At 38.0% G+C, this 72,089-nt stretch overlaps 2 protein-coding genes across 2 annotated transcripts; both read left to right on the forward strand.

Moving 5' to 3' along the window:
* The first annotated feature begins 3,331 nt into the window (after nucleotides 1–3,331).
* On the forward strand, nucleotides 3,332–27,543 carry LOC145114566 (transmembrane emp24 domain-containing protein p24beta2-like). Its single transcript, XM_079050610.1, has 4 exons — nucleotides 3,332–3,738; nucleotides 22,775–22,961; nucleotides 23,457–23,564; nucleotides 27,312–27,543. The coding sequence occupies exons 1-4, from the start codon at nucleotides 3,511–3,513 to the stop codon at nucleotides 27,434–27,436; spliced, it is 648 nt and encodes a 215-aa protein (XP_078906736.1). The 5' UTR covers nucleotides 3,332–3,510; the 3' UTR covers nucleotides 27,437–27,543.
* A 222-nt stretch (nucleotides 27,544–27,765) lies between these two features.
* LOC145114567 (transmembrane emp24 domain-containing protein p24beta2-like) lies at nucleotides 27,766–29,912 on the forward strand. The gene is made up of 5 exons (XM_079050611.1): nucleotides 27,766–27,901; nucleotides 28,010–28,216; nucleotides 29,067–29,253; nucleotides 29,422–29,529; nucleotides 29,621–29,912. Exons 2-5 carry the CDS (start codon nucleotides 28,010–28,012, stop codon nucleotides 29,752–29,754), a joined length of 636 nt encoding a protein of 211 aa, XP_078906737.1. The 5' UTR covers nucleotides 27,766–27,901; the 3' UTR covers nucleotides 29,755–29,912.
* Nucleotides 29,913–72,089: the final 42,177 nt, after the last annotated feature.

Raw genomic sequence — 72,089 nt, forward strand, 5'->3', positions numbered from 1 at the left:
GGAGTTCCTAAAACTCCAAGAGCATCCATGGAAGGGACCAAAATCATACAAAATGAACTCATACTTGAAACAAGAAGATCAAATGTCAAGGTATGAACTTTATACCTTCAATAACTCAGAAATCATAAGAGGGTGATGGATCCAAGCTAGCTCAATGCTTCTTGCACCAATATGAGCTTACTCCTTCCTCAAATTTCACCAAAATCCAAGAACAAGCTCTTTAATCAAGCAAACAAGATCCCAATCATGCATGGAGGCTATGGTTTCGAATTGAGAAGATGTAGAATGATGGAAAAGACCTAATCCATGAATTAAGATGCTTAAATATGGGAGAAACCCTAAAAATTCATGGGCTTGGGCTGTTACAACCACCACGTCGTGGTGACCAATAAAACACGCGTCCCTCGGATGTCAAGCCAAGTCGTGGCATTTCATGCACCATGTCGTGACAGATGGTTTTCCTCAAAAACCACACTTTTGACTCCTTCAGGTCACCAACTGATTCATTCTAGAAAACAGGTGTTACACCTTGCCTCAACTTATTCCACATTTTTTGATGGATTAAAAAGTTGTAATTTTAAAGAGATTGAAGTTGATTTTAATGAGATTGACATTGATTTTAACCTCAATAATCTTAGGGCGTAAAGAACTATCATGTGTCTTAAACTTAGTTCGGTTTTGTTGTAATAGTTTTTTGTCTATTTCTTGGTGATTATTTGAACTCTAAAAAACAATGTGTACAAGTAGACTACAAAATTGGGTACACTTTGTTGTTCAAGATGCCAAAATAAAAGTGATCATACAAAGGTATGTTAATAAAATATTTTTACAATGTTGATTTATAGTTAGAAATTTCATGATGTTGTCTAACAACCCGAGTCACCCGAAAGTATGGCTCAGTTAGGGCATTATAAAATCGTGATTAAACTACAATTCCATCCCTAAAGTTTTTCATGATTTATAGATTTAGTTTTTAAGTTTCAATTGATGCAATCTAAATCTAAAATAATTAATTTACGAAGCTTTATCCTTTTCTTAACTCCCTTAAAATTAAAATAATAAGTAATGTCAAAGGAGAAACCCTAAAAATTCATGGACTTGGGCTGCTACAGCCACCACGTCGTGACACTCTACTTCCCACGTCGTGGTGACCAACAAAACACGCGTCCCTCGGATGTCAAGCCACGCCGTGCATTTCATGCACCATGTTGTGACATATGGTTTTCCTCAAAAACCACACATTTAACTCCTTCAGATCACCAGCTGATTCATTCTGGAAAACGGGTGTTACACCTTGCCTCAACTTATTCCACATTTTTTATTGATTAAAAAGTTGTAATTTTAAAGAGATTGAAATCGATTTTAATGAGATGTACATCGATTATAACCTTAGGGTGTAAAGAACTATCATGTGTCTTAAACTTAGTTCGGTTATGTTGTAATAGTTTTTTTTTTGTCTATTTCTTGGTGATTATTTGAACTCTAAAAAGCAATGTGTACAACTAGACTACAAAACCGAGTATACTTTGTTGTTCAAGATGCCATAATAAAAGTGATCATACAAAGGATATGTTAATAAAATATTTTTAAAATGTTGATTTATAGTTAGAAATTTCATGATGTTGTCTAACCCGAGCCACCCGAAAGTATGGCTCAATTAGGGCATTATAAAATCGTGATTAAACTACAATTTCATCCCTAAAGTTTTTCATGATTTATAGATTTAGTTTATAAGTTTCAATTGATGCAATCAAAATCTAAAATAATTAATTTACGAATTTTTATCATTTGCTTAATTCCCTTAAAATTAAAACATTAAGTAATGTCAAATGAGATACTCACACTTGATCTTTTTATCCCCTTTCGTTTATTTTTTCTTGTTTTCAAATTCATAAACTTTTAATTAAAATCGAAGTCAGCTATTCGAAAATATATAAAAACAAAACAAAAATTTTATGTCCACGAGAAAAAAGTGATTTGCAACCCAAAGTTTTCTTCGATATTTGAATTTGGATAGAGAACACAACAAAGAGTTGGTCTTTTTTTTCAACAATTAAATCGCTCATAACCTAAACATGTTTGAAAATTATTTTCCCGTTAGGTATAATGATCTTAATTCATGGAAACATATTTAAGTACAATATTTAATAATATCTAACCTGATCTTAATTCATTGAAACATATTTAAGTGCATATGTAATAACATCTAACCTAATGGGCCATAGGCCAAGACTATACAATAATAATGCGAAAACATATACGTACACTAATATACACCCTCAGATGGAGGATTCATTTGTACGTTTAAACTAGATTGAAAGTCTTGAAAGAATTATGCAGGTAGATTCTTAATGAAGATATCAACATGCATGTTGAGAACGGAAAGGGACATGAAGAACACGTCCATCACCTAAAGCAACCTCGTCATGAACAAATGATGTATCTCTATATATTTGGCTTGCTGATGTTGAACGGGGTTTGTAGAAATGTATACGACAATAATATTATCATAGTAGACAGTGGTGGCTTTGGTAGGTAAGGGATGTCATTCACGTAACAAACTGTGCAATCAACATGTTTTGGTTGTTTTGTTGGCTATACTGCATCAATGCGTGACAGGGTGATAATACATTGACTTTTTGGATGGCCAAAAGATCTAAATCACATTGAAAAATACATAATTTCCTGAAGAGGAACGTGATAAAGATGATGTTCATCAAACCTATTAATCCTAGGTCGTGACTATTTAATACATGTTAGAATGTGTGAAATCATAAGAACTCAATTTTAGACGAAGACAATGTTATTTTTTATTTTAATGGTTTCAATTTTTTTTAAAGTTCGCTTTCGATACTTTTGGAACGAAATGGATTTGATTTGATTGTAGTTTTTTAATTTTTTTTCTTCAAAAAAAAGTGAGCATTAATTAAAACAAGACCGAGGTTAAAGGAGCAAATTGTTCATCATATACATCAATGCATCTCATGACATGACTTAACATAATAGCACATTAGTAAATGGAATAAAAAATGGTGTTATTATATGTACCCATCACTCATATAAATCGTCACATCATAGGGGGTACACAAGCCCTATTACACTCAGGTTAGGGGGTACACAAGACAATTGAAGGGGTACGAATAGAATTTCCCATAAAAAACAGCGACTAGATTTTCATTAATTGATTGTTTTAAACTTCAATTGTAGCTATTAATAGTTTTGAACTGAACATGTAGATTGTAATATATTAAAGGACTGGAATTGTAATTACTCTAAAATTGTCCAGCATATAACAACCTATGACTTCGTATTGGGTTGGGTCAAACTTTTTCGGTCATGTTTTTTTTACTTACGCCCCATTCTCAACCATTTATGTATTTCAACTCATAACCCAAAACGAATCAAAGTTAAAGTATGTAATAATATTTTGCTCTTTTGTTTCTCAGTTATCTATAGTCCTTAACTTGAGTCTAAAAGTTCTCGTTGTGTTCCTTAAACTGATCTATTAATATGTGTTTATTTCAAATGAGAATGTTGTTGGTGGTGGTGGCGGCGGCGATGACGGTGTTTTTAACGGCCAATACAGGGGGAGTGTTTGGGATAAGATTTGTGATAGATAGGAGAGATTGTTTTTCGCAAAAATTCGAGTATGGTGTGACAGTTCGATTTTCGTTTGTGGTTATTAATGTTGAAGATCATGATGATATTCACTATACGAAATTTCCCACCGATCTTGTGGTATTTGTTTATCTTTCTCTATAATTTTACTCTTTGCAAGATTACATTCCTCGACTTCTTTTATTAAAAGCGAAAACCTAATTCATTAAATGTAATAACTACAACTCTACAAGGATTTTCTTACTTGTTAGCTTCAACTTTAATTATTGAATATTGAATTGTTTGATGTAGTTACGTCATCTCCAATCCTAAGACCAACTCCAATGGGACACTAAAAAACATCATTTTAGTGTTAGTTTTTCTCTTTATCATTCCAATCAACCTCTAAAATACACCATTTTAGTGTGTGGGATACACTCAAACACCAAATATGAATGCCAAAATGTTAGGCCTCTAAAATACACCATTTTAATGTGTGGTCGGATTGGTTACATCATTTTAGTGTTTAAAAATCACCAATTTTGTGTTTTACCATTGGAGTTGGCCTAACATTATACTAAACTCATTTTATTTATCATTCTCTATAATTTTACTCTTTGCAAGATGCCAAGATTGCATCCCTCGACTTCTTTTTTTAAAAGCGGAAACCTAATTTATTAAATTTAATAACTACAACTCTACAAGGATTAACTTGTTAGCTTCAACTTTATTTATTGAATTGTTTGATGTAGTTAGGTCATCTTCAACCCCACATTAAACCTAACACTATATATAAAGAGTGTTTGGTGCGGAACGTTTGGGAACTTCTAACTTTTAGCGTTTGACAAAATGTTTTGTTTTAAACAAATTAAAAAGCTTTGTTTGGCACTACAAACTTTTAGCGTTTAGTTTAAATAAAACACTTCAAATCCAAAAGTTACTCGCATAGTGTTTAACATAACGTACTGTTGCAGAAATCAGCCTTGGCGGCCGATTAATCGACGATTAATCGTTTGGCGGCCTTGAACCGATTACGATTAGGGTGTTTGGCGGAAATTGGTCAAAATCAGGCTTAGAGGTCTTTGGCGGGCATAGGCAGGAAGTATTTAAAAAATTCAAATTTTTTAATTTTCAAATATTACACCAAAATTTTAAAATTTCAGATTTTTAAGTTTTCAAATTTTAAAATATTATACTAAAATTTTCAAAATTTCAAAATTTTCAAATTTAAAATTTTCAAATACTTATTTTTTAGGATGTATTAATTTTTTAAATAATTTTATTAATAATTTAGGGTCTCCGATTAATCGCCGCCTAGTCCGATTAATCGCTTAACGTCAGTCGACTGTCGAACGATTTTTACAACCTTGACAAAATTCTACCAGCTACCCACTACCCGTTACACATTATCCGCTACTCACTACCAACTAGTTATGTCGAGCATGCCCATAGTGTTGGTGAATAATATAACACTAAACATAATGTTATATTATTCATTAACATTATCTTTTACACTATAAATGTTGGATAAAATAAAATATACCTAGAATATTAGTTTTAGTGTTAAGTAGTATGGTGGGTTTGAGAGAATTTAATGGTTGTATTATTTCTACATTGGAATTATAAGTTCAATGTAAAAGATAGTGTTAAGGATTGAATATAGTCTTACGGATGTTCTCCATGACTCCGAGTTTTGAATGATATGTTTCATCTTACTATCATAATCTTATGATTTGAAGTCGCAAATAATTTGAAAAACAATTTAAGCATGTTGCAACAAAAATAATTATCCAGAAAAAATAAAAATTAGTATATTAGGTCAAAGTGCCCCTTACGGATTAAAAATTTTGGATTGAAGAACATAGTTTAAAGACTTGCAGTTAATAGATTGAACTTAATAGTCTTTTAAGATCTATAAAGAAATTATTTATAACTTATATGTCATTTATCAAACGATATAACCTCGTGTATAGTTTTTTAATTTGTCATGTCATATTTACATTGATTTTAACAAGTAAAATGTTATCGACTTAAACAATTTTCAATCACAAATCTTTTTTTAAAAAAGAAAAATAGAAAAATAACTAATTTACACTTATTTTTTATGAAACATTTTATAAAACCTCTAATCTTTTGTTATTTTTTAAGTATGTGTGATATGGATAAAATTAAAAAGTACTTAACAAAAACATGAAATAAAATTGTGGATTAGTCCATAGAGGTTTTGCTTCTAAGATTGGAGGTTTCGTGTTCTAATTTGGACATTGACGATTTCTACTAACTTGAATATACTAACTTCTAACCACCAACCAATCGTTAAAAAAAATAATATAAAATAAATGTATTACAATAGACGAAATTAAAAAATACTATTAAATCTAGAGTCCATATTTCATATTTTTATCTTGTTAAACAACATTAAGTATATAATTATAAAATTAGAAAATGATAAAAATATCATACGTATCATTACGAATTTAATATTTAGTATTGGTGATCAAAAAGAAAAACAAATTGAAAAATAATAATAAAGGTTTAATAAAGAGGGTAAATATATCATTAATAAACCAAAAAAAAATGATAATTATACAAAACATTTAATAGATAAAAATGGTTAGTATTATTGACCCAAGACAACTCATTCCAAATAATAATTAAAAAAAAAAGCTTTTTATAAAAAAACCCCATTTTTTAAAATAATAATTTTGTTCGAAATTGATCATTCCAAAGAGTTCTTTGGAGCACCGGAGTATGATTCCAGACATTCGTTTTGGAATAGGTTTTTTTATGTGTAAAATATGTTTTGTGTTATATTTTTTTCTTTTTTTGTGTAAGTTTTGTTTTTATTAAATCTAAAATTGATTGTAATCTAAAAATCAACAAAAACTAATAAATACATAAACGTAAGAGATATGTTTTAAGTAATATTATAATGTTCAAATGGCATTTATCCTTGTACCCCAAAAAATTTCTCGGTGATCAACATCTACAGGAACTAACACAAAAACACCCCACAATCCCTTCTATTATCAATATGTTGTGGTACGTCTGACGCCTTTTCGAGGGTCATGTTGAAACTGTTAACTGGGATTGCATCAGTTGGTTCGGTACCCCAGTAGTTGATACTCACTAACAGTCTGTGGTTGCGATCTCGCATACCTATAAACCATTCCTCTTCTTCTGAAAAATATTCGCTCTTCCAGTTACTATCATATATAGTCATTTTGAATGTCTTCAAATCCAAAACACCCAAAAACCAGTGAGCAGATGGTATATTGATCGGGATATAAAGCTACACAAAAGTTTGGAATTAATTAATCATGAAATAACATTATATTACAAATTACTATTACTTAGGTAACGTAATCCAAACACAATTATATTGTATCACATTCTGCCCAAGCTGAGTAAATGGATCTGTCATCCATGTCACTCCAGTCAAATACATCGATGTTGAAGGTTGTTGGCACAACCGTCCACCGGGCATCATCTCGTCTACGCTCTATCAATTATGAGATCCACAACATGATGTGCTGCCAAGCAAAAAATTTGCAGTGAAGTATTATTATTAGAAGCGTAGTACGTAATGAGCACACAATTATATAACTTACATCACATTCAAACCAGCTTGCGTGACTATCCGCATATAATCGTGTACAAAACTCAGTCGTCGGAATACCAGTCAAATAACGATGAGCAAACAACAACGAACCATCTCGTTCTTTATATAGACTGTGTACGGTAGGGTTTAAAAGAATGTCCAATGGTGTTGGATGTTGTCATGCAACACATTTCCTTTTCATTTTTATCCATGGGTACTTACCATATGGACATCACTTTTTTGCGCATAGAACGCCTAAGAGGTGTTGTCGGTGGTGTTTTGTATTCATCTCACATAATCTTTTTAACATCCGACGATTGAATAGATGCAGACGTTTGCTCAGAGTTGTGATTCAACGGTTGTTCGGGTGTGCCTAACCCATAATCATGCTCCCATATCTTATTGTCGTTGTACTTTGTGGTACCAACATCTTGCACAATAAGTTTTAGAAGCATGGCTAAAGTAGCGTCATGCTCTGCTAAACGTTTATCATGTGACCTCAACTGCTATCGAAACTGATTGACCTCTTTTTTCAATTCATGGACCTCGTTTTGTAACTTACTAATAATTTAGTCCTTATCAATTGAAGGTACACTGGGCGGAGGTAGTGGTGGTGGGGGTGATATTGTCACACCCTCGGTCGTGCTGGAAGCATCGAGCTATGCGACGTTGATGATGTGGTACACAGTTATTGACTACATTGAACAGTACACAAAAGATATAACACAACCATTAATTTTATTTATTATATATAATAGGTTACATCATTGTTTGTGGTACAAGCACATGACCATAACTTAACAAAGACTAAACAATAAGAGAACAAATAAGACTTCTAGTAACTTCCTTGATAACTCATCCCTTCACACTGCCACTTCCACTGCTCATTTTCCTAAGAATACATTTGGTTTGAAAACATCAACAAAATGTTGGTGAGTTCACAAGTTTTTATAGTTTTATAGTTAGAATAGTTTTATCTTTGAATTTTAGATGAAATTCTATTCAACCTGACTTTTCTTTTTAGGATATATCACCCCTTTCGTACTATCCGATAACTTCTCTTTAAAGATTTTCCACCCCTTTCGCTTATTGTTGCAAACTATTACTACTTTAAGGCGTTCCCCTCTAGGTAGTTATTTTATTAGTGTTGGCCGAACATTTGTTACAATGAGTTCCTATAATCGAGCTTTTGACTTAATATTTGCCTCGCACGACACTTCATCGGACTTCGTAAAATAGTTTAGAAAGTTATGTATGTTGTGACTCGACCATCAAGGTTCTAGCTAGCAACTGCAGGTGGGGGTGTCAGCCACGTACGGATCTATACATATCTTTTATGTTCACTTAAGATTTAACAATTATAGGTTGGGGTTAGCTGAAAACTAATCAGCTAAAGGATGAATAGTGTCATTCTCATGTAACAATTGTTTTCTTTAACCTTATAGTAAGATTATCAATCTTATTATTCATATATTTAGTTTTCCTTTAATACGAATTCTCTTTCATAATTATATTGATACATATATATACTTACTTATATATATAATTATCATAGTTTTCGATGTTTTGTTAGGATATTAGGGCGGAGTAACAACTAGGTATAATGTTTATCCTTAGGTTTGGTCAGCTTAACAAATAGGTACTATGTTACCCTAAAAAATCTGTCAGCATAACGACTAGGTATAATATTATCGTATACTTTTAGACGGAGTTTCTACCAGGTATAATATCATCTTATGAAACATTAGGATAGTATTATGCATGGTAATAGGGGTGGAATTGGTACGGTACCGGTCATTTTTTCCCTAAACCATGTAACGTACCAATTATAGTTGGTACAAAAAAAATTATACCACCACCGTACCAAGTATAGTTGGTACCAATTTGTTTGGCTACCAATAATTTCGGTTGATACATGTTGGTAATAGTATATACCAACATGTATGAAGGTTTTTTAAATGCGGATTTCTATGTTCTTGAGTATTGTGAAACGTGAATGAAGGTTTTGTGAATAAGAGTTTTGCAATTGTTACGATTGAAAAGTTGATCCAAAAGGATTTTATTAATTTCTAACATGGGAGTGGAGGAAAATGGGACATGCCAAGATGAATTTAAAATTTAAACTTTACTAATATAGTAAATGCTAATATTAAATCTCTTAAAATGTTAAACACTAAACATACTTCTTGAGATTCGACACATGGAAGACGTCGTGAACACTACTGAGTTCTTGTGGCAACTTGAGCTGGTAAGCTACTGGACCGATCCTTGTGAGTATCTCAAAAGGTCATATGCATCTTGGATTAATTTTACCCCATTTTCTGAACCTTATGACTTCTTTCCAAGGAGAGACCTTTAACATTACCTTGTCTCCAACTTGGAATTCAAGAGGTTTGCATCTGACATCAGCATAGTTCTTTTGGCGACTATGAGCAGTCTTCAGATGCTTTCTAATTTGTACGATATTCTTAGTGGTCTCATGGATGACCTTTGGGCCTATTACAAAAGTATCTCATGTGAGTTCCTTTTCTAATTGTGTATCACCGACCTCTGCCCAGCATATCGGTGATCGACACTTCCGACCATCGCGATACTCAAATCGTGTAACCTTAATGCTAGAGTGATAGCTATTATTATGAGAGAACTCAATCAAGGGTAGATGACTATACCCATGCACTTCTGAAATCTATCACACAAGCTCTGAGCATATCCTCCAGCGTCTGGATTGTTCTATCGCGTTGACCGTCAGTCTGGGGATGATAGGTTATGCTCATGTCCAGGAAGGTACCAAGAGATTTCTATAGGTTTACCATAATCGAGAGGTGAATCTACTATCTCTATATGAGATAAAGGATAACGACACGCCATGTAATCTAACTATATCTTGTAGGTACGTCTCGGTTAGCTTCTCCATTTTATCTGTTTCCTTTATTGGTAGAAAGTGGGCGGACTTGGTCAATCTTTCGACCACTACCCATATAGTGTCGTAGCCACTATATGTCTTCGCATTTTTGTTATGAAGTCCATCGCAATATGTTGCCACTTCCACTCGGAAATCTTTGGTTGTTGTAATAATCGTGACGGCTTCTGATGCTCTACTCTGACTTTTGATCAAGTCAGACACTTGCTTACAAACGTAGCAATTTCGGCCTTCATGTTCGACCACCAATAAAGATTCTTCAAATCCAAGTACATCTTGTCTACTCCGGGATGAATGGAGTATCTCTTCTTATGAGACTCTTCCATGACCAGTTCCCTGGTATCGCCAAAATTTGGAACCCGAATCTGGTTCATGAAGTATCTTGCTCCATCATCCTTGAGTTCGAATTGTTTCTCAATTCCTTGCAGGCACTCTGTATCAATGTTTTCTTCCATGAGAGCCTCCTATTGGGCACCTCGAATCTGGGTGGTCAGATTGGATTGGATTGTCATCATGAGTTCTCTAACTCTGCAAGGTTTGTCACATTCTTTACGGCTCAAAGCATCAGCCACTATGTTGGCTTTTCTAGGATGATAGTGGATCTCACATTAATAATTGTTCAGCAGCTCTAACCATCTTCGTTGCCTCATATTGAGCTCTTTCTGATTGAAGATGTGCTGAAGACTTTTGTGGTCCGTGTAGATAGTTCCCTTTGTCCCGTAAATATAATGGCACCATATTTTCTAGGCGAAAACTACAGCTCCCAACTCCAGGTCGTGGGTGGTCTAGTTATTCTCATGCACCTTGAGTTGTTGTGAGGCGTAAGCTATAACCTTTTCTCTTTGCATCAATACACACCCGAATCCTTGATGTGAAGCATTGCAATCTACGATGAAGACAACAGTTCCTTCTAGAAGGGATAGTATTGGTGTACTACACATCATTTCCTTTGGTTTTTGGAAGGCAACCTCTAGTTTGTCTCACCAAACAAATTTAATTTCCTTCAATGTTAATGTTTGAGAGGCTTTGATATTCTTGAGATGTTCTCTATGAATCTCCTATAATAGCCTATAAGGCCTAGGAATTGACACACTTCGGTTGGTGTCTTGGGTGCTTCCCAGTTCTTTAAAGCCTCAATTTTGGAGGGATCGACATGGATTCCTTTGCTACTAACCACGTTCCCTAGAAAATGTACCTCTCTAATCCATAATTCACATTTAGAGAATTTGGCATATAGTTTTTCTTTTCTTAGCAATTCCAAGATTATTCATAGATGATGCCCATGCTCTTCCTTGGTTCGTGAGTATATTAGTATATCATCGATAAATACAATCACGAATTTATCCAAGTAGGTTTTGCAAACACGATTCATGAGATCCATGAAAACAGTTGGGGCATTCGTTAATCCGAATGGCATAACTAAGAACTCGTAATGTCCATAGCGAGTTCTGAGCGTGGTCTTTAGAATGTCTTCTTCCATAACTCGAAGTTGATGATACCCAGACCTCAATTTGATCTTCGAATAATAACTGGATCCTTGTAATTGATCAAAAATATCATCAATTATGGTGAATGGGTATCTATTCTTGATGGTTAGTTTATTCAACTCTCGGTAGTCAATGCACATTCAAAAAGATCTGTCTTTCTTCTTAACAAATAGCACTGGCACTCCCCAAGGTGAGAAGCTTGGTCTGATGAAGCCTTTGTCAAGAGGTTCCTATAATTGGCTAAAAAGTTCTTGCATATCAAACGGTTCCAATCTATAAGGAGACTTTGCTACTTGTGCCGCTCCTGGAATTAGGTCAATTCGAAATTCGACTTGATGCACCGATGGTAATCCGAGTAGATCCTCGGGAAATACATCAGGGTAGTTACACACCTGAGGTACATCCTTGATCTCTTTTTCTTTCTTCGTCTTATCAACGATGTGGGCTAGAAAGGTGTAACACTTCTTCTGTAGGTACTTCCTGGCCTTCATACAGGAAATAATCCTAAGGTCCTTACCAGGTTTGTCCCCATAGACGACTAATGATTCTCCGTTTGGTAAGGGAAGGCGTACTGCTTTTTCGAAGCATAGGATCTCATGCATCGTGATGTGGGGATAACTAATCCATGCCTATTATTATGTCGAAACTTCCAATGATTATAGGCATGAGGTTGACGGGAAAGGTGTGATTATTTAACGTTGATGTGAAATTCTCTAATACTTCTTGGGTACTACCGATTTGGCCATTAGCCATTTATACTATATAAGTTTCCCTAAGTTTATTGGAGGGGTGGTTTAATAATTCTCTAAATTTAGGAGTGACATAGCATTTATCGGCACCCAAATCAAAAAGTATATGTGCATACAAGTTGTTAATTAGGAACGTACCAGTAACCACATTTGGATCCTGAATAGAATCCATGACTCCTATCACAAATGTCCCTCTTCTGGTATTTCCACCCTAATCTCTTAACTTTGGGCAAATCCTCTTGAAATGCCTAGTTTCTCCGCACTCGTAACAAGCTCTATTCCCGGTAGCTGTTGCAATTCCTTGGTTCACAACAGGTGTTGGTGTAGATGTCGGGGACCTGCATTTCTGAACAAGGGTGCCCTTCCTACCACAATTGCTACAAACCCAACAAGCACCGATATGATGATAGTTGCATTGATTGCACCTAGGGTTCTTCCACATATATTGTCTTGGGGTTGTAGCATCTGTTGTTGTTGTCAGAGTAACCGCATATGCTTCAACCGTTTCATGCTTCTTCTCAGATGGTTTCCTTGACCTTCCCCTGGAATCTCTCCTAAAATTTCTCTTGTTACTCCTTGTCTTTGGGAGGCCAGCCTTCTGAACCATAGTGTCACGACTTATTCGCTAACTTGTTAGGCTGAAAGTCAACAATTTATCACTATTGTATGATGTTGGTTTAGAAGTGGTGACTAGTCCTTAGATAGGTTGGGTAGCCCCTAGATGTATCTTTCAATCTATTTGTAGTCCGGGGTGACCATTTCGGGGTAGAGGGTGGCGAGATCATTAAAACAGTTGGTATATGCGGCTAAATCAGCTTCCTTCATTGTCAAATTCCACAGTTCCTGTTCCAGTTTCTTCATCTCCTCACAGCGACAGTATTCCTTAATCACGTTCTGCTTAAGTTTGCTCCATGAGATGGCATTAGCAATGCTAATGCCCACAGTTTTCACGTGGCTATTCCGCCAAGATAGGGTTGCATCCACCAAATTGCATGCAGTAAATTTCACCTTACAGTCCTCCACGTAGAAATTGATTTCAAAAACAGACTCCATTTTCTCTATCCATTGAGTTAATCCAACTACACTTTCGTTTCCATAAAAACAATTTCGCTTACAATTAATGAAATCTTTATACGTACAGGCTCTTGGTGGACCTCAATTTTCACCTTGAGAACTGTCACCTCTAGTTTCTTCGCCAGATCCTATATTCCTAGTGGCTTCAAAATTAGTCATCGTGTCTGGGACGCTTTGGGATACCAATTCTTCTATGACAGTTGGATCCATAGCTATAGAACTCAGGTTTGTTTGGGATCTTGGGTTGCTTCGGGTGACTCTCGTAGGCAACATGTTTCTATATTTGTTTTAAGGTAGATGTTAGTTATTAAGAACTCTTTTCTAGTCGTTCATAGCAAGCAATGGTTTGGTATTAGTTGCGAGAGTTAGAATAATTTGTAAAAAAATATCCACATTTTAATGTCGCAAGTAAATTAGATAAGTTTGTTATCTCGCACACAATCATTTCACAATGTAACATATTTCATTTGTGAAATACAAATTTTTCCCGTATATATACATATGTTTTGATTACAGATACGAGTTTTTACATCGTGATTTCTAGAACCACGCAAAAGATATGCTTAGGACAGGAAAAGTATGATATTTTACATCAAAACAGGCAACAAGTGTACTACTAACTTGCTTATAGACTTTTCCGTAACCCCTAATCCAAAAATACTTCTCCTAGCAATTCGTGTTGGAGTCGTCTACCAGAACCCAAAGTAAACCACCAAAAGCGCTAACAGTTGTGCCACCTGCTGATAAAGAAAATTGATCACCATGTCTGAGGCATATTCCCTAGCCTCATATACTGTCACTCTCTCCTCTAATGTCTCCATACCAAGCTCCATATCCATCGCTAGAATCTGTGGCATTAGGAGTTGTGACTGAGCCTCCTCGATGTGGTCATAAGTGTGTAGGATCCTCGGCTCATCGATGTCTCTACCCTTCTCTAACTCTCGAACTCTACCTATTAGTAATCTCACCTCGCTCCTCAACCATCTAAGCTCCTCCTCTTTAAGGTATATCCTTTGCGAATGTGAATTCGGTAGGATCTATAGGAGGGTGGGGGTAAAGATGGTATGATATCCAATGGTGAATCGGGCTCTGGGTCGCCCCCATCTATAGTATCATCCTCTTCTTCGGTATATGGCTCTCCATGATCAGTAGGGTCATTACTGGATGATGAATCTGGATAAGGGGAACTATCAGTTGGATTCCCGTCATTCTCCTCCTCATGGGACTCCTCATCCTCAAAGGGCTCTCCTCTAATGATATGGATGTAGGTGGTAATGGCATCGTTGGATCATAATCGTCCTTTGCCTCCGAAATATGAGGTACCACCTGGTCCTCCTCTAGTAAGGGAAGAGTCATCCAGATACCCATGTCGCCCATGATACTCCGACGATCCTGCATAAGAAATCAAACACGACAGATGTAGCTAGCAACCACAGGTGGGGGTGTTATTCCCGTAGAGATCTATGCATATCTTTCATGCTCACTATTTAACGTATATAGGTTGGGGTTAGCTGAAAACTAATCAGCTAAAAGATCAATAGTGTCGTTCTCATTTAACAATTGTTTTGTTTAACCTTATAGTACGCCTATCGATCTTGTTATTCATATATTTATTTTTCTTTTAATACAAATTCTCTTTCATAATTATATTGATGTGTATATATACTTACTTATGTGTGTGTGTGTGTGTGTGTATATATATATATATATATATATATATATATATCATAGTTGCAAAAATCGGGATTAATCGGCGATTAATCGTTTGACGTTCTCCAACCGTCGAGGAATAGGGCATTAATCGGAAATTTAGGATTAATCGGGTTTGGCGGGATTAATCGGTCAACAAAAGTCAAAAAAGTCAAAAAAATTCAAAAAAATTCAAAAAATCAACTTTTTTTTTATTCCAAAATTTTGAAATTTTGAAATTTTGAAATTAAATATTATACCAAAATGATCATATTTTCGTATTTTCAAATTTTCAAATTTTCAAATTACAAATTTTTTTTTTCTAATTTTGAAGTACTTGTTTTTCTTAAGATATATTAATATTTTATTAGTTTTAATATTGTATTAATAATCTATGGTCCCCGATTAATCCACGATTAATCCCCGACAAGACCGATTAATCCCTTAACACCAGTCGACCGTCGAGCTACCGTCGAACAAGTTTTACAATATTGATATGTATATATATATATATATATATATATATATATATATATATATATATATATATATATATATATATATATATCATAGTTTTTGATGTATTGCTAGGATATTAGGATAGAGTAACAACTAGGTACAATGATTATCATTGGTTTGGCCAGCGTAACAACTAGGTACTATGTTACCCTAGAGAATCTTTCAGCATAACGAATAGGTATAATATTATCGTATAATTTTACGCAGAGTTTTACCAGGTATAATATCATCTTATGGTTTGTGCAACACAACGACTAGACATAATATTATTCCTATCATTTTGGCAGGGTAACTACCATAGTACCATGCATAATACCATCTTAATGTTTCATGCATTTTGTAAACTACTGATATATTACAAACAATAATATTTTGTAAAATTGGTAATGTAGTATTATAGCATGTATTTCCCCCGTAAAACTTTTAAAAACTATAAAAGTGGGGGTCGTGAACTCACCCTAGTAGCATGAATCATGAAAGCAGGGTAGCTTCAGGACTCGACAGCTCAGAGACCTCTTTCAAACAGAAGCAGATCGACCAGAGGGAGAGAGATGCTTTGAGAGGGGTGCAGGAAATGGTATGCCGATCACTGCTATTTATAGCATGTTTTTGGACCAAGCGTAGCACAATTTGGTGTGTGTGTGTCGCGCAATTGCATCAAGGCTCCAACCGCGTGTCACCAGGTGTCACCAGGTGTCACTCTCTCGCTTGGCCACATCATCCAAAATTTTCGTGAATCCACTGTCAGTGTGCGCGTCACACATGGTACACATGGCGCATGTACATAAATGTTTTTCAAAATTTTGTATCTCTTGCGTACGAGCTCGGTTCTTTACCCTCTTTATACCCAAGTGATGCTCTCGACTAGCACTACAACTTTCCTTTAGGTTGTTTTGACAAATTTTGACTTCATATTTTGGCCTAAAGGGGGTATCCATAAATGATTTTATAAAAATCATAACTTCCCCATACGGGCTCCGATCTTGATGTTCTTCGTCTCAAAATTCTTAAGGAGCACTATGACTTTCCTTTTTGTAAAATTAGTCAAAACTTAACCGCTCTTTTTGTACTCTTTTTACGTCGTAAAGTTATTTATGTGGTTGATTTTTATAACTGGTAAAAATCATAAGTTCTCCATACGAAGTCGGATTTTTACGAAGTTTATATTTTTGGAATCACGTTGTCGTGTACTTTCCGAATATGTTAACCGTCGTGGGTGACGGTACGACTTTTTGCACACTTATTTTTTAGCCTTTTTCCAAAAATAGTCGTATTCTTATGATTGTGTAAGCACATATTGCATATATTTATTAATATATTATTGTATTACACTTTCATTCTATTACATGCGTCTGATTGTACTTATTCCTAACTGTAACACCCCAAAAATTTCAAACTTTTTCAAAGCTATGGTTATAAAATCTTTTCGGATATTAACCCACATTTAACAAAACCGGTCCCACAAAACATTTATAATTAAAACATTGGGTGTTACCATTAAGCATCATACAAACCATAGCAAGCAAATAAGAATTAATCAATAAAATACATAAGGAACTTAACAGGTTCCGCTCCATTCTCTATCACATAACTTCTACTTCCATATATCATCTTTCTCCTTGAATATAACTTGGGTTACATGACATTAAAAGGGATATGTAAAACAAAAATGTCTCATGAGTTACATAGGTTTGTGACTCAAACCATTTCAAGCATTTATATGAAAAATCATTTCATTCATAACATACCATAGTTATAGACCATAAAACATTTTCAAGGTAAACTCTTTTAATACACATCAAAAATATCATTTCATATCTTACCATTTCATGTCTTATCATATCATTTCATTTAATCCTTTTCGATTTTCCATTTCCAAGACCAAGGTGGAAAGAACAAATCAATCCACCAAGGCATCATGTTTTCAAAGGCGAAGGTGAAAAGAACAAAATCAATTCACCAAGGTATCATTCCCTTGGAATTCTATCCAAGTCCAGTGTCGAGGTGAAAATAGCAAATCTATCCACCAATGTATCATGTTGATCATGTCATCTACTTCGCGAAGGGAAGGTACCAACCTAGTAGATTTCTCTAGTACCTCTTATGAGGTATCATGGCCCAGACATTTTTCATTATTTTTTACTTTATTTCCTTTTTATTACTTTCCATTTCTTGTCATTACTTTCCTTTCTTTACATATTCCATAAATTAGTATTAAAATACTCATATTTCAAAACCTTTCGAATACGTTGTCAAAATATTCGTTCTTCCAAAACGTTCTTTGCTTTCAAAAACATTCTTTCTTTTAAGGCATTCTTTCAAAACATTCTTTTCAAAAACATTTAACACTTTCTTTTCAAAACATTTCATATATCAAAGCATTTTCATTCTAACAAAAATCATTTTGCCATGTACCCCAAAGTGGGAAAATGCCAACACGTACTCACCTCAACCATACGTAGGCTAGCTAGTCTTCTTTTCGTTCTTTTCCTTTGAGCAACACTCTCAAACACCACATATACGAAAAGTTAGTAAAGGTCAATCAAAATGAGAAAAATACTCCTCAAATTTTCCATTACTAAATTTTTTGATTCAACTCATTTCTTATGAAAAAATATGAACGTAGACAAAAACTGTGCGTAAATCCGAGTCCGTATGCAAAAGTTATGAGAAAAGTAAGTTGACCCTTAACAGTGTGGAACACGGACATGTTGATTTAGGCTAAAATAACATGGGTCGTGTTCACATGGCTATACAATTTCTTAACTCGTTTTTTCTCAAAATAACACTCTACTTTACATAACTCTTGAAGACCCTTTTCGAAATCACTTTGCACCATTTGTATAGGTTCTCACACATGATTAGAAGGTGTTTTATGATCCAAATACACCCCAATTAATCCATTAAGTGCTCATTGAAACCTTTAATATCATGATGATCCTTAGACTTTAAATGAAGGGTTAATTAGTCCATTTTGCACTTGAACATTCCAAAGTCCACAAAACATGTTCTTAACTTGTTGAATACTCATATGAAAGTTTTAAAGTACATAAAACCATAACTAATCTTATTATAAATACCTAATCCACCTATGGAATCCTCAATTCCATTCTATGTTTCCCAAATTGCCTTTTAGGCCAATTATTCCATGTATTCATCAAGGAATCAAGTAACACCTTATGTTTTGAATCCAATTCATTCCAAGAGTATCCATTCATGATTATGAACTTCCTTTACTCATCAAATGCTCAACTACAAAGGTTCTATTGATTTCATCATATTGTCCCCAAATCCATTTCAATCCAAGCTTATACATGATTCTACCATCATGGCTGAGTTTAAGCATTCCCATTGGGTTTATTGTTGCCAAAATTCATCTAGGTCATAGAATCCATTCAAGTATAACATATAAACATGAAATTCCCAATTTGAATTTCTAGGGTTCATGAGGGTTTTCACCCATATCATCAAATCCATCAATAGGATGATTAGATTGAGATTAGGATCATCAAAACAACTTAAGGGAGGTTAGAAAACAAAACCCTAATCAAGGAATCAAACTAATTTCGACATTGGGGTTTTCCCCAAACCTTGAATTCGAAATATAGAGTTAGAGGATGAGAAAGTATACCTCTCAAGCTTGATGTTGCTTCATATCTTCAATTTCTAGCTTGATTCCTCAACAACCACTCTAAATCTTCATTCGCTTCATAGAAATCGCCATTCCTCTCTTCTTTTATCTCAAATACATTCCTCCCAAGCAAATGGGGGAGAAAACCCATTAACTAGGGGTGGCAATTGTTGATACGACACGACAAAAATACATGAAACGAAATGAAATTGGGACGAAACTGAAATTCGAATTCATGTTTGTGTCAAGTGTAAAAAAAACATGATGTTGTGTTCGTGTTCAAAATTCGACACGAAATTGACACTATTTATCATTTATTTGTCATGTTTCTCATGTTACATATTATTAAATATTAATTAAATAAACTAATTATTATGTTATCTTATTTTTGTCGTGTTGTGTCGTGTGTCGTTTTTTAATTAGTTCGTTTTCGTGTTAGTTAAAAAAACACGACATCTTGTCGTGCCGTGTTCTTGTTACATAAAACATTGTCGTGTCGTGTCGTGTCAGATAAAAACATGACACGATGGCCTAATTTGCCACCCCTACCATTAACTAGTTTTGAACTTTCCCAACTTGCCACTTTTGGTCCCTCCTTGCAAAAGCTCTTTCAAAATAACTCCAAACTAACTTAGAAGCTTCAATAAATTTCCAAAATGGTCATTTCCATCCTAATATTCACAAACTTAGTCCAAATATTAATTTGGTCAAATCTCTAGTCAAACCTAAGTTTCACCCTATTGTCACAAATGGCCATTTAACTTTTAACATGTTATTATTTTCACTTATAATTTTCTAAACTTCATATAAATTAATGATATAATTATTCATTGGTGATTTATTTATATAAATCATCTTTCATTTATTTAGTTTGTTAATTTAAGAATGTGGTCTTAAATTTTTGGATGTTACACTAACGGCGGTCGGTGATGTATTTTCTTCAGTTGTCACAGAGATGGAACATCTATCTGTGCTTTCTTTTATCAAGGCTCGTGGTTAGGGGAGTGTTTGGGTGATGGTGTTAGGGAAAGTGGCCTGTGAACTTTTGTGTCGGGAAAATCAGGGCGATCAATCCACGTCGAGCTAACTATCCACCATTCAACACGGTTCTCGGCTTCTATCGACTCCAACTTCTGTATAAGTCTATTATCCTGCTAACAAAATTATATAATTATAAATAAACGTAAATTATACATATAAAAGAAAATTATAAAATATATGAGTAACCATACGTCGTCGATTTTTATAAACTGGTTGCACCAAGTCGCATGTAAAGGCCTCGGTTTTGACCATGCAACAACTCGAGGGACCACATTCACTTGTCGGGTACCAAACAAACTGCTCACAGGAAAACTCTCAAGAATCCATATCTGAAAGAATCATGTATTAGATTATTTAGCAAACAAAAAAAAATTGTTGATCATGTATGTTACCTTAAAAGCGTGTAAAAAATTGTTTACGGTGTACGTCAATTTTTTAGGTTGTTTTGCTTTTGGTTCCACTGGATGTATAAGCTTGTCAACCTTATTGCATACAATCAATAGTTGTGAGTACAATTGATCCAAAATTATCCTCCTCCATGGATAACTATGACATAAAAAATTCCCAATTACATTTGTAATAAATATTAATAATGATAATTAATTATAATCCGTAATTATAAATTAAGGACATGATACATGTTGAATTCATCAAGGTCGGATACCAAAGCGAAATACTCCTCTGAAGTAGGAAGTTACCGCCCATTGAACCCCTTCTCTAACAGATATAAAAGACATACACGGACTGCATCCTCGTCCGATAAGTCATTAATCGGATGATTAAGCACATTCTTCACATCGTCTAATTTCATGGATACATTTCTCTCGGCCATAGGAAACACACAGGAATGGAAGGCGGAGCCGGAACCCGAGGCAGGAAAATAATCTCTAAAGTGGAAGCCGGTGACAAGACAAAATTCTTTCTTCCAGAAAGACAACTCGTAACCCCCAATCTCTAAAACCATTTCATCTACTTCTCTTTGGGGGTCCACGATATATGTGTGGCAAAACACGTAATGTAGAAGTAAGGATTCTCATCTACCTTAGGAATGTCTAACGACCTCCCAAAACATGAATTTTGGAACATATTGTCGCATGCCGGTCTGTCTTTGATTTCCGCAAGAATATCCACACCGGGTTTGGGTTTACAAGACATTGTAATTGATGCATCAAAAACCCTATCGTGTTGCAAATAAAAATTTTGTTATTAACCAACTCCGGAACAAAAAATGGCCAATTTTGAACACGTTCTCAGTGTTCCGGATCAGTTCATCGTGTTCCGGACCAGTTCCTCGCATTCCAGATCGTTCCGAATTGAAATTCTATGTACCGGAACAATATATTTCGATGTATAATAACATTATATAAATAGATAAACTACTTTTGGGTTGGTCCTAGTGTACTGACATCATTTATTTGTACTCCAGAACGTGGTCAGTTCATTCTGGATGTGTTCTTCGAATTGTGGAATTTATTTTCTTGTTCTGGTACAGTACTTTTCGATGAATAAACACATTATATAAACAACTAAAGTAGGTTTCGGTTGGTCTTAATGAACTAGAATCTTTTATTGCAACTTGAAAACGTTGTTAGTTCATCCCGAAGGATATAAATATAAACAAAAAACTTAAGTGGGAATAAAGGACTTACCCGTAAAACAACCAGTTCAAAGTGATTGTCTTCTATATTTGTAATCGGAGTTTGGAATGAGTGTCGGAATCGGAGAGTCGGAGTGGCGTGTCGGAGATTGAAATCGGGATCGGAGAGTCGGAGTCGCGTATCGGAGAGTCAGAATCGGTATCAGAAAGTCAAGATCCGGAATGAATTCGGAATATATTCCGGAATTTGAAATTCAAAAATTTGGTCCGGAATAAGTACAAATACTACGGAATGGCCATTCCGGAGGAAAACTGATAGGTCGGCCCACCAGAAAACGATTATGAATTTGTTTCCGAAACGGCCCATTCTGGAAAATATGGTCATTTTGCAAAAACTTATTTAAATGGGTTATTAAAAAAAATACACGAAAAAATGGTTAGTTTACTCAATTTCCCTAAAAAAAACTTCTGATTTAGAGATGCTCTTATTACATCACCCGTATTATGAGAAAAGCACACCTTAACTTATTTGGTCAAGTATACTTATTATATCTTTCAATTTATAAATATGTTTTAGAAAAATATTAAAGGGCATGGGTACCAACTTACCATATAAGTTTTCAAAAACAATAATCGAACACTTGGAAGAAATAGTTGTATCATGTGATCACGTTTGCTTTTTAACGCATACATTGGTCATTTGATATTTTAAAGGCTTGTGTAATATCTAATTGTTTTACTAGCTTCTTGTACTATAATTTGTTATCGGTCACATACTTTGGTTCCTTAATGAATATTTATCACATAATATGATTTTCTGCATAGATATTACTCATATTAGTAACCATAAACCATGTTGTGATTATTAGGTGAAGGGACCTAAGGGTGAACAAATTCATGATTTTCGTGACAAAACAAGTGGCAAATCTGATTTCGTTGTGCATAATGAAGGCGTTTATCAGTTCTGTTTCTCTAACAAATCGCCCTACATGGAAACCGTAGACTTTGATGTCCATTCTAGCCACTTTTATAACGATGTTAAACACGCACAAAATGGTGAGACCTTGACTTGTTTGTATTACATGCGAGATTTCTTGCACTATGTAACAATACCTAGCTAGCTGTCACTTAGTCATCGTGATTGTCCATAATATTTGCATGTCTTGTTCGCGTTATGTTAATTTTTTTACTATAATGGTTTGACCATTTGCAACATACACTGTGAAACGAGTTTTTGAACCATCTTACTTGGTTGTTAGGTATAAACAAAACGATGTTATAAAACAATACTACACTTGAGTAACAATTCCAGTATCGTGGTCCTTACGTTTGCATTTCCACAATTTTGTCAAAGCTATTATTCTGCAAAATATAGTGGTTATCTGGCAATTTAATTACTATAGCAGTTGTATATCAATTTAATTAGAACAATGGTTACTTTAAAATGAAAAGTCAATCTTTGTGCATATGTCTACATATATAGTAGCTATTGCAATTTTATACGACACGATATATAGATAATTAAATAATGAAGAACGTTTTGTTTTGCAGATCATTTCAATTCAATTATGGAACAAATATCTAAGTTGGAAGATGCTCTATATAAGATTCAATTTGAACAACATTGGCTTGAGGCTCAGGCTGATCGACATGCAATAGGTATGATCTTTTATTCTTTAAATAGAAGCAAAACTAATAAGGTTGCGTTTAGTTACGGAAAAAAACAGTTTTCATTTTCTGTTTTTCGTTTTCCATTTTCAGTTTTGGTTTTCCGTTTTTGGTTTTCATTGAAAAATTTAGAAAACGCGTTTAGTTAAAACTTATTCATTTTTCATTTTCAGTTTTAGAAAATTAGAAAACGTGTTTAGATGTGCATTTTTCTATCGGTTTTCATTTTTAGAAAACGGTAGCGGTAGTAGGGTGGGCGTGTGGACGGTGGCGGTGGTGGAGGCAACGGCGGGGGGCAGTGGTGGTGTTGATGATGGCGACGGTGGTGGTGGTGGTGGCGGTGGCAGCGGGGTGGCATCGGTGGTGGTGATGACAGGCGGTGATTGTGGCGTCGGCAATTGTGGCATGTGGTGGTGATGGCGGCGGCGGTGGTGCTAGTGATGGGGTAGTGGTGGTGGTGATGGGGTAGCGGTGGTGGTGATGGTGATGGTAGGTCAGTGATGGTAGGTCGGTGATTGTGGTAGTGGTGTTGGGTGTGTGTGTGTGTGTGTGTGTGTGTGTGTGTTTGTGGGGGTGTGGGTGGGGGTGGGTGTGTGTTTGTGGGGGTTGGTGTGTGTGTGTGTGTGTTTGTGGGGGTGGGGGTGGGTGTGTGTGTGTGTGTGTGTGTGTGTGTGTGTGTGTGTTTGTGTTTGTGGGGGTGGGGGTGGGTGTGTGTGTGTGTGTTTGTGGGGTAGGTGGGGGTGGGTGGGTGTGTGTGTGTTTGTGGGGGTGTGGGTGTGTGTGTGTGTGTGTGTGTGTTTGTGAGGGTGTGGGTGGGTGTGTGTGTGTGTGTTTGTGGGTGTGTGTTTGTGGGGGTGGGGGTGGCTTGAGAGTGAGTGTAGGTAGGTAGGGGTGTGGTGGGTTGGAGGTATTAAGGTGAGGGTAGGTAGAGGTGGATGGGGTGAGAGTGGGTGTTTGTGGGGGTTGGTGTGTGTGTGTGTGTTTGTGGGGGTGTGGGTGTGTGTGTGTGTGTGTTTGTGAGGGTGTGGGTGGGTGTGTGTGTTTGTGGGTGTGTGTTTGTGGGGGTGGGGGTGGGCTTGAGAGTGAGTGTAGGTAGGTAGGGGTGTGGTGGGTTGGAGGTATTAAGGTGAGGGTAGGTAGAGGTGGATGGGGTGAGAGTGGGTATTTATATTTTAGAAAAATTTTGGAATTAGAAAAATATGGAAAACAATGATTATCGGTTTTCCAAAAATTTCAAACTTCTTTGTAATTTTAGAAAACGGAAAATTTTCATTTTCCGTGAAAAATTTAGAAAATCAATATGTGTTTGTACCTTTTGCATTCGATACATTTGGTTTTCTCGCACCAGAGGCGGTGGAGCTCCTCAATAGAGTCCAACGGGTCATGCATTCTAATGTCATATCTCCTAAATCCACAAATGTTGTTTTCAAAAGAATTGGTTTTGCCATTCAAAAATGGCTAGCGGTGCAGCTTGTTGCCCGTTTCCCTTCCATCGATATGTATTAAACTATCTTGATTTTTAGAAAAACAGACGAACTAAACGCGTTTTCAAAATTCTCATTTTTCTTGGAAAATTTTTCCGGAAAACGGTCAATTTTTCTGCAACTAAACGCACCCTAAATCATTCATTAAACTTTTGTTTTTGTTGGTGTGGTTTAGTGGTTTGGTTCACAAATATTATGGTGAGAAAAGTTTGAATGGGTTTCTTCTTATATGACAAAATGCAAATTATAATGCAAAAATAAATAAATAAAATACGAAGACAGTCATTTCTTGTGCACTCCAGAGTAAAAAGTCTTTTATTTTGTTGTTGGCAAGGGCTTGTCTTTTGCTGACACTATAGAAAGTTGGGACATTTTCCCACATTATAACCGGAGACAATCCAATCTAATTTCATTCATATTGGGTGTGCATAAATTCACTGATTTATTTGGAACCCAACGATCCAATTATAAAGCAATCAATTTGATCGGATAAGATGCGAAATTTCAAAATCCAACGGGATTTGATCGGTTATTGGATTATCCTGAAAATCTAATGGACAACCAAACTAATCCAATCCAATTGTAATTGGATATACAAATCTTATTAATGTTATTAATTATTCAATAACAAATAAGATGAAAACTTGAAGTTAATGTTACTTTATTAGTCTTATTTTTACCGTAATTGTGTATAATTTTATTTTTAGTTATCATAGTTATCTTTGGTTATTCGATAATTAGTGGATTAACAAATCAAAATATCCATGGATAAAATTGATCCAATCTAACACCCAATTGGATTGGTTTGGTTCAGTTTTATATTAAAATGGATTGGATAGGTTGACAAAATCCAATATCCAATGGATGATTGGATTTGATCAGTTCCATCAAAATCCATTGAATTTGAACCAATGAACACCCTTAGTTCAAACAGTTATCCAAACATAACAAGTATAAATTCCAAGAAATAAATTTTCAAAAAGACCATCCCTTTAATTTATTTGATATTAATATCCCAAAAGTATAGTCTATGCAACGAGAGTCTAGTGGTTGAAGTTGCAGAATTTCATAATTAAAGTCCAGGGTTCAGAACGTGGCATGCCTAAAATACTTTTATTAATTCGGGGTTTACCTCACACATGATGCCTTCCACCCTTTTCCCGAGTTCAATTTAACAAGGGAAAAGAAGAGAAATAGATGGAAATGAGAAGAGAAATAGATGGAAACATAATAGAAGAGAAATATATATATATATATATATATATATATATATATATATATATATATATATATATATATATATATATATATACACGAATAATAAAAAGAACATAAGAATTAGCTGGTTCAGACGATGTGTTAATTTCACGAAGTGATCGACAATGGTTTCTATATCTTTCCAAAACATCAGGGTTTACAAAATAATTGAGAGCTATATAAATTGAGAAACTTAATTGTCATATCCCAATAGATATATGGAAACTCAACCAGTGGACCTTTAGAGACCAAATTCGTCTCTAGCCTCCACCAAAATCTTTGATCCAATATCTCTCAACTATTACTAAGTCTCACTTGTGACAATAATAATCAGGCTCCATAACTCAAGAATATATAAGAAACATACAAATTAACTTAGAGCAATGACTTCCTTATCAGTTCTGGTCTTTATAGATCAAAATAATTTCATACAATGTTACCATTTATTTCATGCAAGATTGTAGCTTTTTAGAGGAGTAAACAAAATTCTAGTCCAAAATGACGAAGTGTCCTTTGTTTGGGCCACACAAGTAACATATTCGCAACCTATATGTGTACAAACCGGTTTTAAAACCGATACAAAAACGATTTTCCCCAAACTAGTTCGGGTTTTAACTAGTTTTTCCCCAAAAAAAATGTGAACCAACATATTCTAATCCGGCTTCTTATAATTTTCCAGTCTATGACTAGACTAGTTCATAACCAGTGTAAGTTGTCCATGTTACAATTGTAACCTTGTTTCCACATCGAGATTGTGAATCGGTTAAATTCGACCAGTCGATCTGGTTTTAATAAAACCAAGCCTGTTTCGGATCTGATCCAGATCCAAATTAGATAACCAGTTTTGTTGTGAACCTCTATTGCAACCTTAATTTCCTTTCCATGTCCTTGTGGAGTTGAGATGTCGAGGATGACCCTTTATTCCATCCAAACAACAGTTTTGCAAAATAATAAATGATATATCTTATTCTAATTGATTAATGTGTTTGAGTTGCAGTAAATGAAAAAATGAGTAAGAGAGCTATGCACAAAGCTCTCGGGGAATCTGCTGCTTTGATCGGTGCTAGCATACTACAAGTGTACTTTCTCAAACGTCTCTTTGAACGAAAGATTGGGATGTAAAAGCTTAATTAATACATGATCGATCTTAGAATGTTTAAACTCTTCAATGTGGTAGACTTTTTTTTATTAATGTTATGAAACTATCTATATAGACATACAGACAACTAGTCAAGTTTCCACTTGTAACTATGTATCATAAGACATGTGGAAATAAAAGAATTAGTTACTTTTCAACACTACATCCTGTTCCTGTCTGTCGTGATATGATTTGAAGTTTGAAGTTTGAACCTGGGCTTGAAGACCTTTTAACAAATTAATCTGTTGGGCCGGAGAAGCCTTTTAGACTAGAGCCCGAGTCTTGCAAACTTACGGCTCGTTGACACATAAAACCGTCAAACTTAAGAACAACTTACGACTTCCTGTTGGAGTTGGGTGAAACTTGTTTCTACTTTGGTCGTGTGTTCCGACTTCTGCTCCATCATCATCGTATCTGTATTCCAACGAATAATCCGAAACGATTCAAAGGTAAACCAGTTACTGATCTGTTGTTCTTTCAATTCTCAATTACAGTCCATAATTTAGAGCCATTTCAGATATTGCTTCCTTGAAGTGATTTGTTTGCGTTTCTTTCAGATGCGGATGTCTTCGATTGCGATTGCGGCGGTCTTTATGGTGATTCTGATGGCGAACATAGGGGAAGTGTTGGGGATCAGGTTTGTTATAGACAGGGACGAGTGTTTTTCGCATAAGTCCGAGTACGGTGCCACGGTTCGATTTTCGTTTGTCGTCATTAAGGTCGAAGGTGCGTGGCATTATAACGAAGATGGCGTCGATCTTGTGGTATTCATCTCTCCTTGTCTTCTTAATTTTTACTCATCGCATTCCTGGACCTTTAATATTAAATTTTGAAACCTAATTCGTTAAGTTCGATGATTACGGGGATGTTTTTATTCTAGTTTCTTAGGTTCGAATCTTTTTTTGTTAAATTGTTCCAGATCTTTTCTTTTTCTCCATGATTACGCGAATCCCTTGCCAATTTTGACTATTTGGAAGTCAAAATTGACGTTTTGGGGTTCATTAAGTATTGGGTCAAAGAGGCTTTTTTTTTTTTTTTATAGTGGAATTAAAATTTCGGATCATGTAATGCAATTCAAGACTTGCGCTAGAAAACTGGTATGAAACGATCGGTTTCAATAGCATATTTCTTGATAACATGCATGTTATTGCCTTATTGCTTGTGCAAAGGGTTATATTTTACTCATAATAGCAACATATATTAAATTTCTTTGCTATCATTTTGTTAATCGAAATAGAATTATACTATAAGATATGAATTTTTTTTTAACAAGAAACGATACTGTCTGGCTTGTGAGGTGAAGCAGGATTATCTTCAGGTTCGATTTTGCTGTGGATCTTTACGTTTTCGTGAAGTTTTTTATATCTACATTAAACTTGATGAAAAATACTAAAGATTAGAAATTATATATACAGTTCATATCCGTAGTATTTTTACATTTGGAAAGTCATAATTTTAACCTAAAAGGTGAAACACTTGTATAAAGACTTTGGCAATTTGTTGTTTCATTCTAAATTATTGCTGACATGTACATGTAAGGTGTTTGTTGTTATATAAAGGCGTGTAGTACCTTTAGTAGTATATTGACCATAATATATATTATATTGTGATTAGGTGACGGGGCCAAAGGGTGAACAAATTCAAGATTTCCGTGATAAGACAAGTGACAAGTCTGATTTCGTGGCACATAATGAAGGCCTCTATAAATTCTGCTTCACCAACAAATCACCCTACCATGAAACTCTAGACTTTGATGTCCATTCCAGCCACTTCTATAACGATGTTGAGCATGCAAAAGATGGTGAGCGTTACAAGAAGCTAACCCCTTTTACTATTTAACTAGTTAATTAATACTACATATCATTATTGTCAAGATTTTCATATCTTGTCTTATTAATAAATAAAGATGGCAGAATGGGTTGGGTAGCTTATCAAAATGGGTGATTTTTTTATTGTTTTCTTTTTGCAGATCATTTCAAACCGATTTTGGAACAGATATCAAAGTTAGAGGATGCTTTATATAACATTCAGTTTGAACAGCATTGGCTTGAGGCCGAGACCGATCGACAAGCGATAAGTATAATAATCTCTATCTAACCTCTTCCAATAGAAAACAAAATATAAATATAAAATGATTACTCATTTTAGTATGTGTTTGATATTTGCAGTAAACGAAGGAATGGGCAAAAGGGCAATGCACAAAGCGGTTGTGGAATCAGCAGCTCTGATTGGTGCGAGTGTGCTGCAGGTCTACCTTCTCACTCGTCTGTTTGAACGAAAGCTCGGGTTGTCCAGAGTTTAATGTGTCATCTCAGTATGGAATCCTTTAATTTAATTTGTTACACAACTTTTGTTATCAGCTCTCTCTCTTATATATACACCACCAAATTTGCACTTGAAAAACTGTAATTCAGAAGAGGGTGTACAAAGTCTTGATTATAATTATTTTCACCTCAGAAATCCTTGTGTTGCTTCTCTCCCTCTTTTGACTATTTAATTGTTTGTTTTTCTTTATTATATGAATGTTATTACAACATCGAGTATTACATCAATTCATTTCATAGTCATAGATTTGATGTATTTTGATTTTCTATGTTTAAAAAGAAAAAAGTTGAGAAATTGTTTTAGAGTAAATTATAAATTTGGTTGTCCTTGGCTCATTTTACAATATTGGCCTATTTTTAGTGTTTCATAAAGCTTTTGATACTTTCATATATGCCTTGCACATGGAAGGATTAACTTACTTAACATAGTTAAATAGACATTGTGAGTTACCCAAATCGGTATACAACATAGCGGCCAAAATTTTAGAAAGACAAAACTGCAAAAATGGTCTCTATGGTATGCATTTTTTTAGGGCTTTAGTTCAAACCCCGACTTTTTTGGATTCGTGGTTCTTTTGAGCTAGTTTTGTTGTGTTTTTTGTTCTTCTGAATAGTAAAATGACTGTAATACCCTTGGGGTATTTATTTTCCATTTTTCTTTCATTTCTTCTTAAATCTAATACTAATTTATTTATTTTAATAATTAAAAAAAAATAAGGAGGGGCCACCTTCTCTCTCTCTCTCTCTCCCCACCCACTTCTTCCCAAGATTTTTATGCTTTCTCTCACTACTACCGATGTTCCCCTTCTCCGACTGATCCTCAGTTTGTTCTTAAACATAAACACACACTTTGTTTTACATAAAAACACACGCCATATGAACCAAAATGAAGATGAACACAAGAGGTCTGAAAAACATGAACCCATATGTTCAAGAACTCGAACTCGGATTCGAGATGTTTGTTCTTCAAGGTTTTTGCAGATTTCGACTTTGAGCATAAACAAAAAACACATACATACAACAACCCTTTACAGACATCGATCGAGCTTTATCCCCCAACAACCATTTACAGACATCGATCGTCGAAGTTTCACTTGGGTTTGGTTTTCAGACGGTCGTGTTCAACTGCGAGTTTGAGTTTGGTTTTCAGACGGAGTGTATGAAGAGGGGAAGAGTCTGAGTCGTGATCTTATTGATCTTATTGATCTTATTGGTCTCTCTCTCTCTCCCCACCCACTTCTTCCCAAGATTTTTATGCTTTCTCTCACTACTACCGATGTTCCCCTTCTCCGACTGATCCTCAGTTTGTTCTTAAACATAAACACACACTTTGTTTTACATTAAAACACACGCCATATGAACCAAAATGAAGATGAACACAAGAGGTCTGAAAAACATGAACCCATATGTTCAAGAACTCGAACTCGGATTCGAGATGTTTGTTCTTCAAGGTTTTTGCAGATTTCGACTTTGAGCATAAACAAAAAGCACATACATACAACAACCCTTTACAGACATCGATCGAGCTTTATCCCCCAACAACCATTTACAGACATCGATCGTCGAAGTTTCACTTGGGTTTGGTTTTCAGACGGTCGTGTTCAACTGCGAGTTTGAGTTTGGTTTTCAGACGGAGTGTATGAAGAGGGGAAGAGTCTGAGTCGTGATCTTATTGATCTTATTGATCTTATTGGTCTCTCTCTCTCTCCCCACCCACTTCTTCCCAAGATTTTTATGCTTTCTCTCACTACTACCGATGTTCCCCTTCTCCGACTGATCCTCAGTTTGTTCTTAAACATAAACACACACTTTGTTTTACATAAAAACACACGCCATATGAACCAAAATGAAGATGAACACAAGAGGTCTGAAAAACATGAACCCATATGTTCAAGAACTCGAACTCGGATTCGAGATGTTTGTTCTTCAAGGTTTTTGCAGATTTCGACTTTGAGCATAAACAAAAAGCACATACATACAACAACCCTTTACAGACATCGATCGAGCTTTATCCCCCAACAACCATTTACAGACATCGATCGTCGAAGTTTCACTTGGGTTTGGTTTTCAGACGGTCGTGTTCAACTGCGAGTTTGAGTTTGGTTTTCAGACGGAGTGTATGAAGAGGGGAAGAGTCTGAGTCGTGATCTTATTGATCTTATTGATCTTATTGGTCTCTCTCTCTCTCCCCACCCACTTCTTCCCAAGATTTTTATGCTTTCTCTCACTACTACCGATGTTCCCCTTCTCCGACTGATCCTCAGTTTGTTCTTAAACATAAACACACACTTTGTTTTACATAAAAACACACGCCATATGAACCAAAATGAAGATGAACACAAGAGGTCTGAAAAACATGAACCCATATGTTCAAGAACTCGAACTCGGATTCGAGATGTTTGTTCTTCAAGGTTTTTGCAGATTTCGACTTTGAGCATAAACAAAAAGCACATACATACAACAACCCTTTACAGACATCGATCGAGCTTTATCCCCCAACAACCATTTACAGACATCGATCGTCGAAGTTTCACTTGGGTTTGGTTTTCAGACGGTCGTGTTCAACTGCGAGTTTGAGTTTGGTTTTCAGACGGAGTGTATGAAGAGGGGAAGAGTCTGAGTCGTGATCTTATTGGTCATCGGAAACTAGGTTTGTTTGTGTTGATGGGTTGATGTCACTGAAGAAGGAGGTGTTAAGGCGTTTCTTGGTGGTGGTGGTGGTTCTGTTTGTCTTGGGGATGGATGTCACCACAGGTGATGTGGGATAATCAAAATTGGGGTTTATCCTCATCGCCTCCCTCGTCTTCATCATCTACAACTCTGATTTTCCTCTCTAACCTTTGACTTTTCTCCCCTGTGATTAACTAGCTTAACCTCTCCAACCTCCGATTTCCTCTTCAATCCTTGACGCCTCCATCACCTTCATTATCTTCGACTATGCCACTTCCTGCTTCATCATACTCTAAAAATCACATATGCTCACCAAGCTCTTCATCTAAGAACGATGATCCATATGGTAGTGACCAGATCTGGTATAACCCGTGTGTCGAAATTCTTGAAAGAGATAAGAGATTATTGATGTTGTTAAGGCTAGATCTGATCGATTTTTGTGTTTGTTTAGGTAAATGTTCTAAAGATTATACTGGAAAACTCTTGAAGGTTTGAACAATTTTAAAGATTCTGGAATGGAATATGTATAGGAAAACATTTTGATGAAGATGATGTTGATACTCGAGATATATATATATATATATATATATATATATATATATATATATATATATATATATATATATATATATATATATATATATATATATATATATATATATATATATATATATATATATATGTGTGTGTGTGTGTGTGTGTGTGTGTGTGTGTGGGCCCAAATTAATTATTTTCTTTTTCTTTTAAATTAAAATGAAAAAAAATATAAAAAGTATATCAGAAAGGGCATTTTAGTCTTTTTAGTTTTTCGAGAGACCAAAATCACAAGCAAACATGGTCAAAAGGACCAAGAAGCCAAAAACGTCGGGGTTTGGACTAAAACCCCAAAAAAAATGCATACCACAGGGACCATTTTTGCAATTTTGTCTTTTAGAAATATTCATTTTTGAACTAAAAATACACTTAAACATGGGACCAAACTTGTAATTTACTTTTATTCTTGCATTAAAACATCATAACAGCTAGTAATGTTCATCGAGTCAAAATCAGTTTGATATGAATAATGAACCGTATGCGAGATTCAAAGAAAAATAAGAGCAAAATAGTTGAATGATTGCCAATTTCTTAATGAAAGCTCAAAGATAATCGGATGAGAACCAACAATGGCTTCACACTGTCGAAGCCTCAAGCCCGTTACAAGGATCTTCTGGAAAATAAGCCGTTACAAGGATCTTTCTTGAAAATAAAATCATGTCTGATACTACCTCTCCACTCCACTAAATAAGAATATTCTATCAAACTTATTTCCACTACTCTCCACGTGATTTGGTGTAACATCCCAAAATTCAGATAAAAAATTTTTGTTTTTAAATCATTCTCAAACACTCAATAATCATGTCAAGTCAACCAAAATGTATCATAGTAAAAATATCATCAGAGTAAATAATCCCAAAGTCACATGATGCGGAAAACATGGGCAGATGCGGTGCGATCAGGTTGAGCCCTTCCCTTTCGAGCTGGAAGTACCTGAAAAATACAATCATATCAGCAAGAGTCACAAAGACAACAAGCACATGCAGGCATAACAGTAAGTGTCACCTCAACAGCCGGAGCAAACTCCGCTCGGAACCGGGTCACAAAGTCCAACCAGGTCATGACCTTAATGGTTGGGGCTCCTAGTGTATAGCTAAACTCTTACCACCAATCCCGAGCTCGCTCCCTCAGACATCCTGGAGCGAACCTCACCTTCGACCCCTCGGGGTAGAAGCTATTCATATGGGCACACTCAATATCTGCAATCCAACGCCTGGCGGCAATGGGGTCCTTCACCCCAAAGAACTCTGGCGCCCCATATCCCCTCAAATCCTTGAGGGAGAGAGTGTGGGCTCCGTGCTGACTAGCGGCCAAATTGGCCCTAAAGATCTGAAGGCAATCCTCTGTCAACTCGATGATACCCTCCTTGATCGACCCAAACATCACTAGGGTCGCCTCGAGGATTCCTCTAGTAATCTCAGACGCAATGAACTCACGTAAACCCTCATAAATTGGTCCGATGCTCGAGCCCGAACCAGATCCAAATCTTGAACCTCCTGCCCCACCACGTATCATCCTCATGTTGAAACATAACACAAAAGAAACAATAAATACAAATACGAAGAGGTTCCCAGGTGAGTACTCTAAGCGTACCACCAGTACGCCTGGCGTACTCGATGGCTTCGCATGGATCGGGATCCCAGGCACGTACACTCAGTGTATGCCTTCGTACGCCCTAGTTGGCCAAAACCTTCCTTTAAGGTCTTAATTCGCTAAGACCTAACGTCCAACTCCAGATCTAGCTCTTTAGGGACGTCCTAAACAATAAATTTGGCAACTTTATCCTTTTGCATGTCTTAATGGGACTCAAACTCTAGATTTAGCATTCTACTATTATTAAATGGTCACTAACTCATGCATGGTTGATCTACAACCAACAAGATACAAGCTTTATGGACCAAGGACCTCAGAAACATCAAAAGAAACATCTGGAGTAGCATTTATTCGCAAGAGTTCATCTATGGGACTAAAATATGCCAGAATCTTCTCCAAATCTAGATCTAGACATAGGATGAGAAAGGTTTAAACTTTATACCTCCAATAAGCTGGAAAGAGTGAATAATCCTTGGATCTACAAGCTCTCACTTGACCAATGCTTCTCTACAAGTCTTATTCTTCTTCAATATGCACCACACACACAAAAACACACACAATGATCAATCTCTTGAGAAATGGGTTAGGGTTTGAGGTGTAGCTCACAAAAGGTAATGGGGTTGATATGGTGAAAGCTTTGGGGTCTTAATGTGTTTAAATAAGGTGCAAACCCTAAAAAATAGGGTTTGCCCTTGATTGACGCACGCCCAGCGTACCAGGGGGCTACCCCATGTCCAAGTCTCTTCAAGGTTATGCCCACCGTACTGGGTCCTTATGCAACATAATTATATACTTAAAGAATAAGAAATTTACCAGAAGAATCGGAAGTTACAACTCCCCCCCCCCCATTTGAATCAGATTTCGTCCTCGAAGTCCGCAACTATGGGTAATGATCTCTCATCTCATCCTTATGCTCCCACGTCCATTCTGACCCCTTCTGATACTGTCACTGCACCTTTACCAACTCTATCACCTTGTTTCGAAGAGTCTTCGTCTTCCTGTCGAGGATCGCCACTGGTCTCTCTATATAGTGCAGGCGATCATCCACTTGGATGTCCTCCAATGGAACCACTGCGGAATCATCGACCAAGCATTTCCGCAACTGAGAGACATGAAAAGTTCTATGAATCTGACTGAGCTCCTCTGGTAGATCCAAGCGATACGCAACTCTGCCCACCCGAGCTAACACCCTGAAAGGACCAATATATATGGGGCCTAGATTGCCTCGCTTCCTGAATCGAATGACACCCTTCCAAGGTGACACCTTCATGAGTACCATGTTCCCAACCTAGAAATCCAAGTCCGATCGGCGTCTATCTGTGTAGCTCTTCTATCGGCTCTGTGTTGTCTGAAGTCTGCCACGAACCTGTTAAATCAATTCGGTCGTCCGAAGTACTACCTCCATACTCCCCATAACCCGTTGACCGACCTCACCCCTAACATATCGGGGTACTACACTTACTCCCATAGAGCATCTCAAAAGGAGGTCGATCAATGCTGGCGTGATAACTGTTTTTATACGAAAACTCTACCAAAGGAAGATACGTATCCCAACTCCCGCCAAAATCCAATACACATGCCCGCAACATGTCCTCCAATGTCTGGATAGTCCGCTCACTCTGACCGTCAGTCTACGGGTGAAAACCCATACTAAAATGCAGACGAGTACCCAACTCCTCGTGGAATCTCTTCCAGAACCTAGAAGTAAACCGAACATCCCTATCAGAAACAACTGAAAATGACATTCCCTGACGTGCCACAACCTCTCGAATGTAGATGTCTGCCAACGTCTCCGCAGATATACTCTCCTTAATCGGAATAAAGTGTGTGCTCTTGGTTAATCGATCCACGATGACCCATATTGAATCCACTTCGTGCGTCGTCCGAGGTAATTATGTGATAAAATCCATTGTCATCTCTTTCCATTTCCAAACGGGAATACCCAATGGCTCCATTTTGTCGTGGGGTCGTTGATGCTGGGCCTTGACCTTCCTTCAATTCAATCACCTCTCCACATACCAGGCCACATCCCGCTTCATGCATGGCCACCAATAGTCAAGTCGGAGATCTCTATACATTTTTGTCGCTTCAGGGTGAATAGAGGACCTCGACTTGTGCACCTCCTCCATCAAAACATGACGCGCTCTGCCCCAATATGGAATCCACACCCTCCGATGAAGGGTTAATAATCCTCCGACTATTATAATCAAAGGAATCCACCTGACCCACAATGTGCTCACTCTTCCGGTGTTCTTCCTTCATAGCCTCAACCTGAGCCTCTCAGATCTACTCTAATAGTTGGCTAATCACAGTCATCCTCAAACATACATCCCTGATCGGGGCAGAAACCACCTTGCGGTTGAGAGCATCGGCCACCATATTGGCCTTCCCCAGGTGATAAAGGATCTCACAATCATAATCCTTTACCACATCCAACCATCTGTGTTGCCTCATGTTCAGATTCGGCTAATCCATCAAATACCTCAGACTCCTGTGATCCGTGTACATAGTACAACGGACCCCATAGAGGTAATGTCGCCAAATCTTGAGGGCGAAAACTACAACCCCCAAATCCGAATCATGTTTTGGATAATTCGCCTCATGAGGCTTCAGTTGCCTCGAAGCATAAGCAATCACATGACCTCGCTGCATCAAAACTGCACCCAAACCCATAATCTACACATCACAATCTACCATAAAGTCCTCAACACCCTCCGGCAGGGTCAGAATCGGCGCCTCACACAGTCTCTGCCTCAGAGTCTCAAAAGTTGCCTGTTGCTTAGGCCCCTAACGTAAAGTGACGGTCTTCTTCATCAATTGAGTCAAAGGAATCATTATCTTGGAGAAATCCTGAATGAATCTCTGATAGTAACCAGCCAATCCAAGGAAACTCCAAATCTCAAATGAAGACCTCGGAACCTCCCACCTTATCACCTCCTCAACCTTGGTTGGGTCGACCAGAATATCGTTCTGGTTGACAAGGTGTCCCAGAAACTGCACCTCGTGCAACCAAAACTCACACTTGGAGAACTTCGCATACAACCTCTCCCTCCTCAATGTCTCCAATACCTCTCTCAGATGCTCCTCATGTTGTTCCTGAGTCTTGGAATAGACCAGGATGCCATCGATAAACACAATCATAGACCGGTCCAGCATAGGCCTGCATATGCGATTCATGAGGTCTATGAATGCGGATGGAGCATTGGTGAGCCCGAAGGGCATCACCACGAACTCGTAATGACCATATCGAGTCCGAAAGGTCGTCTTCTACACATCCTCCTCTCTGACCCTCATCTGGTGATAACTCGAACGCAGATCAATCTTGGAGAACCAAGATGTGTCCTAAAGTCGGTCAAATAAATCGTCGATCCTCGAGAGTGGATAATAGTTCTTCACTGTTAGCTTATTCTGTAACATCTGATTTTCAGGTATTTTCATTTTATCCCTTAGCATATTTAAAGTTTGCATATTTGGTCCCTTGTTGTTAAAAGGCTTTCATTTCAACATGTATGTTGGGCATACGAGAGGTACGCGCAATGTACTTATGATAAACCTGGATCGTGGAAGCCATGCTAGTACGTTGGACATACATGTGGTATGCAGGGCGTACTAGCTCAGTCTCCAAACCCTAACTTTAAGGGTTTGCTCCCTATTTAATCCACCTTATGCCTCCTTTGGACATTTCTGTTGGGTTTTGAGCATTCTAACACTCCTATGGTGTACATGCAACCCTATAAACCTTGGATCTATGTTTTCTCTATTATACATGCAAATATTAAATATTCCAAGGTTTCATCCTAACTAGCATATTATGAAGCACCTATACTACAAAGTTCTAGTTAGATGACATACCTTTTGATGTAGCTTGATGTCTTCAAGCTTTAAGAGCTTAGCCCCAATTGTGTGGAAGCCTCAAGTGGAATCACAAATCACCAAAACACCTTGGAAAACCTTTAGAGAATATGGATACTTGGCTCACACTATGAAATCAGTTATTGCCCTCTTTAGTGTATCCACACTAGCCACTAGCATAATTTCATGAACCATAAGACCCTTTATATAGTGTGGAGGATTAGGGTTAAACCCTAATACCCATGACCTTTCATTTCCTAGGATCCATGGGTTAAAGCTCCATAGACCATCCATGAAGACTTAGCCCAACCTAAATGAACTTGGCCCACTACACATATATATATCTAAGAGTCCATATTTAATTAGTTCCTTTTGATCAGTTAATTAATTATAAATTAATTCTTGATCAATACTAATTAAATAATATGATTATATATTAATATATTAGAAATTATAATATATTAATATAAATCATAAATATACTATTCTTAAAAGACTATCCATATAAATTGTGTCGGTGAAGTGCAACCTAAATGGACCATGCTGGGTCGGGTCAAGTACATACCAAATATAGTTATGGACTTAGACATTAATCCAACAGTCTCCCACTTGGATAAGTCTAAAACTATTATTGAGTATGACTTCAAAAACCAACTGGCAATCGTAGCTCTTAAAGCCGCTGTCGAACTCTGATCTTGTCAATGAACTCTGACCTTTGTCAATGACTTGTCCATTAGATAAGGGATCATATATTCCTCCATTCTAGATATCATATGGACTGAGACATGGATTATAATCATTCTCTCTGTCCATTTGTTGTTTCCCGATTTTCGATTTATGATGACTGACTGATTGAACAAATCAAATCAGTCCTGGCTTGGCCAAGCACTCACATGTGTCATCGCTAAATCATCGAGGGGCCCACATATATCGCTTTTATCCCGAAGGTAAAAGGAATGGATAAACTTCGACTCATATGGCTTGTTCTACTACTTGTTGAATCATACACAAAGGCACGTTTTATAACATCGAGTTACCAATGCGTTTTCGTGCAATCAATGTATAACCAACTCATAGTAACAACTCATATCTCTAGGTTTGAAGAATATAAGATATTATCGTCTCATGATCACTCGTGATAAAATCCATGAAGTGATTCAAATGAGCGCGGTTTGAATCCAATACTCAGAACTTATGAGCACGCATGAGTGTTGTAGCACCACTTTGTCCACCAACTTGGACCTCTACAAACCAACCCATGACAGTCTTGATTCATATCTACTTCCAACATATGACCGACTGTGGATGGTTTGAATAACTTAATCATTCAGGAAGAGCGACTTAGTTATTCTGGAAGTCAAAACATGCAAAGTGAAACACAAGAATAAATGAATCAAATATGGTATCAAACCCTATGAATATAAATAAAAACTTTTATTTATCACCATATTGATTACTCATTATTCATTGTTTCGGTTTTATCAACTTTATACTTGAATTAAAAACACTAGTTGTCCCATGCTTCAAGCATGTACACTATGTTTTTCTTAAACAATAGCTTTGCCATACACCAAGTATGCACTCTATGTTTGTCTATGATCCTTACTTTGTGAAATAAACCAATTGAACATAATTTCAATGATTCTAATTTCACACTCCCAAATCCTTATCGAAAAATGTGAGAATTTCAAATTCCTATCATTTATCGAAATTTGTTTAGATTTTAAACTTATATGCACTGACCCTCCTGTAATGAATATGTACAAAGTCACAAAGACTTGTCAACAGTCATTATAAGGTATTCCAATGGAGATCAACTCCATGGAAACTAAGTCTTATATTCAAAGTACATTGCTTTGGACATGCTTCTTGCATTAAGTTTTCTAATCTTACACAGATAACTTCCACCTATGGAGACAACTCCATATTCTCATTTTGACTATCACTTCTGAATAAGAGATGCCTCTTTTCAGAATATGTCAATATGGTCCTTCCAAAATTAGCATTATACTTCCAACTGTCCCTGAGCAACCAATCTTTGGTAAACCTCAGATTGTCCTCGACAATTGCTTAATCATTTTAGTCATATCCAATTGTAGACCTTTTCCCTTCTTAATGCCTCTGGGCATTTGGAAAAATTTAGAAATGACAAATATTATAGCACATGCAATCGATCCTGTACCCAAAGCAAATGGTACACGATTCATGATGTCTCACATAAAGACATGATTCTAGACCAGTCTTTTGCTACAATATTTTTATTTGCCATGTTTTCAAAATTTGACTATGAAGAGGGATGTCATAATCATAATCGAATTTTGAGAACGCAATATATAGAATTTCCTTAAGTTGAACCAATCCAACATGAAATTCATATATATATTCTTGACTAAGGATGATTAAGGTCTCAATCTAAGCCTTTAGAACTGAAATGAAGTATATCCTCTCCCTTAATTATAGCAAAACAACTTTTTCAATCCCTGCAGCCTCACGAATTGAAACTTTTGTTTTCTATAATTAACATTGCTAACTTGCAACACTAACAATAATTATCATGCTCCCACTAACATGATGATTATTAGCATAACACTTATCCTCCCACTAGCTTTGACATGTACTCAAAAATCAGCTGGACTTCTAGAAATCAATACTTTACTGACTTTCTTACCAAAGTTCAGATTTCTGATACGAGATGCTTTGATAAAACTTTATCAAAATCATACACCTTTCCTTAGATAGCATGCATGTGTGTCTAAACAATTTCAGAACTATGAAAAGGGATGCCGTAATCATAGTCTCAATTGTTTAGACCTTTTGCCATCTGCTTCAAATCTACTTGGTGGAAGTGTTTCCTCACCATCATTTTCATGAATCGGAGAGAAACCTTATGACCCTTAGATTTTATGGTGTATGTGTTCTTATCCATGTGAATCGTCAAAACCATAGTCACAAGACAAGGATAATGACAAATCCAAACTCATATGGACTGAACTTATGCAATCTTAACTTCTTGCCACCTGGCAGTACATGGCATGCCATTGCTTCCAAGTTGTTATGCAACCAATTGAGAACTTTCAGAACTCCTATGCAAAGCCAACTTTAACTGGAATGGGCACAGAATATGTCAACACGATAGGTTATAAACCTCATGTCGTGTGCTAGTGAAGAACCTCAGGTTTTATTCTTGATTAGTTCTTGAAATTCTTTTTAGGATCTTTAAGACTCCCACTATCCTCTTGACATATAAGACTATCTTGCCAAATTTCAAGAGATAGTGCGGATTCTTTATCAAGACAAACACTTCACACAATTGGCCGTAGTTGGTCTTTGTTTTATCCAAAACATCACAACTTACCAATTTCAAATGTACAAGAGTAGGACACTTTTACTCTTACATTTGACAAATGTTTTAAACCTTTCTTTAAGATATGTCACTCAAGTTACAATCTTGGAGTATGACTCTAAGAATTGTTTTGGAACGAAGTATGACTCATCTTCCTGATCTAACCATTTCAACAATTCATGAGTCCTCTTCTTAGTCATAATAATGCACTAAGATGACCTTTAGAGGACTAATTGTGATATGATTTCTAAATCATTAAGATGATCACAAACATGATACTAAAGTACTCTCCCATCTTTTCAGATTTGAGAAACTTTTATCTTTCTGCCTAATTTGATTCTTCCCATTCGTTCTGCCATACATTGAGACTTTTCCAATGTTTCAGAATTATACTTAAACTTGTAAGTATAACCATATTTACTAAACTTTAGTAAATCAAATAGTCTTAACGAGCTTTGTGGTGGACATGACCAGTGCACAAGAATGTGTACTCGATCCCTTTAGTCCTTCACTTGACTCACACATCCATGTGAACAAGTAATTAGTCTTGATTTTCCAATACTTGAAATTTCTCATTCATCATACTATTCAACTTGCATGATTCCAAGTTTCGGTCCAATTGAAACTTGGGTGATGAGGAACTTTCCTGATTTGGTAAATTTAGACACTACCAAAAATGAAAGAATCAAATCCATTTTCCAATATTGTTGTCAGTGGAATCATATAAGCAACAATTTTCCACAAATACCATTGTAAGGATACTTCAAATAAATAAAATTAAACAATTTTCTTTTATTTTAAAACGTTGCGGAAAAACTTATCCTTACAATCCACATGGAAAATTGTTGTTATCTATTCCTTAGCAATATATCATAACTTCTTAAGCAACTGCTCAAAATTCTGATGCGATCGAAATCCACCTTCACGATCAGAATCAGCATATACTTCCTTTAAGATTTCTCTCTATTCTTTGATTCTTAAAACATCAACATGTGACCCAGTCACATCATGTAATGAGGATCTCAGAATAGAACTTAACAGAGTTAGATAATGGGCTCTACCTGATGTAGAGTCAAACTTATTGACTTTAACATCCTTAGGTAAATTTGACAGCTTTGCAATCAACGCCCCTTCCTTTGGAAAAATAAACATATGGACCCTTTGGTAATGGGACTATCTCAGACTTAGCCTTTCTCTTTACCATTTGGTCAACCGGGCTGACTATGGTCAATCCCTTTCCATTGGGAAGAGAATGCTTTTTCTGGATTTCCAGTGTCACCATTGTCACTGTCCATAAAGTTTTTGGGAATTTGATCTTCTAATCAAATTTGCTTTACTATCGTTCCAAATCATTGCTGATTCAGCAGCACCAAGCAAATAGATATGATCATTAAGGTTCATGTCATAGTCTGTTTCATAGTAGTCCCAAAGGAACTCACTATGTGACTTAGAAAGTGATTGAACATCCAACTTTCTCAAGACTTTGACACCCAACTCTCCCGGCTTGTCAATATGTGACTTCATCTCTAAGATGTGATCACACATAGACCTTGCTTGCCATTAGGGCTTGAGTGACCTTGAACTTTTGGGTTAGGGAGAATAATTGGAGGAGGTGGAGGAAGAGAAGTATGACTTCCATGAGCCAAACTCGGGAAGTCATATTCATTAGGAAAGCTTGGTTTGGGAAGATCATTGTTGTCTAAACCAGACATCAACAATGGGAGAAATTCACGTAAAGTTGATTTAAGTCCTTAATATAACACCCAATATGATATATTAAGGCTAGGACCCAACAAACTATTTTATAACTTGGAAGAGGGATGTCGTATCCAAGCTATAAAATATTTGAAGGTAGGTGAATGACGATTCACCAATTTCCACCAAGATAAACGAAATGTATTATTAGGTTTTAATTGGTTTTGAAACTCCTAGATTCTTTTGAGATTCATTGAACTTTTCAATGGCATGTTTCAATCTCGAGTGTGCCCTTCAGGTTTTGTGACTGGGATGCCGAGGATCACAAAACAAGGTGTGAAGTAACCATGCAAATATACTTGGTACCCTTAATATTTACCCCTCAATCGATGTGCCGGTTAACCACACACGCTCCAACGATACTATGATAAACATTAAGTTACCCTTTGCCTACCTTGTTAAGTCCAGATTAGTGTGCCGGTTAACCACACACGCTCCACTAACAGCTTAAACAAAGTGCAAAGTGCAATTTCATGGATTAGCACCTTATTCACATTTTCCTAAGTAACTAAGATTGGGAATTTATAAAAGGTTTAGTTACTTAGTATTTATCATTAATACTTTTAATGAAGGGAGAATTATAGTCCTTGTCCTACATGTTCGGCTAACGACCCTCCACCAGTCAAGGAAGCGGTGGGTGAGAGTGGACACCCATTAAACTGCCATTTTATAGGCAGTAACCTTATACCCCCCCCTTATAGACCGGCTTCGTGAATGAGGCCTACTAATGGTAAGACGACTTGCTCTTATACATATAATATATTAAACTTTTAATATTATAATAGTATAAGGGTGTATTTTAGACATTTAAAATACTTGGTGGTTTAATCTATTAATTAAACTATACTCTTAATTTAATTAAATTTAAACCATGTCATTATGGAATTATTAATTCTCTTTTAATTAAACACTTTAATTATCTATTAATAAAGTCCATAAGAGTTAATTGAATTATTCAATACAAACATCATAATTTCAATTATTAAATTCAAAATTAAAACCATTTAATTAATTGTTTAAGTTATGAACCCAAGAGTTTTAGAATTCAATTCTTTTTTTTATCATAAAAAAACTTTTTCCAAATTCCAAAACTTGAGGGCAAGTTTTGTAACTCTTGAAAACTTTTGGATTCCATAACTTATGGAGTTAAATACTTGTTTTATGATGAAACTTTTCATGTTCCATAACTTAAGAACAAGTTATGGAATTCTTTAAAACATTAAGACTAAGTTTTGTAACTCCATAAAAAACTTTGAATCAATTTTTTTAAAAACCTTTTCATATCCATAACTTATGAAGGTTTCAAAAAACTCTTTAGATCAAACTTTTAAAACTAATAAAATAATCATATCATTTTATCTTTTACTAAATTTGACCTAATTCAACTCATATAGCAAATGATTCAAATTTTACAAATAATTAGTTTTTCACAAAAACAAGTAATTATCTTAAAATTTGACAAACGTCATGTTTTTTTTCCTTTTTTTTCCAACTTTGAAAATAAAACATTTGCATCAATATAACAGAAAACAACCCATGGCTCTGATACCACTGTTGGGTTTTGAGCATTCTAACACTCCTATGGTGTACATGCAACCCTATAAACCTTGGATCTATGTTTTCTCTATTATACATGCAAATATTAAATATTCCAAGGTTTCATCCTAACTAGCATATTATGAAGCACCTATACTATAAAGTTCTAGTTAGATGACATACCTTTTGATGTAGCTTGATGTCTTCAAGCTTTAAGAGCTTAGCCCCAATAGTGTGGAAGCCTCAAGTGGAATCACAAATCACCAAAACACCTTGGAAAACATTTAGAGAATACGGATACTTGGCTCACACTATGAAATCGGTTATTGCCCTCTTTAGTGTATCCACACTAGCCACTAGCATAATTTCATGAACCATAAGACCCTTTATATAGTGTGGAGGATTAGGGTTAAACCCTAATACCCATGACCTTTCATTTCCTAGGATCCATGGGTTAAAGCTCCATGGACTATCCATGAAGACTTAGCCCAACCTAAATGAACTTGGCCCACTACACACACACACATATATATATATATATATATATATATATATATATATATATATATATATATATATATATATATATATATATATCTAAGAGTCCATATTTAATTAGTTCCTTTTGATCACTTAATTAATTATAAATTAATTCTTGATCAATACTAATTAAATAATATGATTATATATTAATATATTAGAACTTATAATATATTAATATAAATCATAAATATACTATTCTCAAAAGACTATCCGTATAAATTGTGTCGGTGAAGTGCAACCCAAATGGACCATGCCGGGTCGGGTCAAGTACATACCAAATATAGTTATGGACTTAGACATTAATCCAACAATTTCTTATCAGCCACCCTTCCCTCATAAACCCTAATCTTGAGTCTAAGCTTTGTGTGTGAGAGTTTGGATATTAGTGATTTTGGTGCTCATTTGTTGAAGAAGGCTATTGAAGAAGGAGGTGTTGCTTGCACACTTGTAGATCCAGAAACTACTTCACCTTGTGCATCTTCTGAAGGTAATAAAGTTTATACTTTGATGTGTTTCCTTTTAGATCTCCGTATATGAGTTTTATGAGGTTTTTGTCCCAAATCATGGACCTTTGTGAGCATGGAGCACTCCATAGCATTGTAGCTGTCCTTTCATGTGCTCTAGGTCTTATAGATTCATAAAAATGGTTGCTTGATTATTTCCCTTGGCCCATGCATGATTTAAGTGAATTAGAGTGTGATGAAAGTTAGAGTTTTGCGTATTGGGTCCTTTCTAGCCATGCAAAGACTTAAATTCGATGACTCTATGGGTTAAGACATGCTATTATGGTCAGATATGAAGTTGGGATAGGTGTCTTAACAGATTAAGACATAAAAGATGATAAATATGGATCAGGCAGAGTACGTCGGGCTGTAAGTCCCCAAATATGCTTGTGTATCAATCAGATCCAATTGATGGTGCGGAATCCTAATCAATTGGATGATGTCAGATCAAATAGAAGAGAAGGAGGAGAAGAAGATGATGAATCTTGTATGATTTGATTAGAATGAAGATCCAGATACAAGATTCACACACACTAACACACACTCTCTTTTCTCTCTCTCTAGAACACCTTCAAATACACACACATAAGCTCCTCTATTTTATGGAAATTATGCACTCCTCATCCTATATATAGTAGATATGGGCCGTGAATGGGTTTACGACCGTAAACCTGTTTACGGTCGTAAACCTGTTTACGGCCGTAAACACTGACCGTAAACACATATATGGTCGTAAACATTGAGTTGTTTACGGTCCTAGACATAAAAATACATTTTCCTAGAAAAGCAAAGTATAAACCATATTTTCGACCCAACAATCACCCCCTTGGTTTATAGCTTTCTTTTCTTAATTGACCCAACAAGCTCCCCCTAAAAAGTAGCTGGCTTTTCTTGTTAATCTTCAGTTGGAGATTGGCCTCAGCGTTTATCTTCGATTTCTTCACAGCATCAGGATGAACATATGAATCTTCCATGAATGACTTCATCTTGAGCAGTTGGGCTTTTCTTCAGAATTTGACATTGAACGCACGACGGGTGAGGAGGCTTGATGTACTGATTCTTGAAAGATAGCGTTTTCAGCTTGAGAATCTTCAGAGAGAACATCAGAGAGAACATCAGAGAGAACAAATCTTTTGGATCACTTCAGTAGGTTCAAGATAGCAACAGACTGATTGAGGAGGCTTCAATGCAATCCGTCACCTAATCTTCAAGTGCAGCTTCACCTTGCTTCTGGGGTTGAAAGATTGAATGTCGAAAGAATAATCTTCATTTCTTGCTCCTTCGAATGAGAATTCTTCGATGATCACGGATGAAGCATTGGCTCAGAAATCTTCGACACAAACTCCATGAGTTTCATCTTCACCTGAATTCACTTTTCAAGACAAAACAAAACTAAAAGAGAATTTAGCACACAATATTTTGGGTTTTTCATATTTTCTGAAAAAAATAAAACAGAAACAAAAAATATTTTTGGATTTTTTTTTAAACAGAAAAATAAAAACAGAAATAACACTATTTTTGGATTTTGAATTTTCTGATTTTTGTTTGATTTTTGAATTTTCTGATTTTTGTTTGATTTTTGAATTTTTTTTTAATTCTCCCCATAAATTTGTGCATAGAAGAAAACTACGAACAAATTTAACAAAAACAAAAATATTTGGGATCAAAGTTGTCAAGCAATCTAATATCGTTTAGCATCACACGCCTGCATGTCTAGATCTGGTCAATCACCGGTATTGTGGTCCACTTAAACGCAAAGGATGTTGACAATTTGGACATATTATAGGTGACAAGTCATTGTGATGTATATTCCTAAATGGACATTTAGCTGACGACGACCAAGGATATTGTTGTCCACTTAAATTAAGCAGCAAGATCTACAGACAACCTATTAAATGGTTCAATTTTAGATGTACTAGAACATGTTTCCCACTTCCTGATATACCCCGATAATCAAGAACTTCCAAAGAACTCCTTACTTTAGGTGAGTATTCAATCATTAAGAAAGAAGTCAGATATAGAAGTGCATATGTTGTATCCCAGGTCGGATGTCTTCCAATCACACATAGGGAACAACATATGACTAACAGAGATAGAGGGATTGAGAGGTAGAATGTTGCATATTCTGTGTCCCAGGTCGGATCTTCCGATCACGCAGAGGGGACAACATATGACTAACAGATAGAAAGAATTTCATAGATAAGGAGATGCGTAGAATTAGAGTTGCATATGTTGCAATCCAGGTCGGATATGTTCCAATCACGCAAAGGAAGCAACATATGACTGACAGATAGAAAGCATGAAAATAATTTCCTATATACCTACTTTATCAGAACCCCCCAGTTGCCCTATCAATACCGGAATTAAGGACATGAGTCCATATATCAAGGAAATGTTGAGCCACAGTTCTAGATAATTAACTTTTAGCGTATCTCGCAGGTTCCCATGTTTATCTCACTGCTCAATCTACCCGAGCGTCGTATGGTCAGTCCAAATGAAACTATCTAAGTCTATATTGTCTAGTCCTTTCATGGTCAATCAATGTCTATTCCATTTGAATCCTTTGTGCCTACCAGCACATTGAATATAGAGTCTAGACCATTCGGCTTTAGTGCATTACACGAATTGCATATTACCCTTTAGCACTAGACTTCATATCACTTCCCAAAACAATACCTACTAACGAAAAACTATTAAGAAAATGAAAAATTGTCTTTAAAACAAATCAGAGTAAGATAAACTCAGGAGTATGGAGAAGAAAACGCAAACCGTAATTCACCGACTGAATTTTCATCCAGAAGGTCTGAGAACAGCATGCATAATCTCAGAACAGATCCGAAAATTCTTCATGTCATTAAGCACTAACCCCATATGTGATCCCTTCTTTTCTTCCTTTCCCGCAAAGGATACATACTCCCAAACAAAGTTATGAATGTTGTACAGTTGAGAGATGTCCCCTATCATGTGCCTGGAACAGCCACTACCAACAAACCGAAGTCTGATGATATGCCTCCATAGCTGCTCCGACACAGAGCGGGATCAGTTGGTCTTTGGAACCCAGTCCATTTTGAAACTGGGTCGACCTTTGTCATTTACGCAAGATACATTCTCCCACGACATGTCCTGTTTATCACAAACAGAAGATGTAGAAATATTAGAGTCATTAGTTGATTTGGGAGATTGAACCTTTGGTACCCATCTGTAGTCGGTTTTAACCCATTTCTTTTTCGAGCGGATGGGTGCCTCGACACTTGATTTTGAACTTGAAGTCGTCCGTTGAGATGACTTTGACCTAGCCACTCTTGGTTTCGCTGGAGCATCTCTTGGATTGGACTTCTTGGCTGGCATCCCCTTCTTGCCCTTGGGATTCGGATTCTTGGCCTTGTGGGTTTGATTCTTGGCCTTCTGTGCGTTCCAGTCACCATGTTCTGAACGTGACCTTGAGGGGTTTCTTTTGGAGTATCTCCCTCTTGGCGCGTTCTGCCACCCTTGTGCGTAGTAGGGAATGTATGCGCGATTTGGACAGTTTCGGGCAATGTGACCAGGTGTTCCACAGTGAAAACATGTCTTTTTCTTCACTGTGAAGTTGTTTCTTCCTGCCCCTGGTGGCGTATCCTTGCCTTGTCTCTTATTGTTCCCACAAGCACAATTACAACAGGCACTCTGTTTCACTTGAATTGGTGGCCTGTATTTCTCAACAGCAGGTTGATCAGAAGCAGCTGAGTTCGAAGCAACAGATTCATAGTTCAAGGAGATGTTGGTTTGTTCAATGGTGTTCTCCTTGTTCTCATCTTCTGCTACTTTACCTGCATATGAGGTAGAAACATTAGTATTTTCAACCTGAATACCTCCTGACACAAATCCAGCTGGTTTGCCATATTGAAGATGTGCCTCCCTGTCAATTTCTTCCTGTGTCGTAGGGATGGATGTGTAGTTATGATTGAAAGGTGGAGGAACACTATCATACCCTAGACCCTTGTTTTGATTATCTTTGAATTTTAATTGGGTTTCAAATAAGGACTCGACTGTCTTACTTGACGCAGTATAATTTTTGAAACTAACATCTGTTTTTCCACACTTAATTTTCAAAGCGTCAAGTTCTTCAGTTAAAGCATCAAGTTGTCTCTTAATATAGTCATAATTTTCACACTTGTTGCTGAATTCTTCCTGAAGTCTCCTAAAATCCTTTATTTTTGTTTCTAACTGGGCCTTCAGGGGTTTCTGTCCTTTCCTGAGTTGATATCCTTCATATCTCAGGTCCTCAACTTCTCTTTTTAATAAATCATTATGTTCACGAAGAAGTTTAATCGTAGCTTCACATGATTGAGAACATGAAGCTTCACATGATTGAGAACATGAAACTTCATTGACCGGAAGGTTTGCGGAAGTCATTGTTTTTCCACACTTCAAAGCGTCAAGTTCTTCAATTATATCAGCAAGACTAAGACGATTGAGATCTTTTGTCTTCTTGATGTCAGCCACGTTCATATCCCACGATTTCGGAAGTGAATTCAGCAGCTTTTTGTTTATCTCAGATTTAGTCAAGAAAATCTCAGCTATATTCATCTCAGTAGTAAGTGTAGTAAATCGCTGCAACTGAGCTTCCAGGGTTTCTCCAGGGATATAATCGAACATGTTGAAATTTTGTCTTAACATATCCTGACGACTCTCTTTCATGTCTTCAATTCCCTTGTAGACCTCAAAAACTAATAAAAGTCAAATTTAAAGAGTCAAGCTTAAAAGTCAAACTTAAATTTAAAAATGTCCTTTGACTATAAACCTCAAAAGTCAACCTTAAAAAGTCAAATTTAAAAGGTCAAACTTGAAAAGTCAAACTTAAAAGTCAAACCGAAAAGCTAAATTTGAAATTTTAAAAGTTAAACGAGAAAGTCAAAGTTTAAAGTCAAAGGTCAAACTTTAAAAGTCAAAGTCAAAATTTTAAGTAAAAAATCAAAAATAAAAGTCAAAATTTAAAAACTAAAATTTTTGGTTGAAAATGGAATTTTAAAATAAAAGAAATTGAATTTTTGGGCTAAAAGTGTCAATTTGCGAAATTAGGAACCGAAGGGGAGTGTTTTTGAATTAAAAAACGGAAGGGAAGTATCAACAGGTAGCCTAGCTGAGTTGGTTAAGGCGTGAGGCTGATGAATCAAAGGTCGTGGGTTCGATCCTTGGCACCCCCCAATTCTGTTTCTAATTTTTTAATGTGCGAAGCGAAGATGCGAGGATGCGAGGACGAGGTCCGAACTTCGGACCCTATGTGACGCTGGCCGCAAACCGAGCCGTACACGTGCGAGCCGTAAATTCCGAGGGCCGTAATCTCGGACCGCAAACTCCGGCCGTAAACTCCGGCGGAACCCTAGCCGTAAACGCCGCCGCCGCCTCGCTTTTCTCTCTCTCTAGAACACCTTCAAATACACACACATAAGCTCCTCTATTTTATGGCAATTATGCACTCCTCATCCTATATATAGTAGACATGGGCCGTGAATGGGTTTACGGCCGTAAACCTGTTTACGGCCGTAAACACTGACCGTAAACACATATATGGTCGTAAACACTGAGTTGTTTACGGTCCTAGACATAAAAATACATTTTCCTAGAAAAGCAAAGTATAAACCATATTTTCGACCCAACACGGGCATACTCCTGGCTACGCCCCGCATAGCCAGGCCTGTTCCATATTGGTCGTTGATTAAGTTGTACACCCCGCGTAAGAAGGAATACGCCCAGCGTACGCGCTGGGCAGTTGACTTTTGCTGACTTTAGATCTTTGGTCAAGATTTAGGGTTTTGGACAATGGGAGGGGAAAATGATCTTTTTCCCTTAAGGGTCTTAGTTGTGGGATTTGGAGTCGCGAGTTGAATTATGGACCTTGATTATTAATTAGGGTTAATTATTGTGTTATTAGGCGGAGTCTAGTTTCGGTAGTTCGGGTCTGAGATTTATCTGCTATCAATATCAGGTGAGTCTCCTCACTTATTCTTACCTGGGTGGTATGATAGTTGTATTTGTGATGACCAGTTGGGTCGAACTGTCATTATTGTGCTATGTTGTTTATGCGTAACTGAGACTGTGGATAGTCTCAAGGGTTGTTGATAACCCACTGGGACTGTTGATAGTCCCCAGGGTTGCTGATAACCCATAGTTGTTTATTTATGTTGTGTTGTATGTGGTATCTTGGGGGACTCACTAAGCTTCGTGCTTACAGTTTTTAATTTATGTGTTTCAAGTAAATCTGAGGATCGCGGGAAGGCGAAGGTCTGATTGTACACACTCGTTGGGAGATTTGTTACTGGGGTAGTCTGTGATACTCTGATATTTTGTGACGATGATTTGTATTTGACACTTATGTTTTTGGATGACTTGGTTCATGAACAATATTTTGGTAATTTAAAAATGAAAATTTGAGGTGTTACATATTGAACTCTCGGTAGTCGATACACATCCGATGCGACCCGTCCTTTTTCTTCACAAATAATATTGGCGCTCCCCTTGGTGAACAACTCGGCCAAATAAATCCCTTGTCTAATAACTCTTGCAGCTGTGTAGACAACTCCTACATCTCTGGTGGTGCTAACCGATAAGGTGCCTTGGCTATCAGAGTCGCACCTGGAAACAAGTCAATCCGAAACTCCGCCTGCCTCTCCGTAGGCACTCCAGGAAGATCCTTCCGGAACACGTCCGGATATTCCCAAACAATTGGCACATCATCCACAATCATCTTATCCTTCTCCCGGGTATCCATCACATAGGTCACAAACCCGGAACATCCCTGCTAAATATAACGCATGGCCCTCGCCACCGAACAGAGAGCCGACCCACGTTGAGCACCCTCTGAAACATCCCAAAAATACAGTCCAAAAATTTCGTTTTAAAAACTTATAATAAAACCATAAGTCATCCATCATCATAAAGAAAATCATAAATCATGTATCTCAAAACATCATGTCAAATGCTGTATCAAAATCATATGAGAAAAATATTAGAGTCTAAACAATCCCAGGCTAAAACTGTGGTGTGTGTCATGTGATCATACCGAGCCCTTCCCCTTGCTAGTGGAAGTACCTGAAACCAAAACTGAAAATCGTAAGCACGAAGCTTAGTAAGCTCCCCAAACGACCACATACCATACACATAACATAACATAACTTTGGGACACCGCCCAGCTGCATCGGGACGAACCCGGCATCGGCTTACCCGGCATTTGGGCCCCGCCCGACATCGGGCTTACCCCGGCATCAGACCGCGTTTGGCATCGGACCCCGTCCGGCATCGGGCTTGCCCCGGCATACATACAACATATCATAAACAAATAACATAAGCATATAACTTTCATCGGGCTTGCCCCGACATACAACATATCATATAACATAAGCATATAACATAAGCATATAGACATTCATCGGGCTTGCCCCGACATCGGACCGAAGCCCGGAACACATAACATATAACATGCAAGAATCACAAAGACATCAAGCATACATAAACATTCATCGGGACCGCCCCGGCATCAGAGCATAATCCGGAAGCATATAACCTACATCGGGCCATGCCCGGCATCGGACTGTAGCCCGGAACTACTAACATCTAAACGGGCCGGAATTGTGGCTGTAGACCCGTTTCTACTAGAGAAAACTCACCTCGTACTGTTGGAGTCCCGCAGACAAAACCCTAGCTGCTGGATGACAGATTCCCGAATCTGTCAACATCAAAATAACACCCAATTAATAATTGGGTCCCCAACACATATCCATAAGTCCATGCTTGGGGTAAAAGACTACTTTACCCCTAACTTATCTTGACTCAAGCCCAAGGCCCAATCCAAAGGCCCAAAAGTCTAATAATGAACCAAGGCCCAACTATGGCCCAATTTTCCAAATTGGGCCTAAACCTCTACATGGTCTTGCCTTAAGGCCCAACCATTTATTCTTGGTCCAACACTTGACATTTTGATGGTCCAATATCTCATAATCATCAAGGCCCAAATTATGGCCCATCTATGGCCCAATTTTCCAAATTGGGCCCAAACCTTTCCAATGGGCCTTATCCTTAAGCCTAATCCAAGTGTTCTAGTCCATTTACTTGTTAATAGTTGGCCCATCAAGAGTCCAGACATCTAGGCCCAACAGAAAGGCCCAACTCTAAACCCCACACAATTAGGGTTTTCACATGAAATGACGATTAGGGTTAAGTGTTTCCCAGTTAACCCATTAAGGACTTAATCCATTAAGTATGTCAATCTGTTGGGTCAATCATGTAGTGTGGTCGGCTTAATCCATAATCCCAATCCGATCATCTAAAAATGCGGGTCCCGACAACCCATAATCCATATATCTAAAATTATGGTTTTCTAAACCCTAATTAGGGTTTCTAACGCCTCACAATCCAATTAGGCCCAAAAGCTAAGTCCTTAGATCCATTAGGGTTTCATTAGGCCCATTAGGGTTTCACTAGTCGGGCACCACCCACTACCACCTCGGGTAGTGGTGGTCAACGGCGGCTCACGGTGGTGGTTATGGTTTTAGTCCATTTTGTCCAAGCATCCCAAAAGCGACTATACACAAGCAAAAGTACACCACCACCCAACACGGAGGCTGGTGGCAATAGGTGTTGGATTAGTGTCTAAGCCCATAACTATTTTGGTATGTACTTGACCCGATTGCGAGTATGGTCCTTTTGGGTTGCCTTCACCAAAGCAACTTGATAGGATGAATTATGGAAAGAGAGGATTGATTATGATTTATTAATATATTATGAGAATAATATATTAAAGGAGAAATCATATTGTTTAATTAATATTAGTCAATAATTAATTGAGAATTAATTTTATGGCTAAAAGAGATTAATTAAACTTAGGGGACTAGAATTATCAATTGTGTGATAGTTGAATATTAGGCTAATGGACTCCATATTAGAGGAGTGGACGAATTCTATGGGGAAACCCATTAGAAATCGTCCAATGCCTCTAAAGTAGGAGTCCATGGGTTGCTTAGGGCCTAAGCAGTCAAATTAGGGTTCCCTTGTTAGATAACCCTAATAGCCTCACTATTTAAGGACCCCTAGGGCACCAAAAACGTGCTAAGAGTTTCCTTAGGGTTTCTAGACGTTTTTGAGTGCCTCTCCTCTTCTCCTTCTTCATCCTCTTGCTCTTGGTGTTTGTGAGCCATTAGAGGAGTGACACTTGTGACTCTAAGCTTTTAGAAGCCAATTACAAGAAGGAATAGATTGTTATTGCTACATAACAATCAAAGGTAAGATCTAAACCCTATTCTTATGTTTATATTGATTATCACATGCTAGATCTAGGGTTTATGGCTTTGGATGATTATTGCATGTTCTTTAGACAAACTAGATCCAAAGCTTTAGGGTTTGCATGTACACCAAGGAATGTTGTAGTGCTCAAAACTCATCAGTGGTATCAGAGCCTAGGGCTGTTTGTTGATGAATTGATGCATATTTGATCGTTTATTGCTTGAAAAATCGATTTTTTGGGTTCTGACTGGCTGACTCGCCGAGTCACATGGGGTACTCGCCGAGTCGACTGAACTCGACGAGTCCAGGCCAGACTCGACGAGTCAAATAGTCTGGCAGCGTATTTTCGCGATTTTCTTGCTGTTTTGGCTTGGGATACTTACCATAAATGTTTTTAATTAGTAAAATCCGATTTTTATTGATTTGGGGTGAATATCCCTGCCAAAATAGTAGATAATTGCCATTTAATCAAATAATTGTTGCCTTATAAGATAATGTTTAATTATTTAAGTTATTTGGTGAATTATAGTGCAAGTAATTGGACTAGGTCAAAATTAGATAACCACAAATTAATTGTTAATTGCCTTATTTGAATTGTTGATCTAGAATGTTCTTGATAAAGTTTGGAAAAGTTTCAATTTTCTCCCTTTAGGTTTCATAGTTTTAAATTTCAACTTTAAAAGTTTTAGTTTTGAAATTTAAATAGTTAAACTCTAATATTTTGAAATGTTTCAAAACTTGCCCTCAAGTTTTGGAATTTAAATTTTGATTAAAAGTTGATTTTAAAATGTTAAATTCTAAAACCCTAGTTTTGAAAAAGTTCAAATTACACCCTTATGGTTTTATTAAGTTAATTAATATTATAATTAAAAGAGAGTTAATAAATCCATAATGATATGGCTTATATTTAATTAAATTAAAAGTGTAATTTATAAAACTAAACCACCTAGTATTTTAAAAGTGTAAAATACACCCTATACTATATATAACATTAAAAGTCTAATATTATATATGTATAACTTAAATTGCTAGTCTTACCGTTAGTAGGCCTCATTCACGAAGCTGGTCTATAAGGGGTGTTTAAGGAAATTGCCTATAAAATGGCGATTGAATGGGTATCCACTCTTACCCACCGCACTCTTGACTAGTGGAGGGTCGTTAGCCGAACGGGTAGGATAGGGCAAACCCTCTCCTCATTAAAAGTATAATGAATGTTAAAGTAACTAAATGTTTTACAAAAATTCCCAAATCTTAGTTACTTTAGGAAAAAGTGAAATCGATGCAATTCCATGGAACTACACTTTGTACCCTTGTCGAGACAATTAGTGGAGCGTGTGTGGTGAACCGGCACACTAAGTTGGGTTTGGCATTGGTAGCGAAGGGTGACTCGATGTTTGTCATAGATCAATGGAGCGTGTGTGGTTAACCGGCACGTCGATTAGGTGACTATAACATTGAGGGCACCACGTACATTCGCATGGTTATTCACACCTTATGTGTGATCCTCGGCATCCCAGTCACAAATGAAGGGCATAATCGAGATTAAACATGACATTGAAAAGTTCAATGAATCTCAACAGATCTAGGAGTTTCAATTCATTTAAAACTTGACCTTCTTTTCGTTTTTCATGGTGGAAATTGGTAAATCGTCATTTACCTACCTTCAAATGTTCTGCAAGTTGGATTACGGCATCCCTCTTCCAATTTGTAGGATATTGTGTTGGGTCATAGCCTTAATATCTCATTTGGGTGTTTTATTAAGGACTCAATCAACTAAACTTGAATTTTCTCCCGTTTCATAGATGTCAAAGTCTGACAACTATGGTCTTCCTAAATCCGTTGGAAAAAGTTTTCCACGTGAAGATGAGATTCCACGATTGTATTGTGGAAATGGAAATCATGCTTCATTTCCTCCACCTCCTCCAATAATTCTCCCAGACCCACGTGTTCGAAGACTTGAAAAGTTCAAGGTCATTCAAGCCCTATTGGCAAAAGACATGAAAATGGAAAGTCTATATGTGCTCATGTCTTAGATAAAAGATTACATATTGATAGATTGGGATTGTTAGGTGTCGATGTTTAAAGTAAGTTGGCTGTTGACTTGGTTCTTAAGTCACCTCCAGAATCAAATGGTAAGTTCGTTAGAGAGTACTATATGATGGACCGCGACATGACTCTTATTGATGTGACTTATTTGCTTATTGCTGCTAAATCAGAAATTATTTAGCGCACTGGTCAGCAAGTTTGTCTGGTAAATCAATATCCCAACCCTCTATGGGCAATGGTAACATTGGAAGTCCAGAAAAGTTTTCTCTGCGCAAGAGAAAAGCTGAGTCTGAGATAGTCCCGTGTACCATTCCATAAAATCCAAGTGTTTCTACTGCCAAAATAGGGGGAATTGATTACGAAGCTGCCCTGACTACCTGAGAGATCTAAGAGATGGGAGAGTCAAGATGTATGACTCTGCTTCAGGTAAAATCCACTATCTAACTCGATTAAGTTCATGTTTGGAGATTCTTAATACAAGATGTGATAAGATTACATTTCGATGTGTTTGAAGGATCAAAGAAAGGAAAGGAAGCTTAAAGGAAGGAGCAAGCTGAGTCTGATCGCGAAGAAATGGATTTCGATCGCATGATTCAAGAATCAGATATTAAAGCTACTACTTTAGAGTTAGGATAGATTGCTAAGTAATGTTTACATAGTTTTCATTTGTAATCGCATCGTAAGGACAATATTTTTCCGCAATAAAATAAATTTTGATTTATCTTATTTATGTTTCCTTGCGATGGATTTTATGAAAATTGGTGTTTGAATGATTCTATTGTTAGCAATATTGTGAATGGATTTGATTCTTAGTTATGTATTTATGGTAGTGTCGCAATTTTCGAAGTAAGGAAAGATTCCCTTCGCCCAAGTTTCAATTGGACAGAATTGGAATCATATGATTTGAATCATGTGATGTATGGAAATCTTGGTACTTAGAAATTTTAAGGCCAACTCCTTGACAAAGAGTCAAGTGAAGGACTAGGAGATCGAGTTCACAATGTTGTGCAATGGTCAAGTCCACCATAAATAAAATGAGATTATTCGCCATGGTCTACTAAAAGTCTAGTAAATATGGTTATGCTTACAAGATTAAGTGTAATTCTGAATCATTGAAAAGTTTCAATGAATGACATAACGAATAAGAAGAATCAATTAGGCAGATAAAAGTGTCTCCAATCTAAGAATAAGGGAGAGTACTCTTGTATCGTGTTTTATGATCGTCTTAAGAACCATATTACAATTCATCCTCTAAGGAAACCTTAGTGCACTAGTATGGCTAAGAAAAAGAGTCGAGAATTGTCAAAATGGGTTAAGTCAATAAGATAAATCATACTTCGTTCCAAAATCAATTCTTAGAGTCATACTCCAATATTATGAATTGAGTGACATAAACTTAAGTAGGAATGTTCTTACACTAGCACATTTTGGTAAGTTGTGATGTCTTGGATAAGACAAAGACAAACTAGTACCAAATTGTGTGTAGGTTTGTCTTGATAAAGACACACACTGACTCTTGAATATTTTTTTTGTCAAGAAATGGTTCTTGATAAGAGAATCTTATATGTCAAGAGGTCAGTGGGAGTCTAAAGATCTTGAAAAGTTTCAAGAACAAATCAAGAAGTAAACCTATTAAACACTAGCACACGACTTGAGGATTGTAACCTATCGTGTTGACAAAATTTTATTTCTGTGCCAATCCAGTTGAGTGATTATGCATATGAGTTCTACGAGTTCTCAATTGAATGCATAAGGGCAAACACCTTGATCAATGAAAGTACATTGACTGACATAGGTGAGTTGCTAAATAACTTGGAAGCAATGGTGGTACCCTTGATGGCAAGAAATTAAGAATGAACAATTTTTGTCCATAGGAGTTTGAATTTGTCACGAACATTATCTTACAATTATGCTTATGACAAATTTGCATGGATAGGAACACATGCACCATAAAATCTAAGTGTCATAAGGTTTCTCTCCTTCATGAAAATGATTGTGAGGAAACGCTTTCACTAAGAGAGATTTTAAGGAGATAGCGATTATGTAAATTGCATTCTCAAATTCGATTATGATTACGGCATCCCTCTTCATAGTTCGAATTGTGAGATTTGGCAATTAGTCTGAACATTTGGGACTTAGTAATATAAGTTCTGAATTAGTTTAGACACACATGTGAGCTATCTAAGGAAAGGTGTGTGAATTTGAGAAGCTTAGATAAAGGCTTATCGAAGCACATCGTATTGGAGATATGAACTTTGAAAAGTCAATAAGTATTGACTTTTAGAAGTTCAACTATTTTCTGAATACGTTTCAAAGCTAGTGAGAGCATAAATGTTATGCTGGTATGGATATAATCATCATGTTAGTGGGAGCATGATTATTATTGCAAGTTAGCAATATTAATTATAGAAAAAAAAAAGTTTCACTTTGCAAAGTTGCATAGGTTGAAAAGTTGTTTTGCTATAATTAAGGGAGAGAATATTATACTTCGTTTTATATCTAAAGGTTTAGATCGAGAAATTTTAATCAAATTTAGTCAAAAAGATATATGAATGTTATGTTGAAAGGATTCAACGTAAGAGAATTCTATATATGGAAATATTTGTTGCATTCTCACACTCGAATATGATTACGGCATCCCTCTTCATAGTTCGAATCGTGAGAACATGGCAAATAGAAATATTATAGCAAAAGACTGGTAAAGTATCATGTCATTGTAATATTCGACCGTTCTAAAATTTTCCAAATGCCTAGGACATTAAGAGGGAAAGAGGACTAGAATGGGATTTGACTGAATTAGTTAAACAATTGTCAAGGATAATCTAAGGTTCGCCAAGGATTGGTCACTTGTGGACAGTTAGAAGTATAGTCATGGATGGAACATATTGAAATTATTATAAATAGATATGATTCTATTTAGAATGATTTGTCATATGGAAAATATGGAAATGTTTCCATATTGGGAGTTGGACGTTAAGAATTTATGTCTAGATTAGAAACTTTTATGCAAGAAGGATGTTCAAAGGAATGTACTTTGAATGTGAGACTTCACATCTATGGAATTGTCTTGTAACAATCTCCAATAGAGCGTTTTGTAATTTCGTTGGCCGAGTCTTGATGACTTTTGTGCCATGACATTACGAAAGGACCGTTGCATAAAGTGTTATAATCTAACATATTCTATAAGTGGCAAGAATTTGGTATTCTTACACTTGTGGTAAGGATTGGGAATTGTAAAATGAGTGTGATTGAAAATGTTATTCAATTATACTATTTCACAGAGTAAGGACCATAAGTAAACATAGTGTGCATGCTAAGAGCATGGGACAATTGTCGTTATAATTCAAGTAAGAAGTTGATTACCCGAAACAACAAATAATGAGTAATCAATATGGTGATTAAATAAAAGTGTTTTATTTATACTCAAAAGTTTGGGGCCATATAAGATTATTATTATTCTTGTGTTTCAATTTGCATGTTTTGACTTCCTAAATAATTGAGTTATTTGAGAATAATCGAATTATTTGAACGTTCCACAGTCACTCATACTTTGGGAGTAGGTATGAAAGAAGATTGTCATGAATTGGTGTGTAGATTGTCTAAAGTGTATTAGACATAGCAAAAGTTTGCTACAACGTTCATGAGTGCTTACAAATATCATTTGAGCATCGGATTAAACCCGCGCTCACTTGGATCGCTTCATGGATTTTATCACGAGTGATTGGTGAGACGATAATATCTTATATTCTTGAAACCGAGATGTGTGAGTTGTATCTTGCGAGTCGGTTACACATTGATAATATGTAAACGCACCAGTAACTTGGTGTTATAAAACGTATTGTTGTGTGTGATTCGGTGAGTGAGTACAAGCGAGCATTGAGTCGAAGTTTATCCATTTCATTTACCCAATGTAGGATAAAAGCGATATCTGTGGGCCCCTCGATGATTTAGTGATGACAAAGGAAAGTGTTCGGCCGAGCCAGGACTGATTTGATTTGTTCAATTACTGTTGTCATAAATCAGAAATCGGGAAACAAGACATAGACTGAGAGAATGATTTCAATCCATGTCTCACGTCTATACGATATCTAGAATGAGGGAATATACGATCCCTTATCTAAAGGACGCGTATCTGATAAGATCAGAGTTGACAGCGGCTTTTGAAAGCTACGATTGATGATCAGGATCTGAAGTCATACGCAGAATAGTTATTAGACTTATCCAAGTGGGAGACTGTTGGATTAGTGTCTAAACCCATAACTATTTTGGTATGTACTTGACCCGATTGCGAGTATGGTCCTTTTGGGTTGTCTTCACCAAAGCAACTTGATAGGATGAATTATGGAAAGAGAGGATTGATTATGATTTATTAATATATTATGAGAATAATATATTAAAGGAGAAATCATACTGTTTAACTAATATTAGTCAATAATTAATTGAGAATTAATTTTGTGGCTAAAAGAGATTAATTAAACTTAGGGGACTAGAATTATCAATTGTGTGATAGTTGAATATTGGGCTAATGGACTCCATATTAGAGGAGTGGACGAATTCTATGGGGAAACCCATTAGAAATCGTCCAATGCCTCTAAAGTAGGAGTCCATGGGTTGCTTAGGGCCTAAGCAGTCAAATTAGGGTTTCCTTGTTAGATAACCCTAATAGCCTCACTATTTAAGGACCCCTAGGGCACCAAAAACGTGCTAAGAGTTTCCTTAGGGTTTCTAGACGTTTTTGAGTGCCTCTCCTCTTCTCCTTCTTCATCCTCTTGCTCTTGGTGTTTGTGAGCCATTAGAGGAGTGACACTTGTGACTCTAAGCTTTTAGAAGCCAATTATAAGAAGGAATAGATTGTTATTGCTACATAACAATCAAAGGTAAGATCTAAACCCTATTCTTATGTTTATATTGATTATCACATGCTAGATCTAGGGTTTATGGCTTTGGATGATTATTGCATGTTCTTTAGACAAACTAGATCCAAAGCTTTAGGGTTTGCATGTACACCATAGGAATGTTGTAGTGCTCAAAACCCATCAATAGGAGGCGGCATCCACCACCTCACGGTGGTGGTTTTGAGTTTCTTTTCATTATTCTAACCTCTAATGACATTTTACAATTCTTTAACCCAAAATAACACATCCAAATAAAATACACACACAGCCACCTTGTGGTGGCCGACGGTGGCGCATGGCGGCAGCCACCACCTCACGGTGGTGGTGGTGGTTGTTCTCGTGAATTCCGGCCAAACAAACCCCACATACACAAAATAACACACACACTACACGAACTTGAAACTGCAGCACTCTCATACTCACGTGAAACACGAACACGGCAGCCCTTCGGGGTGGCGACGATAACTGAAGCAAACAGAAACGAGCCACACGGCGGCGGCGGTCGTGACTGAGAAATAGCAACAGGAGAACGAGTGAGGAGGATGAGCGGAGACCACTGTAAACTGAAGCAATGCCGACCGTCGGCGCTAGCGGCGACTTCGTCTTCAACTCTTGGAGCGCAGCGGTGGCTAGGGTTTGGCAGCTTGTCGTCAATGAAAGCGGGCAGCGGCGGCAATCTCGTCATCGGCAAGGGAAGATGCGGCATTGAACAATCTCACCGGCATCAACGGTTTGTGGTGGTGGCTTGGGTGGTCGGAGAATAAACTAGAGGGATGGTGACGGCGGCCGGCGGCTAGGAGGTATAAGGGTGGAGGCGGGTGTTATCATTTAGGGTTAGGGTTTTCTAACGCATTAATATATATATATATATATATATATATATATATATATATATATATATATATATATATATATATATATATATGGAGGTTGCATGAGGGGGGTGACGGGTGTAACCCGTGTTTCACTAAACTTTTGTCCCTTTTTAACAATATCGGCCCTCCCCACCATATCTTTTCCAAGTTAAACTCAAATCTTACCTTTTAGACCCCGGCTCCCACAATTCCTCTCATATTAGGTCCAACAGTTACCAAACAGCCCCTCCTCTACAAATTGTTTTCAAATGAAATCCATATGTTACCATTCAGGCCCTAAGCCTCCAAAATATCTTAAAATTAAGTCCCAATAATTTACCAAGTAGTCCCTGCCTTCATAATTATTTACGAAACCCATCTGAAACTTTCACTTTTAACCCCCGACTTCTAAAATCGTGACAGTTAGCTCCTCGAGAACACACCTTGCTATACAATTATTGATTTTAGGGCTACTATTCGTTCATTAATTTGTTTATTTATTTATTAAATAAACGGGGTGTTACACCCTCACTGTGGATCACCAAGTCTCCCCCACTTGGGTTTCAAACTCGCACTAAATGTAGCCCACAATCAATCATCTCCCTATTGGGGCTCAACCAATTCATCCCCACAATGACCTTCCTCTCACACAGGGGAATAGGAACCAAATCAATCGGATACTGCTCGTTGAATAACTCCAATGTGCATCCATGAGGAACCCTCGATACTCGCACCGGACAGTCGTCAGCAATCTCAAACTCTAATGGATAATCCATCTCTCCCAGAGTATCACAAAACCTCTTGCTAAGCGCAAGAGATACAAAGGATCAGGTAGCTCCCGAATCGAATAAAACCAATGCAGGAATACCATTCACAAGGAATGACCCTAAACAACAATACAGACATATAAGCATGATAAATAACATAAATAAAAGGGGTAAGGAGAAGATACATATCAGTGACCACATCGGGTGCTGCACGAGCCTCCTCGGCTGTCAGCTGAAATGCCCTACTCCGAACAAATGGCGCCTCCACCTTTCCCTGGCGGCCATCAATGGTCCTTAAGGTTGCTGGAGCAGGTGCTCCTACTAGTCCCACCGCTGCTAAACTCAAAAAATTAGCCTTGTTATGGCCCCTTCTGATTGCAATGGAAGCCAATCAGATCAGATCCCTGGGTGGTAATAGTGGTGGTACAATCCTTGACGAAGTGCCCTGTCTTGTTGCACTTGTAGTAGCCCGAACCACCTGCTCTGCAGACTCCGTCATGTGTCATGTCGCACTTTCCATAGCGGCTCCGACCCTTCGATCTAGAATCGAAGCCCTTGGGTTTCTTCGCTGAAACCTACGTCGTCTCTTCGTGCTCTTCCTTTCTCTTCCCTATATGCTCCAAATCAATTTCCCACTCTAAGGCCCTAGTTATCATGTCATCCAATTTCGGACAGGCAGAAAAACTAACAAACTCCCTCATATCTGATCTCAACATGTCATGGTACCGGGTCTTCCTCATCTCCACATCTGCAGCATACTGGGGTACGGATAAATCTCTCTCTCGGAATTTAGTAGTGATCTCCGCCACGATCTCAGTCGTCTGCCGCATGTCTAGGAACACCCTCGCCAGTTGTTTCACCTCAACAGCCAGTGCAAACTCCACTCGGAACCAGGTCATAAAGTTTGACTAGGTCATGGCCTTAATGGTTGGGGCTCCTAGTGTATAGCCAACCTCCACCCACCAATCCCGAGCTCGCTCCCTCAGACATCCTACATCGAACCTCACCTTCGACCCCTCGGGGCAGAAGCTAGTCATCTGGGCACACTCAATATCAACAATCCAACGCTTGGCGGCAATGGGGTCCTTCACCCCAAAGAACTCTGGCGCCCCACATCCCCTGAAATCCTTAAAGGAGAGATTGTGGGCTCCGTGCTGACTAACCGTCAGATCATTCCTAAAGATCCGAAGGTGGTCCTCCATCAACTCGATGATACCTGTAACATCTCGACTCCCAGGTATAATATTTATACATATTTAATTTCAATTCAACTGAGAGACTCGACGAGTAGGTGCCCCAACTCGTCGAGTAGAGGCGGGTTGGCCATGTGGGTTTAATGACCAACTCGATGAGTCAGAGAGCCAACCCGCCGAGTTGGCGCTATGTGAGGAAACCCTAAATCTCCGGGTTTCTGTCCTATTTAAAGGGCCTTAAGCCCTCATTTCCACATCCCTTATCAACCTTGAGTACTGTGAAGAACCCTAATCGAGTTTTAGCTTGTTGTGTAACATCCGGATACCCAGGTATCTTATTTTAAGTATTTTGTTGAATTTTAGAGAGGGACTCGACGAGTAGGCGCTCAGACTCGCCGAGTGGAATCGCGCATCTGCCAGCCTGGATTTAATGAAGGGACTCGGCGAGTCCATGCGTGGACTCGGCGAGTCCGCGCTGTTAAAAGAAGCCCTAATTTTCGGGGCTTGTGCCCTATTTAAAGGCCCTTATGGCCGTCATTTGAGGCCACCTTGTTCCAGAGAAACCCTAGAGAGAGTGAGGGAGGCTTGAGTGCAAGAGAGGGCTTATAATCTTCATTTTGGGGTGATTTTTGCTAGAGAAAGAAGAGAGGATCCATCTAGAACGTGAAGGGAGCCTGGATCTGAGCTAATCATCTCGTGATATCATCATTAGAGGTATAACCCTTTCCATTTTCGTGTTATATTGATGGACTTCTTGATTTTAGGGTTTTTACCCTCAATTTATGAAAGATCTAGTAAGTATGAGGCCTTCTTTGGGATTATGACATCAGATCTGGACCATGAGAGGTCCCTAGAGTCACTACCTTCTAGCTTTTTGCAAGCAAATAAGCAATTGGAGACTAGGTTGCCATTTCTAGTGTTATTTCTCCATTTGAGGCTTGATATGGGTTGCATGCACGTAAAGGTTGCACCTTTACGTGACTTTTGAGTGTTAGAAGGATGGATCTACTGTTTGGTGAAGCATATCTGACCTCAAGAGATCTTTTGAGAGTTTTCATGGGAGGAACTCGCTGAGCCCATAAGGGACTCGACGAGTCGAGTCGGGTTGCCCCGCGACTCGCGATCTGTAACGACCCGTGGGGTATAGGGTTGACTCAGTTAGTCAAGTGAGGACCAGGGACGAGGAGGACAGACATGTACTCGCCGAGTCACTCTAGTGCACTCGGCGAGTCTGGTCAATGTTGACTGTTGACTTTTGTTGACTTTTAGGGATTAGTCAGTGTTTGGACTTATGAGCCATTAGAGGGGCAGAATGGTCTTTTACCCTTCTTAGAGAACTTATAGAGAGGAGTTGGCCTAGCCTTTAGAAGTTGTATTAATTAGAGAATTTATGTATGTGATTAGGTAAAGGCTAGTGCAGTATTTCAGAGTTCAAGGTTTACCGAGTTACTCGAGGTGAGTCTTCTCACTATACTTTACCTAGAGTGGTAATTAGAGTTATGTGACAGAGTATTTTGTATGCTTTTGCATGATGTGATTCCTATGAGATTTATGCTATGTATGTTACAGAGTTACAGAGTTAGGACCGGAAGGTCCACAGAGTTAGGGCCAGAGGGCCCACAGAGTTATGGGACTGGAGGGTCCCACTGAGACACATTGACCAGCGGGTCAAACAGAGTTATAGCCTCGAGTGGCTAATATATGTTGTGTGTGGTATTTTGGGGAACTCACTAAGCATTTATGCTTACAGTGTTTTGTGTTATGTGTTTCAGGTACCAGTGAGGATCGCGGGAAGGCGCCGGCATGATCAGTACACACTATTGGAGTTTTATACATTATGATCTTGGGATGTGTTTTTATGGATTTGATATATGATACATTGGGATTCGAGAATATTTATGAATGAAATTATATCTTAAAAAGTGAAAAATTGTTTTGAAATTTACGGTGTTACAAGTTGGTATCAGAGCCTTGGTTTGAGGGATTCGGGTGCATCTTCGGATGAATCTGAACTCAAACTGAGGAATTGAGAAAGTTTTCATAAAATAAACAAATTTTCTAAAAGAGTAAAAAGATTTTGAAAAGAGCAGAGCAGAGCAGTGTGTACGATTAGCCAGCGCCTGAATGGTGATTTCCCAAGATACCCTTACATTATGTGTTATAAGATATGTTATGATATGATATGCATGCTAGAGTAGGCTAGGTATTACTATTAGGACTAGAGTGGCCTGATCTGTGATGCCTTAGCCTAGGAGTTACTGCTACTATGAGATGCTTCGAGAGTAAGTAGGTAGCAGCGAGGAACTTATGAGTGGTTTACTAGAGAGTAGCCTGAGTTTAGTGAGATGTGGAGTACTGGTGTCCTGAGATCCAAGGAGGAGGACTTTGGGTGAATACTGATGCGGTGTGGACGGTAGTATAGGGCCCGTACTACTGAAGACACCGGAGCAGTGCGCACTCTAAGTAAGAATCCTTTGGGTACTAAGAGAGCAAGTAGGGTTGAGTATCGAGTGCGAATATACTCGAGCGAGTCTCTGATTCCTTTTGTGTTGTATTTCAGAGACATCATGGTTGGGACGCGCCATCACCCAGGGGGCAGTGGTACCAGTGGTACCAGTGATGAGGAGATCCGTAGGCTGATTCACGAGGAGGTGGCCGCGGCCATCCGAGCTGAGATACCAGAGATGTTCGGGTCTATCAAGACCACGTTGATCGAGACTTTTGATGAGCGGTACGCTGCTTTTACTGAGGCTGCTGTTGCTGCGGCCACCGCAGCCGTCGCTGCTGCCAGGCCGCAGGGGGGTGACTCGTTGCTGTACCGAGAGTTCAGCAACACGAAGCCACCAGAGTTTGATGGGACGCAGGATCCGATTGCTGCGATGAGATGGGTTTCTGATATTGAGGGATGCTTTTATACGTGTTCTTGTCCGGAGCATCTGAGAGTTCGGTTCGCGCTGAACCAGCTTCGCTTGGGAGCGAAGGACTGGTGGAAGTTTGTGACAGCGCACTACACACCTGCAGAGTCTGCCGCAGTGACCTGGGAGAGATTCACCACTATGTTTCGTGATGAGTACGTTCCCCCGGTGGAGAGGGAACGTTTGGCCCAGGAGTTTCTGACCCTCAAGCAGGGTATTGAGTCTGTTACTGTGATCACCAGGATGTTCCATGAGAGGGCGATGTTTTGCCCTGAGCACGTGTCTACCGAGCAGGCACGTATGAGTCGGTATCTAAGTATTCTGAGGAGGGACATACGAGAGTTCGTGGCGAACTCGTCATACCGGACATTTGCTGAGCTTCAGGCAAATGCCCGGAAGAGGGAGATAGAGCTAGAGACTCAGGCTAGAGAGGAGGCGGAGTCTCAGGGGAGGGATCGGCGACCGGCACAGTCCCAGCCGGCAGCCAATCGGGCCAAGCCCGCTGATTCGAGATCAGGGAACCAGAAGGGCCGCACTTGTGGCAAGTGCGGCAAGGGTCATGAGGGAGTTTGTAGAGCAGGGTATTGCTACAAGTGTGGCAAGGAGGGGCACATGGCCAAGGATTGCCCCAAGGGGTTTGCAATCTATTTTCACTGCAACCAGACCGAACACCGGAAGGCCGAGTGTCCGCAGTTGCGGGGGACAGCTCAGGGAGCATCATAGGGATCTGCCCCTGCTACCGTTCGAGCTGTAGAGAGTCGGCCAGCGAAGGTCGAGGTGCCAAAGGCTCGCGGGAGAGCCTTCCAGTTGACAGCGGAGGAGGTCCGCGCAGCGCCCGATGTCGTGGCTGGTATGTATTCTTTCATTTATTTATGCTGAGTTTGAGATATTGTGTTTATATAATGTTATGCGTAGGTACTTTTCTTGTGGGCTCTGTACCTGCTTTGGTATTATTTGACTCGGGTGCGAGTCGGTCTTTTGTGTCGTTAGCATTTAGCCAGCACATCAGTGTCCAGCGGGAGGCGTTGAGTCAACCTCTACGAGTTTCCATAGCTGACGAGCGAGCGGTATATGCTACGGAGGTGATTCGAGGATGTGTACTCGAGATTTTCGGGGGTAAGTTTCCGATTGATTTGGTCCCGATTGCGATGGGGGACGTGTGTGTTATAGTGGGTATGGATTGGTTGAGCCGTTTTGGGGCAGTTATAGACTGCGAGCGACAGTTGGTGGCGATACGAGACCCTAGTGGGGGAGTTCTTACGATGTACGGTGAGGGTACCCGTTCAGGGTCAGCATTTTGTTCAGCCACGAGAGCGAGGCAGAGTCTACAGCAGGGTTGTAGTGGGTTCGTGGCTTATGTGGTGGATACGAGGGTAGATGCAGAGAGACCGAGGTCGGTTGATGAGGTCCCGATAGTGCGTGAGTTCCCAGATGTTTTCCCCGAGGAGTTGTCGGGTGTGCCTCCCGAGAGGCGGGTGGAGTTCCGTATCGATTTGGTTCCTGGGGCAGCGCCTATCGCCAAGGCGCCCTATCGCCTTGCACCTCCAGAGATGCAGGAGTTATCCTCGTAGCTTCAGGAGCTGCTGGGGAAGGGGTTTATACGGCCGAGTAGCTCGCCGTGGGGAGCGCCGATCCTTTTTATCAAGAAAAAGGATGGTTCACACCAGATGTGCATTGACTACCGGGAGTTGAACAAGTTAACGGTCAAGAACCGTTACCCACTGCCGAGGATTGATGATCTGTTTGATCAGTTACAGGGAGCGTCTTGGTTCTCCAAGATCGATCTGAGGTCTGGATATCATCAGATGAGAGTGCGAGATGAGGATATCCAGAAGACGGCGTTCAGGAATCGTTATGGGCATTATGAGTTCGTGGTGATGCCTTTTGGGCTCACCAATGCACCAGCAGCATTCATGGATCTCATGAACAGGGTGATGGGTTTGAGCATTCTAACACTCCTATGGTGTACATGCAACCCTAGAAACCTTGGATCTATGTTTGACTATGATACATGCAAATAATTATTTTTCCAAGGTTCTTATCCTATCTAGCATGGCATGGAGAACTTGAATCAAATAAAGCTAGTAGAATTACTTACCTTGTAGTTGTAGTTGATTGCTTGGAGTTTTAGAGCCTAGCACCAATAGTGTGGATGCCTCAAATGGAAATCACAAATCACCACAAACTTGGAACTTTGAGAGAATAGTGAAATCGGCCCTCTTACTTTACTCACCACAACTCATGTGATTTCAAGAACCAAAGCCTCCTTTATATAGTGTGGTGGATTAGGGTTACATTCATGTAAACCCTAATACCCATGTCTTTTCATTTCCATGAGATCCATGGGTTAAAGCTCCATGGAGTATCCATGGACTTTCCATGCAAGCCTAGCCCATTCCAAATAAGCATTAGCCCACACTATATAAATACAAGAGCCCATATTTAATTAGTCATACTTTTGATCTCTAAATTAATTCTAGATTAATTATAGATCAATACTAATTAAATAATATGATTTTATATTAATATATTAGGACTTATGATATATTAATAAATCATAACTTATACTATTCTCAAACGATTATCCATAAATTGTTCGGGTGAAGTGCAACCCAAATGGACCATGCCGGGTCGGGTCAAGTACATACCAAATATAGTTATGGACTTAGACACTATATCCAACACAGGGTGTGTAGACCGATGTTGGATCGATCGGTGATCGTGTTCATCGATGACATATCGGTGTATTCGAGATCCAGAGAGCAGCATGAAGAGCATTTGAGGGAGATCCTCGGAGTTCTGTGATCGGAGAGGCTTTACGCCAAATTCTCCAAGTGTGATTTCTGGTTACGAGAGGTCCAGTTCCTGGGACATCTCGTTAATCAGAATGGGATATTGGTCGATCCGGCCAAGATTGAGGCGGTAATGAGCTGGGAGGTGCCGAGAACCCCCACCGAGGTCAGGAGTTTTCTGGGGTTGGCCGGCTATTATAGGAGATTAATTAAAGATTTCTCTAAGATCGTCGTGCCTCTCACCAGGTTGACCCGGAAGGGCGTTACTTTTTCGTGGGGTCCTGAGCATCAGGCCTCGTTTAAGACTCTTCGCCAGAGGTTGTGCGAAGCCCCGTTGTTATCCCTTCCAGAGGGAATGGAGGATTTTGTGGTGTACTGCGACGCATCGATATCAGGGTTGGGTGCAGTGCTTATGCAGAGGGGGCACGTGATAGCATACGCATCAAGACAGCTGAAGCCTCATGAGTCGAGGTATCCTACTCATGACCTGGAGTTGGGGGTTATGGTGTTCGCTCTCAAGATCTGGCGTCACTATTTGTATGGGGTTCGGTGTACCATATACACGGACCACAAGAGTTTGAAGTACCTGATGGATCAGCCCAACCTGAATATGCGTCAGAGGAGATGGTTGGATGTGGTAAAGGATTACGATTGTGAGCTCCTATACCACCCGGGCAAAGCTAATGTTGTAGTTGATGCCCTGAGTCGCAGGGCGGAGAGTGCCTCGATACGAGATGTTTGTTTGAGATTGACAGTGATGACTCCGGTGTTGGACACCATTCGAGAGGCCCAGGCAGAGGCCGTGAGACCGGAGAACCGCAAGAGAGAGCGGGTGATTGGACAGGTACCCGAGTTCATTACCGATAGTCGCGGGCTTATGACCTTTCAAGGTCGGATTTGGGTGTCGTATGCAGGCGGGGCACGTACCATTCTGATGGAGGAGGCGCACAGATCGAGGTTCTCGATCCATCCCGGGGCCATTAAGATGTATTTGGACCTGAAGAAAGATTATTGGTGGCCCTGTATGAAGAGGGATGTCGCGTGGTTTGTCGAGAGGTGCTTGACCTGTCGCAAGGTTAAGGCCGAGCACCAGCGTCCGCATGGCAAGTTGCAGCCGCTTGAGGTTCCCCAGTGGAAGTGGGAACAGATTTCCATGGATTTCATCACCAAATTGCCGAGGACCGCGAGGGGTGTCGATGCAATTTGG

The sequence above is a fragment of the Lactuca virosa genome, chromosome 5 (genome assembly GCF_052849685.1).
Source record: "Lactuca virosa cultivar CGN04683 chromosome 5, Lactuca_virosa_CGN04683_v6, whole genome shotgun sequence".
NCBI classification, from domain to species: domain Eukaryota; kingdom Viridiplantae; phylum Streptophyta; class Magnoliopsida; order Asterales; family Asteraceae; genus Lactuca; species Lactuca virosa.

Bases quoted from the DNA above. Each gene is read 5' to 3' on its own strand.
- LOC145114567 (XM_079050611.1), top strand. From the start codon at position 28,010: ATGCGGATGTCTTCGATTGCGATTGCGGCGGTCTTTATGGTGATTCTG. The intron at 28,217-29,066 runs GTATTCATCTCT...TATTGTGATTAG, and splicing joins AAGATGGCGTCGATCTTGTG to GTGACGGGGCCAAAGGGTGA. The intron at 29,530-29,620 runs GTATAATAATCT...TGATATTTGCAG, and splicing joins GACCGATCGACAAGCGATAA to TAAACGAAGGAATGGGCAAA.
- LOC145114566 (XM_079050610.1), top strand. From the start codon at position 3,511: ATGTGTTTATTTCAAATGAGAATGTTGTTGGTGGTGGTGGCGGCGGCG. The intron at 3,739-22,774 runs GTATTTGTTTAT...TGTGATTATTAG, and splicing joins AATTTCCCACCGATCTTGTG to GTGAAGGGACCTAAGGGTGA. The intron at 22,962-23,456 runs GTGAGACCTTGA...TTTGTTTTGCAG, and splicing joins TGTTAAACACGCACAAAATG to ATCATTTCAATTCAATTATG.